Here is a 72089-nt window from a genome sequence, read left to right as displayed (position 1 = left end):
GTCAAGTCGAAACTTGCATTTCTGCGGGTTGAGTTTGAGGTTTATTTCCTTCACACGTTCAAGCACTTTTTTTAGGTTGGCGTCGTGCTCCGCCACATCACGACCTCCGATGATGATGTCATCGACAATGACTGAGCATGGATATCCAGCAAAGAGTTGATCCATTGTGCGCCGGAATACCTCGCTTGCAGAGTTAATACCGAAAGGCATGCGAAGGAATCTGTAACGTCCAAAAGGAGTACTGAATGTTGTCTTCATTGAGGACTTCTTGTCCAGCCGGATCTGCCAGAATTAATTTTTTGCGTCTCGCACCGAATACACTGTTGCACCTGACATTTGTGCTGCTACCTCCTCCACACTTCTCATGGGGTGGTGGGGCCGTTTTAGTGCTTCATTTAAATCTTTGGGGTTGATGCATAATCTGATTTCTCATTTGCCTTTCTTGTGCGCAGCGACCATGGATGACACCCAATCTGTTGGTTCGGTGACTGAAGTAATAACGCCTATGCGTTCCATGCGTTCAAGTTCAGCTTTCACACAATCTTGCATCACTACGGGGATGCGGTGGGCCGGCCTTACAACAGGCGGCACATTGGGGTCCACTGTCATTGCGTAAACAACTGGTAGTTCTCCGAGCTCTTCACTGAAAATATCTTGGTATTGTGTGAGGATCCGTGCGCTGAACTCTCCAGTTTTCTCTGTGGTGACATGGTGCACATTGGGACTCAACTCGACTAGCCCCATACGCAGGCATGCACGGAAGCCCAACAGCGATGTCACATTTTTATCCACTATGAAAAATGTCAGTAAGTGGCGCTGTGCCTTTAAAAAGCATGTCAGTGTAGCTTCACCTTGTGTCTCGATTTTGGTTCTTCATAAGCAACCAAATTTGTGCTTTTGTGTTGTTTGGCGAGTTTCACGCCGCTGTTTACTCTATTGAAAGTATTTAATGACATTACATTGCATTTAGCAACTTTCATTTCAGTTGGCACGTCATTTATGCACACTGTGACCAAATCCTTCATCTTGGTCTCTTTGTTGTGGATTTACAGTGTCAACGCAATTTTCAATTTCCAAGCCATCCACATAGAATGTGTCATTTTCACTTTGGCTGTGTTGATCCATTGTCACATCATGCACAGACTGTCCATAGCGCTTGTTTGTGGTAAACTTGGACTGGCTCTGTGGCTTTGATTTGCAGCATTTTTTGTAGTGATTTTGTTTCATGCAGTTGTGACATTGTTGTCCAAACGCTGGACACATTTCCCTTTTTGCTGTGTGACTCCCTCCACAATTGTTACACTTTGTGATAGTCTGGGCAATTTTCTGGAATTTGCCTTTAAATTGCTTGTATTGTGTGGGTTTAATCTCATCAACATTGGTAGCTTGTGTAGCCAATGTTTTGATATTTTCCTCTGTCATTTCGTGAATACGGCAGATTGAGATTGCCTTGGCAAGAGTCAATTCACTGTCCCTCAGTAATGTCTTTCTCAGAGAGTCGTTTGTGATGCCACACACAATTTTGTCACATATGAGTTTGTCAGTTAGATCTCCAAATTGACATGTTTTAGCTTTAATCTTCAAATCACTGATGAATGATTCCATGCTCTCCCCATGCTTTTGACTTCTCGAATGGAACTTGTGCCTTTCCAATGTTTTGTTCTTTCGCGGATTGCACATTTCTCTGAACTTCCTCTTCGGGCACTCGGGATCTTCCCGCGACTCCGCAGGAGCGAGAATAGCACCGCCCGCGCCGGCGGCACGCACTTCTGGCGCGTACGCAAACGAGCGCTCCCTCTCAATTGCTTCTGGACCAGCGAGGTTTAATAGGATGTATGCATGGGTCTTCGCGGGCTTGTCCGAGTGAGCAGCAGCAATGAAAATGCTCAAAAATGAGCAAGTTCTCCGCGACATTGTCGTTGAAGACGACTGGGTCTGGACGACGAAACTCGTCCGCCATTAGGGATCGGCGTGTCCACCGCATGGCAGGAAAAAAATCTCTGGCGGCAAATTTTAGTACAAAAAGTACTCACAGGCGAGAAGTTTGTCCACTACTCTGACACCATGTTGTTGTTTGTAATTACCAGTAGGAAGAACTGATGAATAACTTGGCTTTAATAAAGACTTCAGGAGGACAGCAATTTTACATACGCACTGCATGAGAGAGTGGTAATAACTGATTCCCTGATTTGCACACCCTGGTGGTGTGTTCGAAAATTACAACAACAAAACAGTCATTTTACCAAATGATCTACATTTCCTTTAGTAAATAATCGCTCTAATACAGGGGTGTCAAACTCATTTTAGATCGGGGGCCACATGGAGAAAATCTACTCCCAAGTGGGACGGACTAGTAAAATAACGGCAAGATAACTTAAAAATAAGGATGACTTTAGATTGTTTTCTTTGTTTAAAAATAGAACAAGCACATTCTGAAAATGTACAAATCATAATGTTGTTGGGGTTTGTTAGAATAATTTTATCTAAGTTATCACAAAAACTTTGTGTTTCAATGAGTTCCCAGCGAGAAGGCTTGTAAAACCACTGTGTAGGGGGGAAGCAACATGAAGGTGTTCTGTTTTCTTTCATGTATTGTAATCAACAGAAATATATTGTTTTAACCCAGGAGAGAAGGCAGGATCTTCCCAGACACCGCTTTTTTGAAGTCTTTTACGAACCCCTTTTTATGAAGTCTTTTAAGAACCTTTCTTTGAAATGTTTTACGACCTTTTCTGTGAAGTGTTTACGACCTTTTCTTTTGAACTGTTCTGTAACCAAAGGCAACGCTGTTTATGACCCACGTCCCTTTGGAAGCAGCTGTTGCCATGTTAAGTTAAGTTAAAGTTAAAGTACCAATGATTGTCACACACACACTAGGTGTGGTGAAATTTGTCCTCTGCATTTGACCCATTCCTTGTTCACCCCCTGGGAGGTGAGGGGAGCAGTGGGCAGCAGCGGTGCCGCGCCCGGGAATCATTTTTGGTGATTTAACCCCCAATTCCAACCCTTGATGCTGAGTGCCAAGCAGGGAGGTGATGGGTCCCATTTTTATAGTCTTTGGTATGACTCGGCCGGGGTTTGAACTCACAACCTACCGATCTCAGGGCGGACATGTGGTCAGGGAAAGTCCAATTAAAGGAGGATTTGTACAATCTTTGGCGAGAGCGTTTTGGAGACTGTACAAGAGTACAGACCACACGTTTTTCCTCAAATTGAGCCAAATTTAATTATGTCCCTGTTTAATTCCTTGCTTCTTGTCTCGTTTAATAGATGTCATCAGTGTTTGAACCTGACAGGGTTTTTTTACACTTACATGTTGCGGTTAATATTATTCTAACTTTATTTGTCGTTATATATACTTTCTGAGTAAATTATGTGATAATGTTCATCAGTCAACTCATTGGTGTTAATTTTCAATATGTCAAGATAAAAAAATAATATCAAAATCAAATTACAGGATGTTATTTATGTAGTTTGATCATTTTCCTCGACTGGTTCACTAACATCATGTTGTTGTTGTTGTTGTTTTTTTACATATGTAGCGTAATCTACAAAGATAAAAAGAATTGCTATTGCGACATATAGTGGACACATTTAGAACAGCAGTTCCTTTCATTCAAACATTTCGGCTCATGTTTATACTTAGCAAACGGATAAAACCAGTTCACGGGTCGTAGGTTTGACACCCCTGCTCTAATAGGTCTTGCTTTAAAAAAAAGGAATTCACAACTCATAACAAACCCTTTTGTGTGCTCGATAGTTACGCTTCAACATGAATGCAACAGCAAATTGTACATTTGAGCTTATTTTTCCGTCATTATATCCTCCTGTGTGCAGGTAAAAGTATATTTATTGGCAACAAGAAGCCGTCTAACAAGTAGAATGATCCAACGCCAAAGGAGGGACCCACGTGGAACTAAATAGAACTAATTAATGAGAATCTGGTGTGCTGGCAGGACATGGAACAGAAAGTAGAGGTGCTTCAAAACACAGACCAAACAGGAAATACTGACAAAACAAGAGCACCAGGACAGGAAGTGATTCAAAAACAACAGGAAGTAGAAAAGTTAAAGTTAAAGTACCACTGATAGTCACACACACACTTGGGTGTGGTGATATTATTCTCTGCGTTTGACCCATCCCCTTGTTCCACCCCCTGGGAGGTGAGGGGAGCAGTGAGCAGCAGCGGTGGCCACGCTAGGGAATAATTTTTGCTGATTTAACCCCCAATTCCAACCCTTGATTCTGAGTGCCAAGCAGGGAGGTAATGGGTCCCATTTTTATAGTCATTGCTATGACTCGGCCAGGGTTTGAACTCACGACCTACCGTTCTCAGGGCGGACACTCTAACCACAAGGCCACTGAGAAAGTAGACAAAAGAGCACTGGACAGGAATTAAAAACGCTAAACACAGGAAAACACAAACATGACCAAACTGTCAGTAGCTAGTCTGACACCATCAAAGTTTCATATACACACTGCAAGTCTATACATAATGTAGTAATAGACACGTTTATAACAATATGCAATATAGTCAATATTTACGGTATTTTGATTATTTTAATAATTTCTGGGACTTGTTTTTTTCCCGCGCATTGATTTCTGTTTCCACAACAGCGCACGTCTGGCTTCTGGCAACATGTGAGGGTTCCTACTGCCGGATTTAGGGTTGTCCCGATACCAAAATGTATTTAGATACTTTTCGATACTTTTCTAAATAAAGGGGACCACAGAAAGTGACATTATTGGCTTTATTTTAATAAAAAATCTTACGGTACATATGTTTCTGGTACTTTTTAGAGGCGGTATAGTACCGAATATGATTCATTAGTATCGCCGTACTATACTATACCGTACAACCCTAGTTCTAATCATGGCAGACTTGGTAACAGACAATGAAGACGACTATTTTTGGACAAATTAAGATTTACAACCTTGTACTTTTGAAGCTAAATCTATTGCTGCTTATAGAAGCGAGCACAAGAGCAAGAGTGAGACCTTAGAGCAGACGGAAGCCGGGAGAGGGTGCTATAAATATGAAACTTGGAGCCAAGCTATTTCGACATAAATGGATTGCTTACACAAAATCACCAGGAAACGTCCCAGGCCAGCTGGACCAGACAAACAACTGCCCATCGAGTGAGTCACTTTAATATCGATCATGATACACGCAGCACGCCATGCGTATTAGTACAACTACAGTACATTGTCAGAACAATTCTATCTAAATTATCACAATACTTTGTGTTGAAATGAGTTGCTGGCAAGAAGACAAAAGCTGTCTTCGAAACCTACCAAGAAGAAGGCTTGTAAAACCGTGTAAGGGGGAAAGCAACATGAAGGGTTTTCTGTTTTCTTTTATGTATGGTAATCAACAGAAAAATATTGTTTTAACCCAAGAACTACAAAGCGGAGAGAAGGCAGGATCTGCCCAATTTCCAGATGACCTCTTTTTGGGCATCTTTTTGAACTGTTTTACGAACCTCTTTTTGAACTGTTTTACGGACCTCTTTTTTGAACTGACCTTTTCTGTGAACTGTTTACGACCTTTGTCCTTTAGAAACTGCTATGTCCATGTGGTCAGGGAAGGTCCAAATAAAAGAAGGAGGCATGCAATCTTTTGGCAGAACGTAATGACACTGTGCAAGAGTACAGATGTGCACGTTTCTCCTCACTGAACCACATTGAATGTTGTCTCTGTTTGATTCTTTGCTTCTTATCTTGTTTAATAGATGTCATCAGTGTTTGAACCTGACATACATACACTGTAGTGTATGTATGTCAGTTAGTGTTGCATCGCAGTGTTGTGCATTACAAACTCAAACACGTTTCGTTTTGTTGTAGAAGCTAGCTTATCATTTGCCGTAGCTAGCTTTTACGGCTAATACCAAAGCACGCCGATGTGTTACTACGGTAGAAAAACAGATCCTCAGTGTTTGCTCTTACAGCTCGGTTATTATACAGGTTACTGAACGTAAATGTAAAAGTATTGTTGGCAGTTTTTGAATACATTTTTTAAAGTGATATAGAGGTAGAATTGATTGCTACTATTAGCTGCATTGCTAACCACCGCGAACAAGCTGATTTTTATATGTTGTACAGTGAGAAAAATAACAACCTTTTGTCTTCTTGTCTCTCATTATGATACTCAACGATAGGCAGAATTCTAAAAAAAAGTGCAGTTCCCCTTTAAAGGCCTACTGAAACCCACTACTACCGACCACGCAGTCTGATAGTTTATATATCAATGATGAAATCTTAACATTGCAACACATGCCAATACGGCCGGGTTAGCTTACTTAAGTGCAGTTTTAAATTTTGCGCGAAATATCCTGCTGAAAACGTCTCGGTATGATGACGTCAGCACATGACGTCACGGATTGTAGAGGACATTTTGGGACAGCATGGTGGCCAGCTATTAAGTCGTCTGTTTTCATCGCAAAATTCCACAGTATTCTGGACATCTGTGTTGGTGAATCTTTTGCAATTTGTTCAATGAACAATGGAGACAGCAAAGTAGAAAGCTGTAGGTGGGAAGCGGTGTGTTGCGGCAGGTGTTGTGCCGGATAACGCACCCCCGCCGTAGAATGCACCCCCTGACTGTTGTGTCGGATAACACAGCCGGTGTTTCATTGTTTACATTCCCGAAAGATGACAGTCAAGCTTTACCATTGGCCTGTGGAGAACTGGGACAACAGAGACTTACCAGGAGGACTTTGAGTTGGATGCGCAGACGCGGTACCGTGAGTGTGCATGCAGCTGCGGCTTCCAAACATTTGATCACTTGCCCGTACGTGCGTGCCGCTATGTGCATGTCACGTACGTAACTTTGGGGACTTTGGGGAAATATATGTGCTGTATGAACTTTGGGGAGGTGAACGGTACTTTGGGCTGTGGGATTGAGTGTGTTGTGCAGGTGTTTGAGTTGTATTGGCGGGTTATATGGACAGGAGGGGGGAGGTGTTTGTTATGCGGGATTAATTTGTGGCATATTAAATATAAGCCTGGTTGTGTTGTGGCTAATAGAGTATATATATGTCTTGTGTTTATTTACTGTTTTAGTCATTCCCAGCTGAATAGCAGGTCCCACCCGCCTCTCACAGCATCTTCCCTATCTGAATCGCTCCCACTGCCCTCTAGTCCTTCACTCTCACTTTCCTCATCCACGAATCTTTCATCCTCGCTCAAATGAATGGGAAAATCGTCGCTTTCTCGGTCCGAATCGCTCTCGCTGCTGGTGGCCATGATTGTAAACAATGTGCGGATGCGAGGAGCTCCACAACCTGTGACGTCACGCGCATATCGTCTGCTACTTCTGGTACAGGCAAGGCTTTTTTATCAGCGACCAAAAGTTGCGAACTTTATCGTCGATGTTCTCTACTAAATCCTTTCAGCAAAATTATGGCAATATCGCGAAATGATCAAGTATGACATATAGAATGGACCTGCTATCCCCGTTTAAATAAGAAAATCGCATTTCAGTAGGCCTTTAAACAACTTACTTCTTGGAGTAACCCAGATGGGAACTCTTAGTCATGAACTATAAAATGGCCATGTGGCTTTTCGTGGAATGATCTAACTTCTTCTTGCCACAGGTGGTCCACGGAATACCTGAATGAGATAGTTTAATGGATACAGTCGAGCCGATACCCGTCCCCCAGTCCTTCTGCCTTACAGGTTTGCCTTAGGTGCTTTCAAAAAGTGTCTCCAAACTTGGCTGCAAATGATTCCCACTGATTAACAAAGTATCTTTTTCTAATCTAGAATCTGCTTTTTTGCAGAGATAAGACGGCATTTCAGGTGACAGTTGGATTCAGGTCCCTGTAGACTTTGCTGAATGGTATTTTTAGAGGAACGCAACCAATACTGACAGTTATTTCACTGAATATCTCTTCTCGCCAATGGACTGTGAGGCCTCTCGTCCTGTGGGTCCTGTGTGTGTGTGTGTGTGTGTGTGTGTGTGTGTGTGTGTGTGTGTGTGTGTGTGTGTGTGTGTGTGTGTGTGTCCTGAAATTATGTACTCGTAGGTCTTGCCTGACAGGCTGACAGACAACAATGATGTGAAGAAAATTGCTTTTAGGCCACCTTTGGATGACCCACCTCTTCCCAGAAAATGATGGAACATGATACTCCATGATGGACACGACACGGTGAGTGTGGCTGCAACATCACACCATCCGGCTGGTGTCTTCTAGAAGGTCCTCTCAATGTACAGGACCGCACACACTTAAACTTTTTGCTGATTTTGTAGGATTTTTTAAAAACTATTATGGCAGACCACTGCCATGGCCAAACCGCTAACTACTAAGAACAACTTCCTGGGTCAGTTAATGGAGGGAATCAGAATCAGAATCAGAAATACTTTATTGATCCCCGAGGGGAAATTAACATTTTCAGCACAATCCCATTCAAGAGCGGACAAACATTACAGGGAGACAGAACAGGATCGCTGACGGGTCTGCCAACTTACACACAAAAACATGTGTGTAAGAGCATACTTGCCAACCCTCCCGGATTTTCCGGGAGACTCCCGAAATTCAGCGCCTCTCCCGAAAACCTCCCGGGACAAATTTTCTCCCGAAATTCAGGCGGACCTGAGTGACGTGTCGACAGCCTGTTTTCACGTCCGCTTTCCCACAATATAAACAGCATGCCTGCCCAATCACGTTATAACTGTAGAATGATCGAGGGCGAGTTCTTGGTTTCTTATGTGGGTTTATTGTTAGGCAGTTTCATTAACGTCCTCCCAGCGCGGCAACAACACACAACAACAGCAGTCACGTTTTCTTCTACCGTAAAGCAGTTTGTCTGCCGTAAACAGCAATGTTGTGACACTCTTAAACAGGACAGTACTGCCATCTACTGTACATGCATATGTGACAATAACATCTACGGCTTGTAGAGAGTGCAGTGCACAACTGCGCACACAACAAGGAGACGAAGCAGAATGCATCATCAGAGAGGGTGTTCAGCACGGTTAGAAAAATAGTGACAGAGAATAGAACAAGGATGGACAATTCAACCCTTAACTCAACAATGAGTAGATGAGTGTTATGTGTGTGTATATGTGTAAATAAATGAACACTGAAATTCAAGTATTTCTCTTATATATATATATATATATATATATATATATATATATATATCATAAAATAAATACATATAAATATAGCTAGAATTCACTGAAAGTCAAGTATTTCTTAATGAAATATTTGACTTGGTGAATTCTAACTGTAAATATACTCCTCCCCTCTTAACCACGCCCCCCAACCACGCCCCCCCCCCCCCCCCACACACACATCAATGGACAAAAAGGACATTAAAGACATTAAAAGAGCAGAGCTGATGCTACCAGCCACTTCTACATACAGCCACAAAAGTAAAACAAAACAAAAAAAACAAAAAACATATACACTGTGGTGGCCTCTGCGGTGCTCCACGCCATCGTCTGCTGGGGTGGGAGGGAGCATGGCCAGAGACAGGAGCAGACCCAACAAAGCAACCAAGAGAGTCGACTCCACCCTCGGCCGTCCACCAACTCTCGGCCAGTGTACAGTTCGCATGGACGGACGAAGATGCGTCTAAGGAGACCGAGGTGTCCGATACCTGCTCATTCAGCCAAGACACTGTGAAGCCCGTCCGTCGCGGCGCTCATCGCTAACTCCGCAGGCCTGTCTCTTCATCCACATCTCCTCCAGTCTCTCCAAATGGACTGTGGTGTGGCAGAGACCCAGCAGCTGGTTTCCATGGCTGGTCTCCATGGCCAAAAGGTTCCCGGGAGGCAGATCCAGAAGTTCACAAAAAAACACCGTAGAAGTCACAAAAGTGCCACCCCTTGTCACACAGTCCCAAAGGGTCCCGAACCAAAAGGCAAAAAAACCCACGTGAAAACAAGAGGGAAACACAAAAGGATGACACAAGAGCACAGAGGTCTTGCCAACAGCACCCACTATAGCGGCGCCATCACCAATTCTCAGGTGGACTGTTCTATTTACGTTATAGGGACTCAAACTCATTTTAGCGAATAGCTTACAGTATCTCAAATGTTACAAAAATGGAATCACCAAATTATTCCCGAGCGCGGCGCACGCTGCTGCTCACTGCTCCCCTCACCTCCCAGGGGGTGAACATGGGGATGGGTCAAATGCAGAGGACACATTTCACCACACCCAGTGTGTGTGTGACGATCGTTGGGACTTTACCTTTAACTTTAACTGAGTCAGTTCTAGTCAGTGTGGAGGGGTTCATTTGCTACTAATTAGTCCCGCCTCCTAAGTTCTTTCAGATGACATATATGCAGAGTAAGAAGGACCATCAAGACAGAATAGGAATATTATCATGTTTTACTGAAGCTTCAGGAGACCAGCCCACATCAATACAGTCATACCGTCATCTCGGGATGGTCTAACATTCAAACGGAAGAGACAACTTCTTGCATACTAAGAAAGCCCACACCCTCTCCAGAAAGGAATACAGGCTCATTGTTCTACTACAGATAAGATATAAGGGAGTACTCCAACTCCTACATTGCAAGCCTTCAAGGTAACACACAAAGTTTACTTGTGGTCATAAAATGAAAAAATAGAAAGAGTGCAAATGGAAAAACACTAGCTGATTTAAACATGACTATGAATAAAGAAATAACTCTCAAACATATATGTATTCTACACAATGTGTTTTATATTTTGTTTTGTTTCGTCATAGCCTGTTTAGTCAGAGCACTTCCCCGTTGCTCTCGCTTTTTGTTCGTTTTATTAATAAATTCCCCTTTGTTACCGCACGCTCCAATCTCGTTAATCTGCATCCCTAAAGTCACGGCAACTTCCGGCGTCTCCCACGACGCACCGCTCATCAGCCCATGACAGGTTTGTGTATCTGAGAGTCACGGTCACAACTCCAAAAAGTGGCAGACGTGCAAGAAAAGTCATGACTTTGCTGTACTGTGAAGGTCTTTCTAAATCGAATGCTCATCTTTTTGGAGCAACTAACCGACTGTAATTTCCAGCGGCCCCTTGTGTGTGAGCATGGACGGGTCAAGGAGGCTCTCCAAAAAAAAGAAAAACATTTTTAAAGCATCATTCAATATTCAGAAGAGAATATATCCACAACCCTAGTTCTTATGTGACTATAGAGGCCTGATTTACTAAAGGTTTGCATGTACCAAAACACATGCAAACTTGATAGTGCACACAAAGCTGATTTACTAAACTTGTGCGCAAAGGTTTGCATCTTCCTTTCAGCGCGTCTGTCTTCATGAATATGCAGATTATATGCTAATTATCAGAACACTCACTATACTGGGAGGACGAAATGCAAATGCAATTATTCGTCAAGGCTAAAACTGTTCTGCGAGTGCTATTTTGCGTTCTTATTTAGCATGTCAGACAAGTATGTGCAAACTTACACAGTTACGTACACGGCTGTGATAAAATGAGGTGCTCGTGCTGCAAAGACAGACGACGGACAGAGAATCCGTCGTCCACGCGTGTGTCTCAACATATTTGGACTGTCAGAAATGAAAAATATTAGACATATCGTCTATTCAGCAACATCATTTTATAATTTCACAGCTGCTGGATGACTTAAGGCAGTGTTTTTCAACCAATGTGCCGCGGCACTCGATACAGTCTGGTGTGCCGTCGGAGATTATGTAATTTCACCGAATTGGGTTAAAAATATTTGTTGCACACCAGTAACTATAATCCGCAAATGTGCCGTCCTTAGTAGTCCTGAGTTCCATCCCGGGCTCGGGATCTTTCTGTGTGGAGTTTGCATGTTCTCCCCGTGACTGCGTGGGTTCCCTCGGGGTTGATTGGCAACACTAAATTGGCCCTAGTGTGTGAATGTGAGTGTGAATGTTGTCTGTCTAGCTGTGCTGGCCCTGCGATGAGGTGGCGACTTGTCCAGGGTGTACCCCACTTTCCGCCCGAATGCAGCTGAGATAGGCCCCAGCACCCCCCACGACCCCAAAAAAGGGACAAGCGGTAGAAAATGGATGGATGGATGCCACTAAGTGGCGCTAATAAAAGGCATTGAAGCTTAGGGATGGCTATGCAAAACGGATTTACAACTGAACTGGCTGCAACATAAACAAAAACAGAATGCTGGACGACAGCAAAGACTTACTGTGGAGCAGAGAAGGCGTCCACAACGCACATCCGTACATGACATGACAATCAACAATGTCCCCACAAAGAAGGATAGCGTCCACACAACTTAAATAGTATGAAAAAACATTTCTCAGTATGCATTTTCTTGCGTTCGGATCATTCCAAAACCATAAATGCGCTGAAAGGTTGTGATTAGAGATGTCCGATAATGGCTTTTTTGCCGATATCCGATATTCCGATATTGTCCAACTCTTAATCACCGATTTATTTATTGTGAATAAAGTAATGCTGACAGTTCTAAAATTTGGCTGACTGCTATGAGTCACTTCACCGAAAGATCCGACCAGCTCCTTTATTGTAGGGCAATTGTGTTCCAGTTATGCACAAATTTTCCATGAAATTTCTTATAAAAAATGCACTGTTTTGGTGGCGACTTGTCCAGGGTGTACACCGCCTTCCGCCCGTGTGCAGCTGGAATAGGCTCCAGCACCCCCGCCACCCCATAAGGGTAGAAAATGGATGAATGTTTTTAAAAGTTGCAAGTAGAGATGTCCGATAATGGCTTTTTTGCCCATATCCGATATTCCGATATTGTCCAACTCTTAATTACCGATTCCGATATCAACCGATATATACAGTCGTGGAATTAACACATTATTATGCCTAATTTTGTTGTGATGCCCCGCTGGATACATTAAACAATGTAACGAGGTTTTCCAAAATAAACCAACTCAAGTTATGGAAAAAAATGCCAACATGGCACTGCCATATTTATTATTGAAGTCACAAAGTGCATTATTTTTTTTTAACATCCCTCAAAACAGCAGCTTGGAATTTGGGACATGCTCTCCCTGAGAGAGCATGAGGAGGTTGAGGTGGTTGGGGGTAGCGGGGGTGTATATTGTAGCGTCCCGGAAGAGTTAGTGCTGCAAGGGCTTCTGGGTATTTGTTCTGTTGTGTTTATGTTGTGTTACGGTGCGGATGTTCTCCCGAAATGTGTTTGTCATTCTTGTTTGGTGTGGGTTAACAATGTGGCACATATTTGTAACAGTGTTAAAGTTGTTTATACGGCCACCCTCAGTGTGACCTGTAGGGCTGTTGACCAAGTATGCATTGCATTCACTTGTTTGTGTGAAAAGCCGTAGATATGTGACTGGGCCGGCACGCAAAGGCAGTGCCTTTAAGGTTTATTGGCGCTCTGTACTTCTCCCTACGTCCGTGTACACAGCTGCGTTTTAAAAAGTCATAAATTTCCCTTTTAGAAACCGATGCCGATAATTTCCAATATTACATTTTAAAGCATTTATCGGCCGATAATATCGGCAGTCCGATATTATCGGACATCTCTAGTTGTCTACCACCTTCTCTGCAGAGCGTCAACGCGCTAAAAATAGTGTATCGATTGCGATTCTATAGTACAGAAAATGTGGTACAGATTATAGATGTGTGCTGCTAGTTCAACAACATCACACACAGGTTGCAGAGCACAATTACATGTGGAGGGAAATGAGTGCTACCATGGCCACAGTACACACAAAAAAACTAATTTAAATACGACAGTTTGCACCAAGTATCAATCATACTTGCCAACCCTCCCCATTTTCCGGGAGACTCCCAAATTTCAGTGCCCCTCCCGAAAATCTCCCGGGGCAACCATTCTCCCGAATTTCTCCCGATTTCCACCCGGACAACAATATTAGGGGCATGCCTTAAAGACACTGCCTTTAGCGTCCTCTCTCACCTGAAACCTTCACCCTTTAACAGCCACATGCTGTTCAGGCGTTCGCTTTTCCTCCATATAAACAGCGTACCGGCCCAGTAACATAATCATGTAGCGTTGGACGGGTTTAACAATGGCCTTTCCTCGAAGATGTCAAGACATGCTGAGACGTTGTATGATCTTTTAACTGGTCAACAGCCATACAGGTTACACTGATGGTGGCCGTATAAACAACTTTAACACTGTTACAAATATGCGCCACACTGTGAACCCACACCAAACAAGAATGACAAACACATTTCGGGAGAACATCCGCACCGTAACACAACATAAACACAACAGAACTGTGGTGGATGGTTCGAATCATAAACAGCAACAAAAGTGAATTTAGTACAAAAGTTTTATTTACCCATAATCAAAAAGTACAAAGTTGGATTAAATTGCCCATGCAAACAGACAACGTCCTCCGGAGGAGTTGGATGAGTCGAGAATCATGCGAATCACACATGGGCCTGGTCTATCTGGCCATTTATCTGCTTTCCTCATGCGTCAAGGTCCCGTTGTTTTGAACCAGCTCATTCTGCAAACTCATTGAATCCTTTAGCCATAACAAGCAATCAAAACATTTTGTAGAATGGTCAGACCGACCACTCGTTCAACTATATACCCACATATGGTCCTTTAATGGTTCAGAATAGGAAAAAAAGAAATGAGCAGACATTCTTAAGGCTTCTTTTCGGACTTCGACAGACACAAAATATAGTTCAAAAGGTCAGAAATTCCACTACAGAACAAATACCCAGAATCCCTTGCAGCACTAACTCTTCCAGGACGCTACAATGACATCCACGGCTTTTGGTACTCAGTGCACAACTGCACACACAACAAGAAGGAGACGAAGCAGAAGAACGAAGAAGAGACATGGCGACGACGAGTAAGAAGAAGAAATACGCTTGCAAGTTCCAAAATGATTGGAAAAAATGTATTAATTTCATCCAGAAAAGCTTGAAGGGGAAGGGGTATGCTGCCTGCACCTCAACCTCGCCTCCCCAACCACGCCCCCCCCCCCCCCCCCCCCCAACTCCCGAATTCGGAGGTCTCAAGGTTGGCAATTATGGTATCAATTGCATACACAATCTTACCTCACATGCAACACTACACGCCAATTTTATAGTTTGCACACAATGTCTAGCTCGTTGTATTTGGGTCTTAGTAGCTCAGGCTCATAGTGTTATTATTTGATGCATGGCTCTCATTACGACATCCCAGCATACATGCAATTTTCAGACGTTTGGCTCATTAAGATGCCTCAGGTGAACCACTTTTCTTTTGTATTATACAGCAAAGACCCAATGTGGGTTGGAAATCTGTTTACCTACCTGATTGTCGACATTAAGAGGCCCATAAGACCTAAATTGTATATTTTACACCCTCCGGCCTTTACTTTGTGTCTGTCCTCAGCGCGTACGTTCGTAATATCTTAATTTGCATCCATGTGCTTCTCTGAAGAGTACGCCATCAACTTTTTTCAGGTACCCCTCACCAACATGCACATACTGTATGTGCAAATGGTGCAGCATAACAAGCAGTTAGGGTTTCACGCTGCGCTACTTTTTAATAGCATTTAGATATGATCGTTCACATTTGGTCACCCTTAAGGCACGACGATTCAAATCTGAGAAATTGATTTTTTAAACTTGAAGGAGTTATTACCTCCGCCAAGGCATTTGCATTGCTGCTTGCTGTTTGGGGCTGCAAGGCTCATATGGTAGAGTTGGATCCTTGGTGCCAATCCAGCTTCACCAATCCAATCATATTGTTGACGTAGATGCCCATATCTGCTGTACAGATTTACTTTAGAAAAGAGAAGTGTGGGATACTTTGCTGGTTGCCTTATTTGTATTTGACTGTATTAAATGGATTTATATTCATGTTTGGCGCAGCCGGACTGGAGCAGAAGGGGATATTAAGAAGGAACACGGGAAGACAAGGGGGAATATTGCGGGGGCAAGAGGGGGATAAGACAGAGAGACAACAAAACAACTTCAGCAAATACAATATGTACTGATATGATACGAAAAATGACAGTGCTAATTAGGGATGTCCGATAATATCGGACTGCCGATATTATCGGCTGATAAATGCTTTAAAATGTAATATCGTAAATTATCGGTATCGGTTTCAAAATTGTTAAAACGCCGCTGTGTACACGGACGCAGGGAAAAGCACAGAGCGCCAATAAACCTTAAAGGCACTGCCTTTGCGTGCCGCCCCAGTCACATAATACCTACGGGTTTTCACACACACAAGTGAATGCAAAGCATACTTGGTCAACAGCCATACAGGTCACACTGAGGGTGGCCGTGTAAACAACTTTAACACTGTTACAAATATGCCCCACACTGTGAACCCACACCAAACAAGAATGACAAACACATTTCGGGAGAACATGCGCACCGTAACACAACATAAACACAACAGAACAAATACCCAGAACCCCTTGCAGCACTAACTCTTCCGGGACGCTACAATATACACCCCCGCTAGCCCCTAACCTCAACCCCGCCCACCTCAACCTCCTCAAGCTGAGCATGTCCCAAATTCCAAGCTGCTGTTTTGAGGCATGTTAAAAAAAATAATGCACTTTGTGACTTCAATAATAAATATGGCAGTGCCACGTTGACATTTTTTCCCATAACTTGAGTTGATTTATTTTGGAAAACCTTGTTACATTGTTTAATGCATCCAGCGGGGCATCACAACAAAATTAGGTATAATAATGGGTTAATCCCACGACTGTATACATCAGTATCGGTAATTAAGAGTTGGACAATATCGGAATATCGTATATCGGCAAAAAAGCCATTATCGAACATCTCTAGTGCTAATGACAATTAACATTACTGCACTACAAATGGAGCAATACAAATAGAAATAGCACTATGGATAATGAATAATAATTAACTCTATTATCAACAATATAATTGTTTCAAATGCAACAACCCATAAATGTAATGACAACTTGCATTACCAAAAAAAGCAGATAAATGGAGGGGAAGAAAGAGAAGCGACCTATAATAACCCTGTAGATTGTTATAGCAAAAATAGGTTAAGTTTTAATCAGTGAGCTGTGTTTTAACCAGTTTCCCCTGGGAGTGGGGGGGACGACGGTGTGATTATTTGCATGAGTGTATGTATGCATATGTGCTTGTGTATGTACAGTATGTGTATATGTACTGTATTTTTGTATGTATGTGCGAGCGTATGTATGAATGAATGTACATATGTATGAATAATTGTGTGTACGTGAGTATGGGTGTTTGTATGTACAATATATGTGTCTCCCAGTATGTGCTGTAACCAATGCAAGGCCCCAGACACCTAGAGAGCCCGACCCAAAACAGCAGGTGCAGTACCCAGGGAACAAGGGACCACCGGCCCACGCAGGCAGGCCGGCCAGCGACAGGACCCCCAGAACCGGACCCACCGTGTTGGCAGGCGGGCCAGGGACAGGCCAAAAACAGGCCCGCCCGGCAGAGGACAAGGCACGGGAGAAGCAGGAGACAACCAGCCCCCGTGGGGCAAGCAGGTCCTGACAGCGCCCCAAAAAAAAAAAAAAAAAAAAAAAAAAAAATATATATATATATATATATATATATATATATATATATATATATATATATATATAGATATACTTGTGTGTGAAAGGGTGAATGTGATGTATGATGTAAAGCGCTTTGGGTGGAGGTGCACATATAGTAAAGCACTACATACATACATACATACCATTTACAATTAGTGAGCAGGACGACACAAAAACTGCCTTCGGTCGTCTACAATAAGCATGTGAAAACACTTACTGGGGTGTATTTTGGTGCAGATCCGGATAAAGGTGCAAGTTAACATTCCAAAAATGTTTGTTTTAATTATCTTTGAACCACCCTACTACCACCAAATATTTAAATAGGCGGAGGAATAGGTAAAAGGAAAATGTGGTGCAGATCTACATTGATGTCCTTATTTATTTAATTTGTATTCAACAATACAGATATTTCCCAAAAATATTACAGATAGATGGATGTGGGCTGAGTAAAATTCATTAAAGTTGCACTTCTGGTAAAAGTGGTGTTTTTTTCAGTTTTTTTTATTGGCCTTTTTATCTCATGATGTTATCCTACTTCCACAAAAACAACATAGAAAGGTGGGACATGAAGATATAAAAAAAACAATGTTAGTGTACTTTTTTCTCGGTGTACATTCAGAATCGGCTTCAATGGTGTATGTTTAACACACAAGGACGTAGACTTAGACTTAGATAAACGTTATTGATCCACAAGGGAAATTGTTCCACATAGTAGCTCAGCTCCAAAGGATGGAAAGGATAATGCACACATGGGTGAAAAAAAAAGGCATAAAAATTTAAATTTAAAAATATATGATAGTAGCAATATAAAATATAACATATGTAATATTTACATATTATATATATCTCTGAGCTGCCACCTTACCGTGGTAGAGGAGTTTGCGTGTCCCAATGATCCTAGGAGCTATGTTGTCCGGGGGCTTCTATGCCCCCTGGTAGGGTCTCCCAAGATAAGCAGGTCCTAGGTGAGGGACCAGACAAAGAGCAGCTTGAAGACTTCTATGGGAATGAAACAAGGATTCAGATTTCCCTCGCCCGGATGCGGGTCACCGGGGCCCCCCTCTGGAGCCAGGCCCGGAGTTGGGGCATGATGGCGAGCGCCTGGTGGCCGGGCCTGTCCCCATGGGGCCCGGCCGGGCACAGCCCGAAGAGGCAACGTGGGTCCCCCCTCCAATGGGCTCACCACTCATGGGAGGGGCCATAGAGGTCGGGTGCAGTGTGAGCTGGACGGCAGCCGAAGGCAGGGCACTTGGCGGTCCGATCCTCGGCTACATAAGCTAGCTCTTGGGACGTGAAACGTCACCTCGCTGGGGGGGAAGGAGACTGAGCTAGTGCGCGAGGTAGAGAAGTTCCGGCTAGATATAGTCGGACTCACCTCGACGCACAGCAAGGGCTCTGGAACCAGTTCTCTCGAGAGGGGCTGGACTCTCTTCCACACTGGCGTTGCACGCAGTGAGAGGCGACGAGCTGGGGTAGCAATTCTTGTTGCCCCCCGGCTCAAAGCCTGCACTGCACGTTGGAGTTCAACCCAGTGGACGAGAGGGTAGCCTCCCTCCGCCTTCGGGTGGGGGGACGGGTCCTGACTGTTGTTTGTGCTTACGCACCAAACAGCAGTTCAGAGTACCCACCCTTTTTGGATACACTCGAGGGAGTACTGGAGAGTGCTCCCCCGGGTGATTCCCTTGTCCTACTGGGTGACTTCAACGCTCATGTTGGCAACGACAGTGAAACCTGGAGAGGCGTGATTGGGAAGAATGGCCGCCCGGATCTGAACCCGAGTGGTGTTTTGTTATTGGACTTTTGTGCTCGTCACAGATTGTCCATAACGAACACCATGTTCAAGCATAAGGGTGTCCATATGTGCACTTGGCACCAGGACACCCTAGGCCGCAGTTCCATGATCGACTTTGTAGTTGTGTCCTCGGATTTGCGGCCTCATGTTTTGGACACTCGGGTGAAGAGAGGGGCGGAGCTTTCTACCGATCACCACCTGGTTGTGAGTTGGCTGCGATGGTGGGGGAGGATGCCGGACAGACCTGGCAAGCCCAAACGCATTGTGAGGGTCTGCTGGGAACGTCTGGCAGAGTCTCCTGTCAGAGAGAGTTTCAATTCCCACCTCCGGAAGAACTTTGAACATGTCACGAGGGAGGTGCTGGACATTGAGTCCGAGTGGACCATGTTCCGCACCTCTATTGTCGAGGCGGCTGATTGGAGCTGTGGCCGCAAGGTGGTTGGTGCCTGTCGTGGCGGTAATCCTAGAACCCGTTGGTGGACACCGGCGGTGAGGGATGCCGTCAAGCTGAAGAAGGAGTCCTATTGGGTTCTTTTGGCTCATAGGACTCCGGAGGCAGCGGACAGGTACCGACAGGCCAAGCGGTGTGCGGCTTCAGCGGTCGCGGAGGCAAAAACTCGGACATGGGAGGAGTTCGGCGAGGCCATGGAAAACAACTTCCGGATGGCTTCTAAGCGATTCTGGACCACCATCTGCCGCCTCAGGAAGGGGAAGCAGTGCACTGTCAACACCGTGTATGGTGCGGATGGTGTTCTGCTGACCTCGACTGCGGATGTTGTGGATCGGTGGAGGGAATACTTCGAAGACCTCCTCAATCCCACCGACACATCTTCCTATGAGGAAGCAGTGCCTGGGGAATCTGTGGTGAGCTCTCCTATTTCTGGGGCTGAGGTTGCTGAGGTAGTTAAAAAGCTCCTCGGTGGCAAGGCCCCGGGGGTGGATGAGATCCGCCCGGAGTTCCTTAAGGCTCTGGATGCTGTGGGGCTGTCTTGGTTGACAAGACTCTGCAGCATCGCGTGGACATCGGGGGCGGTACCTCTGGATTGGCAGACCGGGGTGGTGGTTCCTCTCTTTAAGAAGGGGAACCGGAGGGTGTGTTCCAACTATCGTGGGATAGTAAGGTCTATTCAGGTGTACTGGAGAGGAGGCTACGCCGGATAGTCGAACCTCGGATTCAGGAGGAACAGTGTGGTTTTCGTCCTGGTCGTGGAACTGTGGACCAGCTCTATACTCTCGGCAGGGTCCTTGAGGGTGCATGGGAGTTTGCCCAACCAGTCTACATATGCTTTGTGGACTTGGAGAAGGCATTTGACCGTGTCCTTCGGGAGGTCCTGTGGGGAGTGCTCAGAGAGTATGGGGTATCGGACTGTCTGATTGTGGCAGTCCGCTCCCTGTACGATCAGTGTCAGAGCTTGGTCCGCATTGCCGGCAGTAAGTCGGACACGTTTCCAGTGAGGGTTGGACTCCGCCAAGGCTGCCCTTTGTCACCGATTCTGTTCATAACTTTTATGGACAGAATTTCTAGGCGCAGTCAAGGCGTTGAGGGGATCCGGTTTGGTGGCTGCAGGATTAGGTCTCTGCTTTTTGCAGATGATGTGGTCCTGATGGCTTCATCTGGCCAGGATCTTCAGCTCTCGCTGGATCGGTTCGCAGCCGAGTGTGAAGCGACTGGGATGAGAATCAGCACCTCCAAGTCCGAGTCCATGGTTCTCGCCCAGAAAAGTGTGGAGTGCCATCTCCGGGTTGGGGAGGAGACCCTGCCTCAAGTGGAGGAGTTCAAGTACCTGGGAGTGTTGTTCACGAGTGAGGGAAAAGTGGATCATGAGATCGACAGGCGGATCTGTGCAGCATCTTCAGTAACGCGGACGCTGTATCGATCCGTTGTGGTGAAGAAGGAGCTGAGCCGGAAGGCAAAGCTCTCAATTTACCGGTCGATCTACGTTCCCATCCTCACCTATGGTCATGAGCTTTGGGTTATGACCGAAAGGACAAGATCACGGGTACAGGCGGCCGAAATGAGTTTCCTCCGCCGGGTGGCGGGGCTCTCCCTTAGAGATAGGGTGAGAAGCTCTGCCATCCGGGGGGAGCTCAAAGTAAAGCCACTGCTCCTCCACATCGAGAGGAGCCAGATGAGGTGGTTCGGGCATCTGGTCAGGATGCCACCCGAACGCCTCCTTCGGGAGGTGTTTAGGGCACGTCCAACCGGTAGGAGGCCACGGGGAAGACCCAGGACACGTTGGGAAGACTATGTCTCCCGGCTGGCCTGGGAACGCCTCGGGATCCCCCGGGAGGAGCTGGACGAAGTGGCTGGGGAGAGGAGAGTCTGGGCTTCCCTGCTTAGGCTGCTGCCCCCGCGACCCGACCTCGGATAAGCGGAAGAAGATGGATGGATGGATGGATATATATACCGTATATAAAATATACTGATATATTTTTATATTATATTATATTATTAGGCTGTGCTCTCTTGTTCACTGTAGAAAATAAATATTAACTAACATGTGCAAGGCTAAATAATAATAGTGCATTTGTGAATAAAGCAAAGCAAAAAGATAATGAAGTGAGCATGAGTTAGCACAGACACAGTGGCAGATTAGTTCCGACATTTTCACAGTGTTCATCAGCTTGACAGCCTGAGGGAAGAAAATTAAGAAAATGAATGGATAAGACAGAAGTACAACTCTGGTTGAGCAGGATTTAACAAATGACTTCACGACTATTTATAAAAGGAAACCCACTTGTAGCAAGATTGGATATTCGTACCTTTTGCCTTAAAATGGGCATCTTTTACAGTATTCTTTCTTAGCGAACAATGCTTTGACATTATTGACCACGTCCATCCATCCAGTCGGATATAATCAGGATGTGGCGCCGTCTCGGAGGTTTGGTAGAGTTCTGTGCTCTACTGGGTGCCGAACAAGTTCATCCCACTAAAAGCTTCAAACTCCTCCACAACCTGGAAAAAAGCAAAAATAACAAAAAGAAATAGTATTTTTTTTATTTTTCATATAGGTAATGTATGAATGCCTTGATCAAGTGGAGTGGCCTCAGTCTGGCATACCAGTGAAGTGGACTCACAGACACACACACACACACATGCACATCCACTAACACAAAGTGGAAAGGGAGCTCTTGAGACAGAGGGACTTCATAAAAAGCATCCTGTGCAAAAAACAAACAAAAAAACGAAACACAACAAAGTAAGAGGTTGCCGTTTGAAGCTCGCCAGTCACCACGGCTCTTTTTTTTTTTCTTTTGGAGCCGACGCATATTTTTATGACCTCGCAGCACCCACTCAACTTTCAACCCATTTTCTTTTGATACGTGACTTTTGTTGTTTTTGCCAAACAAAGGATAAGACAGTCATATTTTCAGTATTGCACGTATCATGTTGTGTGCTCGCCAGCCTTTGTGTTACGCGAACACAGCGGTATCTCACTTTTTAGTAATCCATTACAAAAGAATAGACAAAGACCGAATTGTCTAAAAATCGGAGCGAGTTTTCCCCAAAAATCCAATTAATCCTTTCAAGACACCTAAAATATTAGCACAAAACACAATTTATGGGGAATATTTACAGTTTTAAATGCTGACAACATTGTCTGTCTTCATACATATGCTGAAAACATTGACGAATAGAACAGACAAGCCATTGTAATGTCTGCTCGCGGAAAAACAAAAATCCTAATCTACGATTTGACTCCCTGGGATGGCCTTGACGCTCCAACAACAGGAGCAGGCTGTTCTGAAAACATCCCCGAGGACACCTCAATGATGGACGCTTTTGACCTCCCTCCCTCCTCAAGGACACCTGGAGTCGAACTTTTGCTTGCATGCAGAACGGCCCCAGGCCTATGAACATGAACACTACATCAACACACCCAAGACAATGGGCATATACACACACACACACACACCCTCCCCCACCCCACGCCTTCAGCACCGCTTGATTCCCCATTCGGGGTGATGGACGGCTGGCAGCGCTTCATAGCAGCAATCGACCTCAAGGGCCCAACCCCCCCCCCTCTGTTGCGAGTTGTCGTGATTATATGTGACATGTTTATGTGTGCATGGCATGGAGGTTTTTTCCCACTCCAGACTAGGCCCCCTTAGGAGCCCAGTCTAGATTGTATTTTTTTTACTCATCTTCTTCCCCAGCGTTTTACCTTTATCTCACCTTTTACGGGGCGCCTCGTGGCGACCCATCAGCGTTCCTGTTCTGTAACCTTGTACACTGTTTGTTTGTCTAATCTTGAACGGGTTTGTGCAGAAAACATAGTTTCATTGTACTTGTTGCAATGACAACAAAGACCTATCCTATCCTATCCTATCCTACAATGCAAAAGACAGTAGTACCTAAAGTGTTTTGCGGTTAGAACTATTTCTCGGCTAATTGTTATGCTGGATGGTTGAATTAAATAATTAAATTAAAGGCAACAATTTTCATTCATTTCATTTATTTATTTATTTCAGGCAATGACATAAAAAAAAAGTACAAAATTGACAACACATAATAATATAAATTAATACAGTGCAAAAGGTAATGTATAGTATGTAATGCATGATTGTCCAGTTTTGCTTGAAAGGGAGTGGGAAGAAGATAAGTTATTTAATCCCACCCCCAGTTCTCCATTCAGTGATTATTCACATGAATTTCACTCTTACTTTGTTCAAGGATTATAATACATATGTTGTATCATAGTGGCATTACCACAGGTAACAATAGTTATTACACTGTAGCAATAATTTGTATCAACAATGTAGAAATAATGAATATATCAACAATGGTAATAGACAACAAAGCAATAACAGAGTACAGCAGCAGGTCAAATTAAAGACCCTCATCTCTATATTTGAACCAGACCCCATGTTTGTATGATAGTTTAAATCGATTAATAGTTTGGCATTGCTTGTGTTGTAAGTCCAGTTTGTTCCATAGTTTTACTACGCATACAGACACACAAAAACGTTTACGAGTGGTTTGAGCTCTCGGCAATAAGAAATATCCAAAGCCTCTCAAGTTATGAGCCTGCACTCGTCTTATAAAAAAACGTTGTAGATTAGGCGGCAATAATTTGTTAAATGCTTTATATAACATTATTCATGTATTATATGTAACAAGGTCATCAAATTTGAGCAACTTTGATTCCATAAACAGATTATGAGTATGCTCTAAATAACCAACTTTGTGAATGATCCGCACTGCTCTTTTCTGTAATATGATCAGAGGATGAATTGTGTTGTGGTAAGTATTCCCCCATACTTCAACACAGTATGTAAGGTATGGCAGTACCAAGGTGCAGTATAGAGTACGGAGTGCATTTTTATTGAGGTATTGTTTTGCTTTGTTTATAATTGAGAGGCTTTTGGAGATTTTTGTTTTAATGTGTCTGACATGAGGTTTCCATGATAGTTTACTATCAATTATTACTCCCAAAAATGTATTCTCATTTACGATTTCAATTTGGGTACCGTCAATACTTATTTTCTGTTCAGACGTTATGTTGCATTTTCCAAACATCACTATCTTAGTTTTATTTATATTCAAAGATAATTTACTTGTGTAAATCCATTTTTTTTTTTACTATGTTTAGTTCTGTGTTTACTGTATTTATGAGCTCACTATAGTCATCACTACTGTAGAATATATTTGTGTTGACTGCGAATAGTATAAATTTCAGTACTTTGGATGTATTAAACACATCATTAATATATACATTAAACAGTTTTGGCCCCAACACGGACCCTTGGGGCACACCGCAAGCAATGCCAAGAGTATCAGATAAAAATTGACTCATTTTACCAAACTGTACCCTTCCTGTTAAATAACTTTTTAACCAGTCACCAGCCATCCCCCTAATTCCATATCTTCCCATTTTATCAAGTGGAATTGAATGTTTGATGGTATCAAAGGCTTTCTTTAAATCAATAAAAATACCAACTGCATAGCTTTTATCAGAATTAGAATCAGAATCAGAATCGTTTTATTGCCATTGTTTGAGAACGGGTTCACAAACTAGGAATTTTTCTTGGTGCAATCGTGCAACATAAAACACATATAACACAGATTTGGTAATAACAAGAGCTGTAACTGAGCAGATCTTGTTATAGACTTAGAAGGAATTCAAAGGAGCTATTGTTAGGAGTTATTGTTCATGTGCCTGATGGCCGAGGGGAAAACTGTTCAGGTGGCGGGAGGTGTGGGTCTGGATGGACCGTAGTCTCCTGCCTGAGGTGAGAGGGGAGAATAGTGTGTCCAGGGTGAGAAGAGTCAGCTGTGATCCGACCCACACGCCTCCTTGTCCTGGAGGAGAACAGGTCCTGGAGGGATGGGAGCTTGCAGCCAATCACCTTCTCAGCAGCACGTACGATGCGCTGCAGTCTATGCTTATCCTGGACTGTGGCGCCGGGGAACCACACGGTGATGGAGGAGGTCAGGATGGACTCGATGATGGCTGAGTAAAACTGCACCAGCATCTCGGTCGGCACCTTAAGTTTCCTCAGCTGCCGCAGGAAGTACATCCTCTGCTGGGCCTTCTTGATGAGGGAGCTGATGGTCGACTACCACTTGAGGTCTTGGGTGATGGTGGTGCCCAAAAAATGGAAGGAGTCCACAATGGAGACGGGGGTGGGAGAGTCAATCAGGGTGAGGGGGGATGGCGGGGCTGTGACTTTCCTGAAGTCCATGATCATCTCCACTGTTTTCTGGGCGTTCAGCTCCAGGTTGTTGTGGCTGCACCAGGACGCCAGCCGGTCCACCTCTCTCCTGTAGGCGGACCCATCGCCATCCGAGGTGAGCCCGATGAGGGTAGTGTCATCCGCAAACTTGAGCAGTTTTACGGACTGGTTACTGGAGGTGCAGCAGTTTGTATACAGGGAGAAGAGCCAGGGGGAGAGTACACAGCCCTGAGGAGTACCAGTGTTCGTGGTTCGACTGTCCGAGACAGTCTTCCCCAGCCGCACGTGCTGTCTTCGGTCTGTCAGGAAGTCATTGATCCAACTGCAGAGGCAGTCGGGCACGCTGAGCTGGTAGAGCTTGTCTCGTAGCAGTCCAGGGAGGATGGTGTTGAAGGCAGAGCTGAGGTCCAGTGCATTAGTAATTTCCTCAATAGCTTCAGTTATCGCCATTGAGGTTGTTCGTTTGGACCTAAAGCCATACTGACCCTCATTGATTATATGATGCTTCTCAAGAAAAGATTAAAGTCGAGAGTTAAATAGTTTCTCTAAGATTTTTGAGAACTGAGGCAAAAGAGAGATTGGTCTGTAATTGGTGAAAGCGTGTTTGCTGTCACCTTTGAAGAGCGGAGTTACCTTAGCCATTTTCATTTGACTTGGAAAGCAGCCAGTCTGGAATGATAGGTTACATATATAAGTCAAGGGTTTTACAATATTCAGTATAACTTTTTGAACCAAAATCATGTTGATATCATGGCAGTCAGTGGAGCACATACTTTTACACTTCCGCACAATGTTTATCACTTCCTTAAAGGGGAACATTATCACCAGACCTATGTAAGCGTCAATATATACCTTGATGTTGCAGAAAAAAGACCATATATTTTTTTAACCGATTTCCGAACTCTAAATGGGTGAATTTTGGCGAATTAAACGCCTTTCTATTATTCGCCCTCGGAGCGATGACGTCACATCGGGAAGCAATCCGCCATTTTCTCAAACACATTACAAACACCGAGTCAAATCAGCTCTGTTATTTTCCGTTTTTTTTACTGTTTTCCGTACCTTGGAGACATCATGCCTCGTCGGTGTGTTGTCGGAGGGTGTAACAACACGAACAGGGACGGAGTCAAGTTGCACCAGTGGCCCAAAGATGCGAAAGTGGCAAGAAATTGGACGTTTGTTCCGCACACTTTACCGACGAAAGCTATGCTACGACAGAGATGGCAAGAATGTGTGGATATCCTGCGACACTCAAAGCAGATGCATTTCCAACGATAAAGTCAAAGAAATCTGCCGCCAGACCCCCAGGAAAAGAGAGCGGATGAGGGTATGTCTACAGAATATATTAATTGATGAAAACTGGGCTGTCTGCACTCTCAAAGTGCATGTTGTTGCCAAATGTATTTCATATGCTGTAAACCTAGTTCATAGTTGTTAGTTTCCTTTAATGCCAAACAAACACATACCAATCGTTGGTTAGAAGGCGATCGCCGAATTCGTCCTCGCTTTCTCCCGTGTTGCTGGCTGTCGTGTCGTTTTCGTCGGTTTCGCTTGCATACGGTTCAAACCGATATGGCTCAATAGCTTCAGTTTCTTCTTCAATTTCGTTTTCGCTACCTGCCTCCACACTACAACCATCCGTTTCAATACATGCGTAATCTGTTGAATCGCTTAAGCCGCTGAAATCCGAGTCTGAATCCGAGCTAATGTCGCTATAGCTTGCTGTTCTATGCGCCATGTTTGTTTGTGTTGGCATCACTATGTGACGTCACAGGAAAATGGACGGGTGTATATAACGATGGTTAAAATCAGGCACTTTGAAGCTTTTTTTAGGGATATTGCGTGTTGGGTAAAATTTTGAAAAAAACTTCGAAAAATAAAATAAGCCACTGGGAACTGATTTTTAATGGTTTTAACCCTTCTGAAATTGTGATAATGTTCCCCCTTATTAACAAACTATATGATTTGTGACTGGTTTATTATGTAAAACGGACCAAACTCGCCACAATATAACCACCATTAGGATTGATTTAAAAAAATATATTTTAAAGATTGACAGTTGCCATCAAAACCACGTGGGTGCTCGGCATTGTCCGTGGGTGCTCGGGCCCGATGCGCCTATAGTAGGAGATACATAATATTTCAGCATATTTCTGTGCTGCCATAAAATATGTCCCCCCCCCCCCCTCTATTTTCCTCAATTGATGTACTAACATGATGTGTTTTATTCTGTAGATACTTAGCACCGTCAAAAACAAAACTTGTGTATTTGGACTTATGTTATTAATCACAAAAAAAGTTAGTAGGGGATGCATAATATTTATAATTATTGACATCGCTAATAACACGGAAGTGCCGCCGCTGTCTGAACGAGGCACAGAGCTCCGCCCCCATGCGCGCTCCCGCGGCGGGGGCCACCTAATATTTCAGGGATGCAGAATTTCGCACGACACCGGAAGTGCCTCTAGGTCACGTGATTGAAACCCGGCGAGTACAAATTAGCCAGATACACGGTTACTGTGTTGCAAATAAAAACTTCCCGTGTATGAACAAACATCCGTTTTGGTCGGTTTTTTTTTACGCTTCTGTTTACCAGGATTTTTCTTTTATGAAATACGTTTTGTTTTTAAAATGTTCTTTTTTGTATTGTAAAACGAAATTAAAATGTACGGAGCCTCTATATGGACATATGGGAAATGTCTTTTTTTAATAATTTTTAGAAAAAAAAATTACATTTTTTTTTTAGACATTATTAATGTTGTATTTACAACATTAATAATACATACATACAATTCAAATATAAAAAGCTTGTTGTGAAAAATGAGTTGGAATTTCACAAGAAAAAGGTCACAATTTCACACAAAAAACAAACTGAGAAAAGTCGTAGTTTTACTCAACGCAATTTAAAATTTTACAAGAAAAACTGAACAATTGTGCAATATTATGAGAAAAGTTGGAATTTCACTCAATAACAGTCGCAGTTTTACAAAAAAAGCTTAACATTTTGGCAATTTTATGAAAAGAGTCGTAATCTTTTTTAATAATTTTTAGAAAAAACAATACATTTTTTTAGACATGTATCTCATGCGCACGAGAAACTTTTTTTTCACAAAAAAAAAACAACTAAGAAAAGTCGTAGTTTTACTCAAAGCAAGTCAAAATTTTACAAGAAAAACTGAACAATTGTGCAACATTATGAGAAATAGTTGGAATTTCACTCAATAACAGTCGCCGTTTTACAAGAAAAGCTTAACATTTTGGCAATTTTATGAAATGAGTCGTAATTTTTTTCGACAAAAGTCACAATTTTATAAGAAAACTTAAAAATGTTGGCAATATATTAATAATAATTGGAATTTTACGTGGCAAAATTATGACAACAGTCATATTTTTACTCTTTTTTTACAAGAACAACAAAAACATTGGCAATATTGTGATAAAAGTCAGAATTTTATATGACAAATGTCACCATTTTGCATTAAAAAGTAATAATTTTACATAACAAAAGTAATAATTTTACGGGAAAATATTGCAATATTACAGAAACAGAAAGGATATGACAAATTGTTCCCAATTTTATGAGAAAGAAGTAGACACATTGTGAGAAAAAGACTGCTTTTAGTTCTTTTTTTTTTTTTTTTTTTTTTTTTTTGGAATTGGTATTTAATCTTTATTATTTACTTCAAATTATTACAGTATGCCTCTATATACTGTACATATTTATTGGTATTTAAAAAAAAATAAAAAATGGCCAAAGGGGGCGTATTTCAATTTCTTACACACACTTGTTATTTCATATGTTAACCAGAGGGGGAGCACTTTTAAAACCGACACACAGTCAATTGGAAAAATCCCTTCTTTTTGGGACCACCCTACTTTTAATAGATTTCACCACCAGGGGTGCAAATGAGACATTCTTTATTAGATGCAATAGTTTTCCTTATTGGGACCATGATTTATGTCCCAACTTGTTCACCAGTCCTCATATGGAAGATACTTTTCCTTGATGATGTCTCAAGAAGGGTAGAAGTACAAGAACACACACACACACACACACACACACACACACACACACACACACACACACACACACACACACACACACACACACACACACACACACACACACACACGCACACCTTGTATTTTATACCTTCTCGAGACCTCCGAAAAATTCCTACCTCTTTAGGACCACCCTATCTAGGTATATAATGATTTGTATGGACAACATTAATAATATATACATACTATGCAAATATAAAAAAGCTTGTTGTTAAAAATGAGTTGGAATTTCACAAGAAAATGGTCACATTTTCACAAAAAAAACATAATATAAGAAAAGTGGAATTTTTACTCAATGCAAGTTAAAATTTTACAAGAAAAACTGAACACGTGTGCAATATTAGGATAAAAGTTGGAATTTCACTCTTTTTAGAAATAAAACAAAACATTTTTTTAGCCATGTATCTCGTGCGCACGAGAAACTTTTTTTCACAAAAAAAACAAACTAAGAAAAGTCGTAGTTTTACTCAAAGCAAGTCAAAATTTTACAAGAAAAACTGAACAATTGTGCAATATTATGAGAAATAGTTGGAATTTCACTCAATAACAGTCGCCGTTTTACAAGAAAAGCTTAACATTTTGGCAATTTTATGAAATGAGTCGTAATTTTTTTCGACAAAAGTCACAATTTTATAAGAAAACTTAAAAATGTTGGCAATATATTAATAATAATTGGAATTTTACGTGGCAAAATTATGACAACAGTCATATTTTTACTCTTTTTTTACAAGAACAACAAAAACATTGGCAATATTGTGATAAAAGTCAGAATTTTATATGACAAATGTCACCATTTTGCATTAAAAAGTAATAATTTTACATAACAAAAGTAATAATTTTACGGGAAAATATTGCAATATTACAGAAACAGAAAGGATATGACAAATTGTTCCCAATTTTATGAGAAAGAAGTAGACACATTGTGAGAAAAAGACTGCTTTTAGTTCTTTTTTTTTTTTTTTTTTTTTTTTTTTGGAATTGGTATTTAATCTTTATTATTTACTTCAAATTATTACAGTATGCCTCTATATACTGTACATATTTATTGGTATTTAAAAAAAAATAAAAAATGGCCAAAGGGGGCGTATTTCAATTTCTTACACACACTTGTTATTTCATATGTTAACCAGAGGGGGAGCACTTTTAAAACCGACACACAGTCAATTGGAAAAATCCCTTCTTTTTGGGACCACCCTACTTTTAATAGATTTCACCACCAGGGGTGCAAATGAGACATTCTTTATTAGATGCAATAGTTTTCCTTATTGGGACCATGATTTATGTCCCAACTTGTTCACCAGTCCTCATATGGAAGATACTTTTCCTTGATGATGTCTCAAGAAGGGTAGAAGTACAAGACACACACACACACACACACACACACACACACACACACACACACACACACACACACACACACACACACACACACACACACACACACACGCACACCTTGTATTTTATACCTTCTCGAGACCTCCGAAAAATTCCTACCTCTTTAGGACCACCCTATCTAGGTATATAATGATTTGTATGGACAACATTAATAATATATACATACTATGCAAATATAAAAAAGCTTGTTGTTAAAAATGAGTTGGAATTTCACAAGAAAATGGTCACATTTTCACAAAAAAAACATAATATAAGAAAAGTGGAATTTTTACTCAATGCAAGTTAAAATTTTACAAGAAAAACTGAACACGTGTGCAATATTAGGATAAAAGTTGGAATTTCACTCTTTTTAGAAATAAAACAAAACATTTTTTTAGCCATGTATCTCGTGCGCACGAGAAACTTTTTTTCACAAAAAAAACAAACTAAGAAAAGTCGTAGTTTTACTCAAAGCAAGTCAAAATTTTACAAGAAAAACTGAACAATTGTGCAATATTATGAGAAATAGTTGGAATTTCACTCAATAACAGTCGCCGTTTTACAAGAAAAGCTTAACATTTTGGCAATTTTATGAAATGAGTCGTAATTTTTTTCGACAAAAGTCACAATTTTATAAGAAAACTTAAAAATGTTGGCAATATATTAATAATAATTGGAATTTTACGTGGCAAAATTATGACAACAGTCATATTTTTACTCTTTTTTTACAAGAACAACAAAAACATTGGCAATATTGTGATAAAAGTCAGAATTTTATATGACAAATGTCACCATTTTGCATTAAAAAGTAATAATTTTACATAACAAAAGTAATAATTTTACGGGAAAATATTGCAATATTACAGAAACAGAAAGGATATGACAAATTGTTCCCAATTTTATGAGAAAGAAGTAGACACATTGTGAGAAAAAGACTGCTTTTAGTTCATTTTTTTTTTTTTTTTTTTTTTTGTAATTGGTATTTAATCTTTATTATTTACTTCAAATTATTACAGTATGCCTCTATATACTGTACATATTTATTGGTATTTAAAAAAAAAAAAATTTGGCCAAAGGGGGCGTATTTCAATTTCTTACACACGCTTGTTATTTCATATGTTAACCAGAGGGGGAGCACTTTTAAAACCGACACACAGTCAATTTGAAAAAAATCCTTCATTTTTGTGACCACCCTACTTTTGATAGATTTCACCACCAGGGGTGCAAATGAGACATTCTCTATTAAATGCAATGGTTTTCCTTATTGGGACCATGATTTCTGTCCTAACTTGTTCACCGTCCTCATATGGAAGGTACTTTTCCTTGTTGATGTCTCAAGAAGGGTAGAAGTACAAGAACAGACACACACACACACACACACACACACACACACACACACACACACACACACACACACACACGCACGCACGCACACCTTCTTGTATTTTATACCTTCTCGAGACCTCCGAAAAATGCCTACCTCTTTAGGACCACCCTTTCTAGGTATATAATGATTTGTATTTACAACATTAATAATATATACATACTATGCAAATATAAAAAAGCTTGTTTTGAAAAATGAGTTGGAATTTCACAAGAAAATGGTCACAATTTAAAAAAAAAAACATAATATAAAAAAGTGGAATTTTTACTCAACGCAAGTTAAAATTTTACAAGAAAAACTGAACGTGTGTGCAATATTATGATAAAAGTTGGAATTTCACTCAATAACAGTCGCAGTTTTACAAGAAAAGCTTAACATTTTGGCAATTTTATGAAATGAGTCGTAATTTTACTCGACAAAAGACACAATTTTATAAGAAAACTTAAAAATGTTGGTAATATATTAATAATAATTGGAATTTTACGTGGCAAAATTATGACAATAGTCATAGTACTACTCCTTTTTTGCAAGAACAACAAAAAAATTGGCAATATTGTGATAAAAGTCAGAATTTTATATGACAAATGTCACCATTTTGCATGAAAAAGTAATAATTTTACATAACAAAAGTATTAATTTTACGGGAAAATATTGCAATATTACAGAAACAGAAAGGATATGACAAATTGTTCCCAATTTTATGAGAAAGAAGTAGACACATTGTGAGAAAAAGACTGCTTTTAGTTCATTTATTTAAATTTTATTTTTTTGTAATTGGTATTTAATCTTTATTATTTACTTCAAATTATTACAGTATGCCTCTATATACTGTACATATTTATTGGTATTAAAAAAAAAAAAAATTTAGCCAAAGGGGGCGCATTTCAATTTCTTACACACGCTTGTTATTGCATATGTTAACCAGAGGGGGAGCACTTTTAAAATCGACACACAGTCAATTGGAAAAATCCCTCCTTTTTGGGACCACCCTACTTTTAATAGATTTCACCACTAGGGGTGCAAATGAGACATTCTTTATTAGATGCAATGGTTTTCCTTATTGGGACCATGATTTATGTCCTAACTTGTTCACCAGTCCTCATATGGAAGGTACTTTTCCTTGTTGGTGTCTCAAGAAGGGTAGAAATACAAGAACACACACACACACACACACAAAGATCCCGCGGGGTCATCATGGACTGCTTGGTTATTGATCTCCATCAAAAGCCAACCATGCAGTCCACTGGAGAGCAGTAGTGAGACTGCAGCTAATGAATAAAGACACATTACACACACACACACACACATCCTTACCTTACTGGAGTTCATAATGATGCCTTCAGGGTCCGTCCAAATGAGTTTACCCTGTTGACAAACACAACTGTGCTCGGTTCCGTCGTAAATATCAATTAAAAAAAGCTGACACCCCACAGTCCTACAGGCAGTATGTGAGGATGACAGCGGCACAGTGTTTTCTGCCTCACACCACCTGTAGCATCTGGCAATTTGATCAATGTGCAGACTCCTAGTCCCAAATTGATTTACTACTATTTGCTTTTTTGTGGTGATATTCTGTCGTGTTTGTACTGGTGACAATGATGGATGTGTGCGCGTTATATAACATGCGACGTGACGGCAAGGCCCACATTGCGACGTCCTGTCAGTCTCACGTGGTGAGAATTAAAGACCTTCAATAAGATCTAATGTGTCGTTTACCGCTCTGAGAATCTGTTGATTGACAACCCGGTGATATTTGTGTCTCAGTGGGCACGCAGTCCTCATGGCAGAGATCAATTCCAATTGGTTCTGGCACAACTAAAACATTTTATTTATTTATTTATTATTTTATTTTTATTAATGAATAATGCTTTACGGTATATTCCAGCAGAGGAGATCCTGGCTAGATTTACGCCCTCGGCAAACCATTCCTGCAGTCTATAATACAAACTTTGTAGATTGTGCCCTGGGCGATCGCCGACATTGCCCATAGCAAAAACCAGACATGACTATTGCACGTAAGAAAGGGAATTCATATGGCCCCATTCGTTGCAGTTCACCTGACACATGAAACGTGACAAATTGGAAGGTAGAGTGTAGAGTGTTGAATATCTTAAAATGTGTTTTGTGCCAATTCCAACATTGACCGCAATGTTGTGGGGGAGGCGTGGCCTGCGGACCTGCAGCGAAGCGGGGGGTGTCAGGATCGGCTCCGAGATTAGTGACAGGTGCGTAGATGACACAGCTGTGAGTGTTTGTCTGATCATCTGCCGTGCTGTTTAAAAGGCAGCAGTCGGGAAGGAGAGGAGGTGGTTGATGGTAGAGAACGAGCGAGAGCGAGAGAGACTTTAACATGGCGGAAAAGCAAAAGAAGGACAACTTATTGAAAAATAAATCATTGTTCACAAAGATGAACACGGCTGTCATGTCCGTCATTGGTGGTCCAGAGAACCCGGAGGAGCAAGAGCCCCACATTGGGCGCCAAATTGTGGCGCTCTTGCTCCTCCGGGTTCTCCGGACCACCAATTACGGACATGACAGCCGTTTTCATCTTTGTGAACAATGATTTATTTTTCACAGGCCGGTGTTAAATAAAACCTCTGCTTTGTTTTTAATAAATACTTAGGCCTACTATGCCACTGTAGTTTAATGTTAGTTTATTATGGCGATACTTGGAGAGCCAAGTGTTTTCGTAGCAGTGACGTGCAGTCAGGGGAGGCAGGTGAGGCGGGGCCTCACGTGCCATCATGGAAAGAAAAAAAATGTAAAAAGAAAAAAAATTCATTAAATTGTTATATGTATCCAGTGATTATACTATAAAGTTATTTTCCATTTAACTTCACCAGTTTTAGATTCTTTTTATTCAAAATCGCTGAATTTTCACATTTGCCGTTCAAATACCGAGAAGAGACTTGCGGTGATCAGCAGCCAGTTGAGGCACGTCACTGAGTTGAGCCTCACCATGGATTGCACAATGACTCGGCTAACTGCTGGCCTGCTGTGCAGTGAGACCGTATTGCTATATGAACTATATTATACATTTCCATAGTTTAGTTAGCTGAGGTATATAACAGAGGTGTGGACTCGAGTCACATGACTTGGACTCGAGTCAGACTCGAGTCATGAATTTGATGACTTTAGACTCGACTTGACAAAATGTAAAAAGACTTGCAACTCGACTTAGACTTTAACATCAATGACTTGTGACTTCACTTGGACTTGAGCCTTTTGAATTGACATGACTTGCTACTTTCCCCAAAACCCAAAGATGAAAAAGTTATTCGGGAGTGCTCCGTATTTTTCATTGTGTACTTGTCTATCAGCGTTGCGTGTGTCAGCTGGTGTGGTCTCAGTACAACAGCCAATCAAATTAGATCTACTTTGTTTTCATCACACAGCATTCATCCAATCAAATTGCAGGACAACCAACAAAGAAGACATGTCCAAACCACACGCCAGTGAACAAAAAATGATGCCTAAAATAATTTCGTTTGGGTATAAAAATTACGAGGTGGTCAACACAAAACAGTTTGCAGTATGCAACACATGCGGTTCGAAAATTACTGATGGAGAGGCAACAACTTCCAACTTCGTCCGGCATTTGAAGTTGCACAAAGAACGGTAAGTTTTGAATGTAAGATAACGTTTATTGGCTAAGCAACGTGACTTTTATTTGCTGTGTAGTTAAATCAGTGAGGCTGTAAACTCACTGCTAACGTTATAATGTTATTGCAAACACGGGAATCTGTTGCAGTTCACTACCTTATTCATACTTTTTGTTCAGTGATTTTTTTAAGCAGGGTTACGTTAGTCAATATATCACACATAACGTTAGACGGCGGTCAGCAGCACCGCGTATTTTAGCCACCTAAAAAAAAGACAAAAATAGTAAAATAAAGGTCAGTTAAAATGTATACTATATTATGAATATGTGTACCGTTTTAGCTAGCTTTCTGACATACTGTTGGTTGTTTACCTCAGTGGTCCCCAACCACCGGGCCGCGGCCCGGTACTGGTCCGTGGATCGATTGGTATCGGGCCGCACAAGAATTTTTTTTTTTTTTTTTTTTTTTTTTTTTTTTAATTAAATCAACATAAAAAACACAAGATACACTTACAAGTAGTGCACCAACCCAAAAAAACTCTCTCCCCCTTTTGTTCTGGGCATTGAACATGAAGACTCTTCCTTCACTGTTCCGAGTGGCCATGAGAGTCTTGGCAGTGCCTGCCTCCAGTGCTCCAGTGGAGCGAGTTTTCAGCCATGGTGGCATCATACTACGCCCCCATCGTGCACAAATGACTGACAGACTCTTGGCTAATTTGGTCTTTTGCAAATGCAATGCAGCATAGGGCCCTGACATATAAAAAGTACAACTTTTTTGTTATGTTCACGTATATGTCATGTTTTTTCAATGTTAACACTTTTGTACAAATAAGTACATTTGCACTTTATTTTTCAATGTGTTTGTTCTGTAAAGGAATGAGTTAATGTTTAAAATGACTGGTTAATAGTGCTATTATAAAGTGCAATGTCAGCACAATTTTCTTTCCTGCAATTTAAAATGCACTTGTTTTAATAAATAAATACAGCATTTGAAAAGCATACACAATCTGTGTTAATATATTAGTCTGTGGTTAAAAGGACTTGAAAGGACTCGAAACTCAAAATGCAGGACTTAGGACTTGACTTGAGACTTTCCAGTCTTGACTTTGGACTTGACTCGGGGCTTGCCTGTCTTGACTCGGGACTTGACTCGGACTTGAGGGCAAAGACTTGAGACTTACTTGTGACTTGCAAAACAATGACTTGGTCCCACCTCTGGTATATAATGTACAGTGTATTTTTGTCAACAACAGTATGTGTGTAACGTATTTCTTGTGCTGAGCAATCATAAAACGGCTGTGACGACGCACTGTGTGAGGCTCGCAGTAATCCCGCCTCATGGTGGTAGAGTTGTGCCGGATAATGCACCCCCGCCGTAGAATGCACCCCCTGACGGGAGTGTTATATCAACTAAAGCCCACACTTAAAGTTTCCACGTGCAAGATTGAATCTATTTAAAAAAGTTATTTATAACAAGCCAAAAAGTGCACAAAAAATTAATGTTCGTGTTGGAGGAGTTGTGAATAACTGCTGGGCCACAACATTAGGTACACCTGCAGACTGCAGCACGGCATCCGCCTCCACAGTCTTTGCTTATGCAATGAAAGAGTTCGGCTGGTCGCTAGAGAAGGCATACAACTTTGTCAAGGAAAAGAGGAGCATCACACGACCGAACGCAAGTTTCATGCGACAGCTGGGAGAGTACGAGGGCATCCTCGATGCGAGGTACACTGCATTTCTTGACGTGTGCGTGTAGTTGTCCAAACTTATTCCTATTTGTCAGATTTGTATTTGATGTATACATTCAGCAAACAGAGGTGTTGGAGGAGTTGTGAATGACTGAAATATGAAATCCGTGCTGCAGTCGCTGCTGGGCCACAACATTAGGTACACCTGCAGACTGCAGCACGGATTTCATATTTCATTCATTCACAACTCCTCCAACACGAACATTATTCTTTTTGCACTTTTTGGCTTCTTATTAAATAACTTTTTTAAATAGATTCGATCTTGCACGTGGAAACTTTAAGTGTGGGCTTTAGTTGATATAACACTCCCGTCAGGGGGTGCATTCTACGCCGGGGGTGCATTATCCGGCACAACAGAGGCGCATGGACTTCATTTATAAGTAAAGGTAAGACCATAATAAAGTTTTTTTTATTAAATGTGCTTTTTTGTGTGCTACAGTTTGTATGTGTAAAGTTAAAGTCAAGTTAAAGTAGCAATGATTGTAACACACACTAGGTGTGGTGAAACTTGTCCTCTGCATTCGACCCATCCCCTTGCTCACCCCCTGGGAGGTGAGGGGAGCAATGGGCAGCAGCGGTGCCACGCCCGGGAATAATTTTTGGTGATTTAACCCCCAATTCCAACCCTTGATGCTGAGTGCCAAGCAGGGAAGAATACTGGTATGAGCTTTTAAACATAACCCGTTAACTGCTGCCAATCAAATGGTGAATCAGATACTTTTTAGGGATCATTAGTTTGTAAATCTGACTGTGATGAAGTCAGTGCCTCACCAGCCATCAACCTCACCGCACGTCACTGTTTCATAGGTAGTAGGCCTATTTGGTGAAAACAGTTTTAGAATTACTGACTTAACTCATTCATGCATTCTCTAATTCAATCAGTATTATAACTGTTGTTCTCATACCATTACGACTATATTCGTTTTAGCATTATTTTTTTTGCATAGTGCCTCTAGGATGCACTGATCTTTGTATCACAAATTCATAGTGTTTCTCCTTCTGTTTCCTATACAGAAGCAGAACGTCAGCATCCTGGCTACTCTCCCGTCCTCCCTCTCTCATCTTCATCTGGCGAGGAAAACAGACAATATGAAAGAAACACACGCACACAAGCCAAGAGCATGAAAATCATGTCAAAAAACTGCAGATGAGCGAAAATGCAAAAGCTACTCACGGCGTAGATAAACCAGGACAAAAGCAGCTGAAGATGAAAAGTGATGCTTGATTTAAGTGCCAAAATAAGAGGATGCAGTCAAGAATGAGGTGCTTTATTAGTAACATTTATACTCTATATTGGGATGTAGCTATTTACAGCATATATGTGTGTAGGTGTATGAGAGCACATTCCCCATAATGAAATAATTTGCTGTCTTTTTAAATTAGGAAAATATACATTTTTAATATTTTATACAAAATAACATCAGTACTGTATTGGAAGTTCACTTCAGTGCTTTGCCACTTGATTCAACGTTTATTGATTTAAATGATGTCTGACACATGCTAACCAAGAAATATGCCAGCAGCGTAAAAATCTACAGTTTGTACATGTCGAGCTAATATGAAAAGACGTCATATTTACATACCAAACCAGAAAACCTATTGATAAGAGGGAGCTCAGTTCAAAAGGTCCACTTGGTGAATTTTTGTTTTAAATCTATGATGATACAAGTTGTACATCAAAGCTGACTTTGTATGCAAGATACTAATGGTAGCTGAGGTTGGATTGGTTCATGTTTAGTTCCACGTTGAGGAAGAACCCTGCACTCTTGAACATCAAGTCAGTCAGAAGGTGCAAATTTTGCATGTACACTATATTGCCAAAAGTATTTGGCCACCCATCCAAATGATGAGAATCAGGTGTCCTAATCACTTGGCCCGGCCACAGGTGTATAAAATCAAGCACTTAGGCATGGAGACTGTTTCTACAAACATTTGTGAAAGAATGGGCCGCGCTCAGTGATTTCCAGCGTGGAACTGTCATAGGATGCCACCTGTGCAACAAATCCAGTCGTGAAATTTCCTCGCTCCTAAATATTCCAAAGTCAACTTTGGGCTTTATTATAAGATAAAAGAAGAGTTTGGGAACAACAGCAACTCAGCCACCAAGTGGTAGGCCACGTAAACTGACAGAGAGGGGTCAGTGAATGCTGAAGCGCATAGTGCAAAGACTTTCAGTTGCTACAGAGCTTCAAACTTCATGTGACCTTCCAATTAGCCCACGTACAGTACCCAGAGAGCTTCATGGAATGGGTTTCCATGGCCGAACAGCTGAATCTAAGGCGTACATCACCAAGTCCAATGCAAAGCGTGGGATGCAGTGGTGTAAAGCACATCGCCATTGGACTCTAGAGCAGTGGAGACGCCTTCTCTGGAGTGATGAATCACGCTTTTCCATCTAGCAATCTGATGGACGAGTCTGGGTATGGAGGTTGCCAGGAGAACGGTACATTTCGGACTGCATTGTGCCGAGTGTGAAATTTGGTGGAAGAGGAATTATGGTGTGGGGTTGTTTTTCAGGAGTTGGGTTTGGCCCCTTAGTTCCAGTGAAAGGAACTTTGAATGCTCCAGGTTTCTAAAACATTTTGGACAATTCCATGCTCCCAACCTCATGGGAACAGTTTGGAGCGGGCCCCTTCCTCTTCCAACATGACTGTGCACCAGTGCACAAAGCAAGACATGGATGACAGAGTCTGGAGTGGATGAACTTGACTGGCCTGCACAGAGTCCTGACCTGAACCCGATAGAACACCTTTGACATTAATTAGAACGGAGACTGAGAGCCAGACCAACATCAGTGTGTGACCTCACCAATGCGCTTTTGGAAGAGTGGTGGAAAATTCCTATAAACACACTCCGCAACTTTGTGGACAGCCTTCCCAGAAGAGTTGAAGCTGTAATAGCTGCAAAAGGTGGACCGACATCAAATCGAACCCTATGGGTTAGGAATGGGATGGCACTTCAAGTTCATATGTGAGTCAAGGCCGGTGGCCAAATACCTTTGGCAATATAGTGTATTTTCAAATTGTTGTATTATACCTAAGAATGCATTTTGTAAAATATCCTTTTTAAGATACAATTGGGGCAGCTAAGGTCAAAGGTCAGTTTAATTTTATTTCCAAACGGCTCCTCCTTGTTGTCAACCTTTGACGGACGACATCATGCATGACTTTTCTTTCACAACTTCTATATTTGGAATGCTTTGGCTTCACAGGAAATGCTGGTCAAGTAGAAAAATGTAATAGATGTTTATATTTATCCTGCACTTTTCCCTTTGAATACGCGTTTAAATTATAGATACTTGAGCGCGCGTGCAGGCAGGAAGATGTTATTTCCTGAACCCAGCTGACGTACTTGAAATACATGAAAGTCCCTGAGGGACCAAGGGAGGTTGGAGCTTCCTGCCGCTCGACACTTCCTTATCAAAGCAGAGATGATATTTATACAAGCATTAGACATGGATCGACTCCCATAACCGTTCTTTTTTAAATGAGGGTTCAAGTATACAATCAAGTGCAGGTGGATATTACCTCTAAACAATCTGTGCTGCTACTCTATCTCTATGTGTGTGTGTGTGTGTGTTTTGTCTCTTAAAAAGCTCACATCTTTGCTGACTATAAAGGCATCCCTGCTCTTTTATGCTCTCATATTACACACTATACAGTTCTGCATATTGAATATACCCGCGAGCCATAACGGATTATAATCCCCTGCATAGGAGGTTCAAACAAAGTTGTATCAATAATTCAGTTAACCACGCAGCCAACCAACTAAACACATGTAAGATGAGAAGCTCTAACCAAATAAATGACCAATTAACTGACCAACCTAATAATTAAACAAATAACTATTGTATAATTAACCAAACAACTGCCAACGCAGTTAATGGTATAATTGAGAAACTTATTATCAAAAACATAACTATACAACTAAACAACATGTAGCATAGTTATCTAAACAACTAACTAAACAGCCAAATTACTAACCAAATGAATGATTAAACAAACAAAAAAATCTACACAAAAAACTACCTCAAACACTTGACTTGACCCCAGGATGCAGAGACAGGAGACGGCGTGCAAGAACATCCACACTGCAAAAACTGAAATCTACCGTATTGTTCGGACTATAAGTCGCAGTTTTTTTCATAGTTTGGCTCCAGTGCGACTTATATATGTTTTTGTCCTTTTTTATAATGCATTTTTGGCAGGTGCGACTTATACCGTATTTTTCGGAGTATAAGTCGCACCGGAGTATAAGTCGCACCTGCCGAAAATGCATAATAAAGAAGGAAAAAAACATTATGCAACTTTCATAAACTATGAAAAAAACTGCGACTTATAGTCCAAAAAATACGGTACTCCAAAAAATACGGTAAGTAATTTCGGAGGCAGATATTTACATATATTTAAGTGTTACTTCTTTATTTTCATAATCATATTACAAAACAGCTAGTGTTTTTCTTCCAATTGTGGTCTTTTGGTCGTCTGCAAATACTGTGTGCTAACCTTGACTATGGTATGTAAGGAGGAGAGATAATCCTTCTCCTTATCTCTTCTTGTGTCCAGCTGTGGAGGACAATGGGCATGTGTTTGGGCTGGAAAGACAAGACAGCGAGGGTGGGAGGGAGAGAGACTTTATAGAATAGAAGGTTTCCATATTTTAGATCAGACCATCTTAGCTGCACGATTGAATGTTCTATGCTGGACTGGTCTCATTATATTTACAAAGCTTTGCAAATATATTACAAAATACCTATTCTGTCTCTGGTGGTTCTTCTACTCAGCTTTAAGTGTCGTAAAGAGCTTGGGAGCGACCAGAAACTTGAATTCCCTGGTAGGAACAACTGGTCCAAACGCAACAGTAAGTTTAAATATCTCAAATAAGGGTGATATTTGCTTATTTTCTGTCTGATAAAACGAGTCTTCTCACTAAGCAGATTTTATGTTAGTGTTTTACTTGTTTTAAGGGTTTTGGTCCTAAATTATCTCAGTAAGATATTACAGCTTGTTTGCTGAGATTTGATGACCTATATTGAGTAAAACATGCTTGAAACTAGAATATCAACTGTTGCAAAACTGTGTCATTAACACTCACAAGTATAAAACTACTTTTTGAAAGTAACAATTTCTTGTTTCAAGCATGAAAAAAAAATCATGACTTTGACACAATTGTGTCTCATAATTAAAACGGATGGACTTTGCTGTTTTATTTCCAATGAAACAATAGAAAATACGTACTCATATAGTAGTACAGTTGGCACAGTACAGTAAACGGACAGTTAATATTTAAACATTTAACATGTGACATTTCAAACAATTTTGAACAGAAACGGTTCATGCACATTCAGATAAATTCCTCAAAATGACAATAAAAAATGTTTTGGCCGGGGGCAGGGCTGTATATATGCGCACTAATTGACTGAAAGAGCACGCACTTGGCGCGATGATGTCATGTTATCAATAGAAAAATGCATTTTTAGACCATATGATTTGCCTGAGCGACTAGTAGACCCCGAGAGTAACAAGCGGTTGCCTGGTTGCCTTTCCATTAAGAACAATAAACTAGTTTTTAGTATAAGTTTGCTGGTTTCAAGAAATGTAATGCAGAGCGCATATCATTATGTCAAGATAATGGCACTAGCATTTAATTATTTTAAGAATATTTTTCAACATATTGAGCAAAAAGGTCTCTTTTATTTTTTCTACCAAGAAAAGTGCACTTGTTATTAGTGAGAATATACTTATTTTAAGGTATTTTTGGGTTCATTGAGGTTAGCTAATTTTACTTGTTTTGGAAAGTCTTGACAAGCCAAATTTTCTTGTTCTATTGACAGATAATTTTGCTTAGTTCAAGTAAAATACCCTTAATTTTTTTTTTTTGTTCTTGTTTTTGAACACTGACTTTTTGCAGTGCATCCATACATTTTCTTCCGCTTGTCCTTCTCGGGATTTGCGGGGTGTGGCTGGAGCCTATTCCAGATGCATTTGGGCGGAAGGCGGTGTACACCTTGGACAAGTCGCCACCTACGGTGATTTATGAAGTACAACAGAAAATGAGTGCAGCTTGGGAAACTGACACCTGTAGAAGTAGCAACGAAAAAATGATGCTCGAGCCCTGTCCAGAATAACAAGACAGACATAATAAGCAACCTCCATGTCAACCAGGGACACAGGTGAGGGAGGAAGCGCTCAAGCCAGAGCTAAAGCGGCAGGTAGTAAAAGCGCAGAGGAAGGGAAAACTTGAAAAAAAAGGTAAATAACACCAAGCACGGGAAAATAATAACGTAGGTTCAAAATGTCGTGGAGGATTAGGACACAACCAAGCACCTAAATAATGAAATAACTAACAACTAACCAACCAAGTTACATAGGCCGGGGGTCTGCAACCTGCGGCTCAAGACTTTAGCACCGCCCTTGTGGCTCCCTGGAGCTTTTTCAAAAATGTATGAAAATAGAAAAAGATGGGGGGGGGAATATATTTTTTTGTTTTAATATGGTTTCTGTAGGAGTACAGCATGACACAAACCTCCCTCTAATGGTTAGAATTCCCAGTGTTTATATTAAACATGATTCTCTGATTAAAGTATTTGGCGAGCGCCGTTTTGTCCTACTAATTGTGGCGGCCCTTGAACTCACCATAGTTTGTTTGTATAACTTTCTTCAACGATGCCAGAGAAAGACATATTATATGCCACTCATTCTTTGTCTCATTTTGTCCACCAATCTTTTTATGTGGCGCGTGAATGCACAAAGGTGAGCTTTGTTAATGTTATTGACTTGTTGGAGTGCTTATCAAGCATATTTGGTCAGTGCATGACTGCAAGCTAATCAACGCTAACATGCTATTTAGGCTAACTTTATGTACATATTGCATCATTATGCCTCACTTCTAGGTATATTTGGGATCATTTAATTTCCTTTGTCCTCTGTGTATTTAATTTATATTTGCATGTCTCATGACACATTATCTGTATGTAATATTGGCTGAATTTCTGATAGTTGTTTGTGTGCCATGTTGTTCCAGACCACAGCAAACGTAACCCAGCTTGCTAAGATTGTTATACATCCATTCGAAGAAGACAGCCTGCCATTTTCTTTAACTTGGACACACACATCTATATCTTTGGCCATTCGAAGCCAGTAATTTAGAGGAGTTATCTCACCCTCTGAGAAACCTCAGTTTTACTAATGTTCTTCAATGTTGTAAAAATGGGTAGAATACATTTTACATTTCAACATTTCTGTCAACGAAGATTTGTGTCAGCCTGCGACACATAGTGATTTTGATAGTAGGCTAATATAGCTAATATAGACACTGATATCATGTGTTGACTTAATTATATCACTTATAGAAGGCTTGTAATTTTTTGCGTCTCCAGACGTATTTTTATTTTAATTTTTGGTCCAATATGGCTCTTTTAACATTTTGGGTTGCCGACCCCTGACCATACTTGCCAACCCTCCCGATTTTCCCAGGAGACTCCCGAATTTCAGTGCCTCCCCCGAAAATCTCCCGGGGCAACCATTCTCCCGAATTTATCCCGATTTCCACTCGGATAACAATATTGGGGGCGTGCCTTAAAGGCCTACTGAAACCCACTACTACCGACCACGCAGTCTGATAGTTTATGTATCAATGATGAAATCTTAACATTGCAACACATGCCAATACGGCTGGGTTAGCTTACTAAAGTGCAATTTTAAATTTCGCGCAAAATATCCTGCTGAAAACATCTCGGTATGATGACGTCTGCGCGTGACGTCACGGATTGTGGAGGACATTTTGGGACAGCATGGTGGCCAGCTATTAAGTCGTCTGTTTTCATCGCAAAATTCCACAGTATTCTGGACATCTGTGTTGGTGAATCTTTTGCAATTTGTTCAATGAACAATGGAGACAGCAAAGAAGAAAGCTGTAGGTGGGAAGTGGTGTATTGCGGCCGACTGCATCAACACAAACACAGCCGGTGTTTCATTGTTTACATTCCCGAAAGATGACAGTCAAGCTTTACCATTGGCCTGTGGAGAACTGGGACAACAGAGACTCTTAACAGGAGGACTTTGAGTTGGATACGCAGACACGGTACCGTGAGTATGCATGCAGCTGCGGCTTCCAAACATTTGATCGCTTTGATTTGCCCGTACGTGCGTGCCGCTATGTGCATGTCACGTACGTAACTTTGGGAAATATATGTGCTGTATGAACTTTGGGGAGGTGAACGGTACTTTGGGCTGTGGGATTGAGTGTGTTGTGCAGGTGTTTGAGTTGTATTGGCGGGTTATATGGACGGGAGGGGGGAGGGGTTTGTTATGCGGGATTAATTTGTGGCATATTAAATATAAGCCTGGTTGTGTTGTGGCTAATAGAGTATCTATATGTCTTGTGTTTATTTACTGTTTTAGTCATTCCCAGCTGAATATCAGGTCCCACCCGCCTCTCACAGCATCTTCCCTATCTGAATCGCTTCCACTGCCCTCTAGTCCTTTACTCTCACTTTCCTCATCCACGAATCTTTCATCCTCGTTCAAATTAATGGGGAAATTGTCGCTTTCTCGGTCCGAATCGCTCTCGCTGCTGGTGGCCATGATTGTAAACAATGTGTGGATGTGAGGAGCTCCACAACCTGTGACGTCACGCGCATATCGTCTGCTACTTCCGGTAGAGGCAAGGGTTTTTTATCAGCGACCAAAAATTGCGAACTTTATCGTCGATGTTCTCTACTAAATCCTTTCAGCAAAATTATGGCAATATCGCGAAATGGTCAAGTATGACATAGCATGGACCTGCTATCCCCGTTTAAATAAGAAAATCGCATTTCAGTAGGCCTTTAAAGGCACTGCCTTTAGCGTCCTCTACAACCTATCGTCACGTACGCTTTTCCTCCATACAAACAGTGTGCCGGCCCAGTCACGCAATACATGCGGCTAACACACACACAAGTGAATGCAAGGCATACTTGATCAACAGCCATCCAGGTCACACTGAGGGTGGCCGTATAAACAACTTTAACACTGTTACAAATATGCGCCACACTGTGAACCCACACCAAACAAGAATGACAAACACATTTCGGGAGAACTTCTGCACCGTAACACAACATAAACACAACAGAACAAATACCCAGAAGCCCTTGCAGCACTAACTCTTCCTGGACGCTACAATATAAACCCCCGCTACCACCAAACCCCCCCGTCTCCCGAATTTGGAGGTCTCAAGGTTGGCAAGTATGCCCCTGACATAGCTTACCAACAGAATAATCAACCAAATAGAAAACAAAACAAAAAAACCTAAACTATACTTAACAGTCAACCAATAAATCAACCAAGCAACAAACCACACAATTAGCCAATCAACTAACCAACCAAACCATTAAGTAATCAACCAAACAAACGCTCACACAATTACTAAACTAACCGGCCGAATGACAACCCAAGTAAATACAGTGGAACTTCAATTTACGAACTTAATTGGGTTTAGGAATTGAAAAGTTTTGAATATTGAAGCAAATTCGGTCAAAAGAAACAATGTAAGCATGACTATTTGGTTCCAGCCTCGACAAAAGCCAAAATATTTGTAAAGGTTTAGGAAAGTTTTGTACACTTTGAGCACAATATAGAGTGCTATGCAGTACTGTATATCAAGCAAACATAACAAAGGGGTGATGGATCAATTTTTTATTTACGGTAATAACACAACCAAAAACAACTAGCTGAACTGTCCTCATTTTCAGCCACCTTGGCGACACACACACACACACAAGCACATGCAGAGTCACCAACCCTGTGGTGCGCTCACCGTTTAAAACACAAAACTACTTTACTTCAACAGCCAGGTTGCAACAATGATTAGGAATAAACAATAACATCCACTTTTCCTTGATTGGTTATATTCTTGGCGTGCAGTGGAAGGGAGGTGGATAGGGGGAGGAGGGATTGTCGAGAAGGCTGTGGTGTTTCAAACCACACATAGCATCTCTACTGATTTCTTTGGACTCACATTGAGCTACCAGAACTTGAAAAATGCTGTGAATGTTACATTCTGTGTTGGTCTTGAACCCCATGATGCAGAAACAGCAGGCAAAGTGCAAGTAAAAATGTATTTAATGACAAAAATAGAGCAGCAGAGAATTGCACAGAAAGCATCGGGAAAGCTACGCATCATGGAGGCACAAAGCAAACAAATCCAGCCCTGTCCTCTCAGCGGGTGAGTGTCCTAATTGCACACTTGGGCCAGGTGCTCAAGCCAGAAGTAAGGTATCTGGGGAACAAAGGCAGACAGGAAGTAGATACAAAAATAAAAGCGCTGGTCAAGAAATAATACAAAATATAGAAAGCTAACAATAATGTCCAAACTGTCATGTGGGATCATGACAGTAAAACGGTTCAAAAACACTTCTTAAGCACACAAAGTAGCAATTAGCACAGTAGCTAACAACAGCGCCACTCTACTGACTGAATGAGCACTGGAGATTGATCAGCCGGCCCACAATGGATGTGCTGCCTGGCACAAAATGGCTGTGCTGCGAGGCACACAATAGGTGGATGAAATGTTTGCACACTAAGAGAAGGTTTGTACACCAAGTGTGTTTTCATTCAGTCTGTGGTTCGCAAATAGACATTTTTTTTTACTATAAAAAGTTTGTATATTGAGGTTCCTGTATAACACATTAACTAACCACACTCTTAACCAGTGTTGGGACTAACGTGTTACAAAGTAACAAGTTACTGTAACGCCAATAGTTTCGGCGGTAACTAGTAATCTAACGCGTTATTTTTTTATATTCAGTAACTCAGTTACCGTTACTACATGATGCGTTACTGCGTTATTTTACGTTATTTTTTATGTAGTGTCGGCTAGAAACAGAAGATCTAAGTGTGTTTTATTGCAGCGCTGCGGTGTCTTCCTTCTGTGTCACAAGGAAAAGAAGAGGCGTGCAGAGAAGAGGCGTGCTTCTTTGTGTGTGTGGGGGGGGGGGGGGGGGGCTCCCAGACCGTAGTTGAGGGTCGCAGGGGAGACGTTCCTCCAGGGCCTATGTACTTAGGGGCTAACAACCTTCACTTTACCCGGAAGTGGGTCTTTACAGCTGAGGGTGAATGATGAGGCCGGCGGTTTGTTGCAACTTTGTGACTTTATTGGACGCAGCCATCCACCAAGCTAGAGCACCTGCACCTCACCTCTCTCGCCCACTCACTCACTGACGTCACTCACCTCACATGCTGTCATATCTTAAAGGGCCACACACACGCACACACACACACACACACACACACACACACACACACACACACACACACACACACACACACACACACACACATACACGCTACTCTCAAAACAACTAACAAGACATCATGGTGAAGCCAGAAGTCGAGTTTCTTAACATGGAGACATTCTCAATACTTTTCTTTTGTCGAGCACAAAGAAAATAACATTTTAGTTAAATGTAAGTTGTGTCTTGGATCAAAGATCCTATCTACTTAAAGTTAAAGTTAAAGTGCCATTATGTTGCAGCTATTTAAAATAGTTTTGTCAATTTGTTGTGGCCTGAAAAAAATTGGCCCTTTGAAACATATCTTTGTCTTTGTGTGGTGTCTGTAGACCACATTGCTTTCTGAGTTCAGTGATGCAAATGCATGTCAAGTTGATCAACAGATTGTATTATTCTACAGTGCAATAACAGTACTGAAATGAAGGCTAAAAGGGCATTAATGTGAGCCTTGAAAAAAAAAAGGAAAAAAAAGAAGTAACTAAATAGTTACTTTTCACAGTAACACATTACTTTTTGGTGTAAGTAACTGAGTTAGTAACTGAGTTACTTTTGAAATAAAGTAACAAGTAACTGTAACTAGTTACTGGTTTTCAGTAACTAACCCAACACTGCTCTTAACCCATCAAATACTGAATCTCCAAGTGATTAACCAAACAACCGCCAACACAGATAACCAAGAAAATAACCAACAATGCAGTAAGCAACCACGCAACTAATCAAACTCTAACCAGAACCAGAAACCCAACCCAACTATCAACATGAAATAATATCTTTATCCAACTAAGTAACTAAGTAATTAACTAACTGACTGACTGACAAAAGTAATGACTAATAAATCTGTTGTGTTGCGATGCTGTGTAATATTGTTATTGCCAACACCGTAAATGCTGTTGTCAAGGATGCTAAGTGCCTCTGCGCTGAAAACATCATATCAACCAGAGGCCCAATGAGAAAGTATTCTCTTCTAAAACAATAACTACTATCAAAGCACATAGAATAGTTAAGAGACAGACAGTTATCACGTCTGATAAGAGAAATTTAACCTACATTCCTTTGAAGAACACAATATCCAGTTTGGCAATGTCAGATATTTTAGTAACAAATCACCTTTAAATAATCATATAATTTCCTTTTACAATGTCAATTTGATGTTTTTAACTGAAACATGGCTTGTCAAAAACACAACATATACCCGGTATGATTGAAACTCACTTTAAGTATGTGTTTGTGACACGACAAAACCAGAGGTGTAAGGGTGTCATTTTCAGGAACAATAAACTCACCCACAAATGATCATTTGGCGTTTATTCATAATTTCAGTGTGTTACTCAAAATAGATGTGAAACAATCTCCTATACTGTATGTCACTATTTACAAACATCACAGAATTCCTTTATCGATGATTCTGCAGATTTACATTCAGATTTAAAAACACCCTGTATTTTAAGGTTGATGATCTGTTGAACTCTTATACATCAGGGGCCTGATTTTCGAAGATCCAATTGCCACATGCTAAATGTGTACCCACAATAAACGTGCGTGTACTACTAGTGGGCGTGTTGCATACAATCTACGAAAACTGCGTGTACAATTAAAAAGTGAAGCAGACCGCCCTATTTAAATGAGGATTTTGTGTATACTAACGGGTCTTTTACCACGGAGACACTCGATCATTTACTGCACATTCATTTTATCATGCTACTTTTAGCATGGCGTTAAGCTATGTTTTCATGTATTACTTTTATTGCTATTTTAGAAACAGTCATGCGGTGCATCTACATCATGGGTGTCAAACTCCGGCCCGCCAAACCCCGCCCACCTCAACCGACGCACGGAGGGGGTTGGGGGGGCTTTGGTGGTAGCGGGGGTGTATATTGAAGCCCGGAAGAGTTAGGGCTGCATGGGATTCTGGGTATTTGTTTTGTTGTGTTTATGTTGTGTTAAGGTGCGGATGTTCTCCCGAAATGTGTTTGTCATTCTTATTTGGTGTGGATTCACAGTGTGGCGCATATTTCTAACAGTGTTAAAGTTATTTATACGAGCACCGTCAATGTAAACTGTATCGCTGTTGGCCAAGTATGAATTGCATTTACGTATGTGTGGGTGCTGAAGTTGCACATATTTTGTGATCGGGCAGGCACGTTGTTGGAATGGATGAAAAGCAGACGTGAAGACAGCTCGTGGAGGACGATAAACGCAGTGCCTTTAAAGCACGCCCCCAAGACTGCGGTCCTAATGACTGATGAACGAGATATAATGACTGATGAACAACTTTGTTCGATAATGAGGGATGCCTCAGCTCAAAGCCTGAGCCCCGACATTAATGAACTAGCATCCAAGAAAAGATGGCAGGTATCTGGCTTGGGCACATCAGATTAGATCAGTGTGTAGCAAACTGAGCAGTTTAAAGTCCTGAATGGTTGGTTTATTCATTGTTATTTTATTTTCTAATTTATTAGCCTGTGGAAAAAGTTAATGTTGATATTTACCTCAGAAGGCTGCAAATAGAAAAGAGGCATTCATTTTAATTATTTTTTATTTAAATTGTATTTGATATGCAATTGATATTTTTAAATTATTATTATTATTATTTGAAACTTGATTTTGCATGTCACTATAAAGTTATATAAGCCTTGCTTGTTCAATATTCAATGCAAAACTTGTTTGGGTCCCTATTAAAAGGTTAATTTGTTCAACCTTGGCCCGCGGCTTTGTTCAGTTTTAAATTTTGGCCCACTCTGTATTTGAGTTTGACACCCCTGATCTACATTGAACAATTTTTTTTTTTATTTTTTTTTTTACCGCTAAAAGTGCATGTGAGAGAGGCTGCACTCATTGTGCCGAAGATACTAAAAGTGCATACTTAAAGAAGTGTCTTTCATATAAGAGACATGTTAATAATATATATTCTAATGTTAAAAAAAAATACCGGCATTAACAACTGTGGAGAATACATATTGTTACGGCTCAGGCTCCTGCCAACGCCGCTCATCCGTCTGTGCGCACCTCGGGACACGCCCACGGGTGCGCACATCCAGGGACTCGCCGCGCGCGTCCCCGCCCTGCAGCAGCCACCAGCTGCAATCACTCACCGGCAATCTACACTCCTGGGTCTGATGAGGGCAAGCTCAATAAAGGACCAGTGGACCCAAGGATAGGCGCGGGAACTTAGTTTTCTCATGGTGTACCGTAAGCAACAAGCTTTATGCTCTATTCGTGTTTCCTCTCCGTGCCTTGATTTGTCCCTTGTTTTCTCCCGTGTCCCCGCAGTACCCTCCGTCGCCTGTAAAGTGAGCTGTGCGTCTCACTTTCCCCTGGATCTCCCTCTGGACTCTGACTGCCTCCTTCGTTCCTCGACCTTTCTCTCGCCCCTGGATTCTGACGCCTCACTCTCGCCCCGGATCATCTGCCTGCCTCTTGGGCCCCTTTTGCCTTGCCCTCTTTGGACTTGTCTGCTCCCTCATCCAACAGAACGGTAATATACAACAGCTAACTACACACATAGTCTAACACCACTCACTCTAGGGTTTTGTCACACACTACATTTCTTTAGTTTAGTTTAAATTAGTATTGTTTTATTATATATATATATATATATATATATATATATATATATATATATATATATATATATATATATATATATATATATATATATATATACTATATATATAATAAATAATTGTATATACTTCCCCTGGTGTCTGTTGCCGTCACCTCCCCTTAGTCCTACCATTACACATATATGTTTAAGAGTTATTTTTTTATTCATAGTCATGTTTGGAACATCTCGTATTTTTCCATGTATACTCTGTATACCAGTTTCTCTTTGTCTACAGAGGTCCGCCCTGAGATCGGTAGGTTGTGAGTTCAAACCCCCGCCGAGTCATACCAAAGACTATAAAAATGGGACCCATTACCTCCCTGCTTGGCACTCAGCATCAAGGGTAGGAATTGGGGGTTAAATCACCAAAAATTATTCCCGGGGGCGGCCACCGCTGCTGCCCACTGCTCTCCTCACCTCCCAGGGGGTGAACAAGGGGATGGGTCAAATGCAGAGGACAAATTTCATCACACCTAGTGTGTGTGTGACAATCATTGGTACTTTAACTTTGTAGTGTTTTAGACGTTGGAATGTGAAAAGGATACATCCCCCTCCTTATTTTGTCAGTGTTGGGGAAGGGAGAGACATTCCTTTCTGGGGGGACTGCTTTCCGATTCAAGAAGTAGTTTCTTTCCGTTTGAATATTAGACCATCCCGAGATGATGGTATGACTGTATTGATGTGGGCTGGTCTCCTGAAGCTTCAGTAAAACCTGTTAATATTCATATTCTGTCTTTATAGTCCTTCTTACTCAGCATATATGTCATCGAAATAATTTGGGATTGACCAGTGACTTTAATTCCCTGAGAGGGAATACTGGGCAAACGCAACACAACCCATCAATTGAATTTGTTTTAGTCAGCCCCTAAGACACACAGCATGCAGGTACACAGATATGAAAGGATGCTCCTACCTATGTATAATGTCTTGAACAAGAAGCACACATCTATACTCTAAATCTGTAACACTCTTCTGAATAGCAATATAGACATTACCTTGATGTTTTTTTGCATGAGGCTGTGGCTCACATCCCTGCAGGGCATTCGTGCATCTGAAAGAAATAAAATCCATAATATATAGAATATACAGAACAGGCCAAAAGTTTGGACACACCTTCTCATTCAATGGGTTTTCTTTATTTTCATGACTTTTTACATTGTAAATTGTCACTGAAGGCATCAAAAACTATGAATGAACACATGTGGAGTTATGTACTTAACAAAAAAAGGTGAACTAACTGAAAACATGTTTTATATTCTGGTTTCTTCAAAATAGCCGTCCCTTTGCTCTGATTACTGCTTTGCACACTCTTGGCATTCTCTCGATGAGCTTCAAGCACACCTGTGAAGTAAACTCTTGAAGCTCATTGAGAAAATGCCAAGAGTGTGCGAAAAAGTAATCAGAGCAAAGTGTGGCTATTTTGAAGAAACTTGAATGTAAAACATGTTTTCAGATATTTCACCTTTTTTACGTGTTCATTCATAGTTTTGATGCCTTCAGTAACAGTCTACAATGTAAATAGTCATGAAAATAAAGAAAACACATTGAATGAGAAGGTATGTCCAAACCTTTGGCTTCTACTGTATATCACAATAATATATTTCCTAAATTAAAAAACTCAACAACATTTGAACTAAAAGTGCCGACGGACACAAAAATGCATTAAATTAATTTGTTTTAATTCAGCAGTCAGCATTATAAAAGGAAATTGCTGAATGGACTATATTTAAAAAACAACAACAATTCTTACAGTCCAAATTTGTTGACACACATTAACACTGCACTCAGACTCTTAAACTTTTAAACTTTACATGTTTTCAGAGTGCTGTATTGTTTATGTATATATTGACTTTTTTATTTATTGTGAGCCATGTAGGCTTTGTGAACCACGACAACCTGCTGCTCAAATTGAATTGCCCCTTGAGGATAATAAAGTTGTTTGAATTGATTTGAATTGAACACGTATAACAGAGGATTCTCTGTCAACTGTCTGTTTTTGCAACGCGAGCACCGATTCTTTGTCACAGCCGTGTATGTGTCAGTTAGCACATACTTTTTACACGTGCTAAATAAAACGCTAAATAGTGTTCGCAAAACGGTGACCAATGTTGATAAATCACATTGATCATGCTGTATAATATATGTACATTTCCTCCTCCCAGTAATGCGGGCGTTTTGACAACCAGCATATATTTTGCATATCAATGAAATCAGATGCAAAATGGATTGCACACTTTATTCTGCTAACCTAACAGACGCAATCCACTTTGCACACGTTTAGTAGATCGGCTTTGTGTGTGCTTTCAAGTTTGCACGTGTTTTAGTACACAAAAACCTTTAGCAAATCAGGCCTCGTGTGTTGTTAAGGTTATGGACACCATTCCTCCTGTCAAGGCTAGAATTGTTAAAAATAGACAAAAGAAGAACCAATTTGGACAATGAACAGGGAGTGTGGCAGAGACGAACAGAAATGGTGTAAGTCGAAACTCCAAGTTCATAATGGAATTTGTAAAAAAAAAAAATCAAATGTGTTCAACCAGACTTTGCGTAGAACAAGGAACAATTATTTTTCTGAAATCATAATCACAAACTGTAGCACAGTAACAACTCTTGTGCCTTGCTTGCCACAGTTAACATATTTGACTTACAAACCCTCCAGTTTCACTTCCCTTGGAACTCATTTCTACATGAGTTTGCAATATTTTTTCATTATAAAGTTCAAGGCAATAAAAATGCAACAATTCCTAGAAAATACATAGTTACTCCGCAGCCAGCTCGTCGACCTGAACTGGCACATTTCACTGACAAAACAGTCGGAGAGTTTGTCCACATTCACTTTTTCAGCCACCCACTCGATTTCTAAAGTCTGTGCTGAGCAGTTGGTTACCACAATTCACTCATCTAGTTAACATATCACTTCAGACTGAAACATTACAAAAAGGCCTAAAACTGCTGCCATTAAGCCACTCTTAAAGGGGAACATTATCACCAGACCTATCTAAGTGTCAATATATACCTTGATTTTGCAGAAAAAAGACCATATATTTTTTTAACCGATTTCCGAACTCTAAATGGGTGAATTTTGGCGAATTAAACGCCTTTCTATTATTCGCTCTTGGAGCGATGACGTCACAACGTGGCGTCACATCGGGAAGCAATCCGCCATTTTCTCAAACACCGAGTCAAATCAGCTCTGTTATTTTCCGTTTTTTTCGACTGTTTTCCGTACCTTGGAGACATCATGCCTCGTCGGTGTGTTGACGGAGGGTGTAACAACACGAACAGGGACACCCAAAGATGCGAAAGTGGCAAGAAATTGGACGTTTGTTCCGCACACTTTACCGACGAAAGCTATGCTACGACAGAGATGGCAAGAATGTGTGGATATCCTGCGACACTCAAAGCAGATGCATTTCCAACGATAAAGTCAAAGAAATCTGCCGGCAGAACCCCATTGAATCTGCTGGAGTGTGTGAGCAATTCAGGGACAAAGGACCTCGGTAGCACGGCAAGCAATGGCGGCAGTTTGTTCCCGCAGACGAGCGAGCTAAACCCCCTGGATGTCTTGGCTCACACCGTCCCTTATGCCACCGAAGATGATCAAACGAAGAATATCGACCCTAGCTTCCCTGGCCTGCTGACATCAACTCCAAAACTGGACAGATCAGCTTTCAAGAAAAGAGAGCGGATGAGGGTATGTCTACAGAATATATGAATTGATGAAAATTGGGCTGTCTGCACTCTCAAAGTGCATGTTGTTGCCAAATGTATTTCATATGCTGTAAACCTAGTTCATAGTTGTTAGTTTCCTTTAATGCCAAACAAACACATACCAATCGTTGGTTAGAAGGCGACCGCCGAATTCGTCCTCGCTTTCTCCCGTGTCGCTGGCTGTCGTGTCGTTTTCGTCGGTTTCGCTTGCATACGGTTCAAACCGATATGGCTCAATAGCTTCAGTTTCTTCTTCAATTTCGTTTTCGCTACCTGCCTCCACACTACAACCATCCGTTTCAATACATGCGTAATCTGTTGAATCGCTTAAGCCGCTGAAATCCGAGTCTGAATCCGAGCTAATGTCGCTATAGCTTGCTGTTCTTTCCACCATGTTTGTTTGTGTTGGCTTCACTATGTGACGTCACAGGAAAATGGACGGGTGTTTATAACGATGGTTAAAATCAGGCACTTTGAAGCTTTTTTTAGGGATATTGCGTGATGGGTAAAATTTTGAAAAAAACTTTGAAAAATATAATAAGCCACTAGGAACTGATTTTTAATGGTTTTAACCATTCTGAAATTGTGATAATGTTCCCTTTTAAGCACCATCATCATCATCGGCGGTCACTCGAACGAGTATGACGATCCTCCTGGTAGGGGTGTATCCCTTTATGGAGGATGCCTGTGCGTGACTTTGTTTAACGTGGGGAGACTGGTGCACAGACAGTCACCACACGATCCTTGACATAATCGGGTCAGGGTCCAGTGGCATGGAGTCCAAAACGACTGGGGACCCATTTCTGCTGCAGCCTTCTTTTACCATCACAGCCGTTGTGGTAGTTCTTAAATCTACCGTCTTCCGCCTGCTCCGCCGTTGAGGTCTTCACCGTATCCCTGGCTCGGGGGCAGTCAGGTACTAGGCCTTTGCCACGAGCCACCTGGGGTAGCGGTAGTAAAGGGGTTAACCTCCTAGTGCCCCAAGACCCCATAGAGGAGCCTCCACTGCCGGATGCACTTTAACGTCATGCCCAGGACACCAAAACGGCACTGAAACAGCGCTTATCAAGGAAACAAATTTATATCTGCCTGAACACATCCGCAGGAAAACTCTCAGTCTTGACTTTGCTGTACCTGAGGGCTGCCTTTGACACAGTTGACCATTGCAGAGGTTAAACAACTGGGTGGGAATATCTGGTTCTGCTCTTAACTGGTTCAAGTCCTATCTTGATCACAGGACATACTTTATTGAAATTGGTAACTGTGTCTCTGACCAAATGGCTACGACCTGTGGAGTTCCTCAGGGCTCGATTCCGGAACCCCTATTGTTCAACTTGTACATGCTGCCATTAGGCCAGCTAATACGCAGCCTCAATGTGTCCTACTACAACTATGCAGTTGACACTCAGATCTATGTGTCACTGACGGCAGGTGAACGTCGGCCTGTCGATTCACTTTGTTGTTGCATCGAACATATAAGTATGTGGATGCAAAGTAATTGTCTTCAGCTAAACTCAGACAAAATGTAAATCGAAAGAGAAACTATCATTGGTTACATTGAAACCCTTTCCCTGAAACCTACTAATCAGATTAGAAATATGGAGGTTATAATAGACTCAGTATTGAACTTTAACAGCCGCATTAAGTCAATAACATCAGCAGCCTTTTCACCACCTGAAAAACATTGCCAAAGGAATAATGTCTAAATAATACCTAAAAAGACTAATCAATGCCATTGTCCCTAGCAGGTGAGACTAATGGCCTTCCCGCTGGGCTCAAAAATAGCTGTTAATCAGCTGCATTACATCCAGAATGCTGCTGGAGTCCTGACAAAAACAAGGAACTACGACCCTATTAATCCAGTGCTTAGGTCACTGCGTGGGCTTCCTTATGCTCAGAGAATAGACTTTAAAACAGTGCTGTTTGTGTACAAGTCTTTTCATGGTCTTGTGCCAAAGTACACCTCTGACATGTTAGAGACATATGAACCATTTCAAGCTCTGAGAACCTCAAGGAGCCGTCCTCCGCTGGTGCTCAGAGTCAGGACTAAACATGGCGAGACTTTGTGTTAGTTCTTCCATAAAATCTGAAATTGTTTTCCAGAAGATGTGGGACGGTTCAAATGTTCAAATCCAGGCTATACACACTTTTAATTGTTCAGTTCAGTTCAGTTTCAGTTTATTTCGAACATGCATACGATACAATGTAATGCGTCACACAATTCCAGTTGTTTCATTACAGCACATTATATCACAACAATTGTATCCTATTTTCTTGTTCTCTGTAACATAACAGCTTAATTGCCAACCCTCCTGAATTTTCCGGGAGACTCCCGAAATTCAGCGCCTCTCCCGATAACCTCCCAGGACAAATATTCTCCCGAAAATCTCCTGATTTTCAGCCGGAGCTAGAGGCCACGCCCCTTCCAGCTCCATGCGGACCTGAGTGAGGACAGCCTTTTTTCACGACGGGAGGACAACAGGGTGAAGAACTAAATCATCCAGACTAGAGATAAATTGTATTCTTATGTTTATCTTACCTAAAAATAAATATATTTATTAATTTAAAAAAAACAACTAAATACATTTTGATTTTTTATTTGTATTTTTTCCGACTCCTTATTACATCCAGCCATATAATTATACATTAAAATAAACATATTTGAAATAATTAATTTTAAATGATCATAATAATTCATTTAAAATGACCATATTTAATTATTAAAATAATTGCTTGTTTATCAACAACTTTAGCATTTATTTTGAAGCTCTCAGAAGCCAAGTTATGTCATATTCCTTAAGATTTATTTATGCAAGTTTGAAGTATCAATTATCTAAACACAGTTTTGTTTGCATATTTTCAGGATGTAGAATGGTGAATTCTAGCTGTCATTATACTCCTCCCCTCTTAACCACGCCTCGACCCCAACCGCGCCCCCGCCCCACCCCCGACCACGCCCCCACGCCCCCCACCTCCCGAAATCGGAGGTCTCAAGGTTGGCAAGTATGCATAACAGTGAACACATAAATAATAAAAAAAATAATATACCATATTAAGTAAACAAATATTAAATACATAAATTATCTTTGTCTCAATAAAATAACAACAACAACAACAACAACAAAAGATTCAAGCTATTCATCATAATTCTTGTTCTGTGTACTTTGTGAACACTTGTAGTTTGAACAGTCTCTTAAACTGAATCATATTGGTGCTTTGTTTGATTTCTTTGGTTAATCCATTCCATCATTTAATTCCACATACTGATATACTAAAGGTTTTAAGTGTTGTACGAGCATGCAAATGTTTTAAATTAGATTTTCCTCTAAGGTTATATTTCTCCTCTTTTGTTGAGAAGAATTGTTGTACATTCTTGGCTAGCAGGTTATAGTTTGCTTTGTGCATCATTTTAGCTGTTTGCAAATGCACCAAATTGTTGAATTTCAATATTTGTGATTGAATAAAAAAAGGGTTTGTATGTTCTATATGTATTGTGCATATGACAATTGAAAGTGTTTTATCTACACTCCTTGATTTTTTAATACAAATTATGTTTAATTTTGTGATTTTCTGTAAATCACTTTGATATGCCTCGTGTACGGATTGTGCTCTATAAATATTCTTGCTTTTGTCACGACATGTTCCTGTGTTTTTTTTATTTTAAATTTTAAATTTCTTAAATTTTTATTTTTTATTTAATTAGTTGTTATTATTGTTCTTGTGTTTCCTAATTTTCCGTATATGTTTTCCTGTCCGGTGCTCTTATTTCTGCTCATTTCCTGTCTGGTTTCCCTCACCTGTTTCTGATTGGCAACCTGAGCACACCTGTTCATGGTTGCCAATCAAGCATCCCCATAAGCCAGCCTGCCCTGCAGCCAGTGCTGGAAGATTGTCGTTGTTACTGCCTTTAAGTGCCCTTCCTAGGTTATTATTATATTATCTTACCTGCAAGTGGTCCTCCGGAGCGTGACAGCTTTGCCTTGCCATGCATTATCATGACCATGTTTTACAAAGAGCTGCATTGCAATCAACGTAATATGACCAGCTTCTTATGTGTCTGATGAGGTTACTTAAATGTTTACTCAGTGGGAGATGATCTAGTCTAAAAAACTGGGCACACATCGCGCGGTCGTGCAAAAAGGTCCTACGTACGTATGTGGGTATTGCATGTACACCAAAAGATTTGGATTAAACATCAAGGAGCAGCAGGATTAGCGCAGAGCAGCTGCCCACTCGCCGCACCAGCGGGATAATGAGACCTCTGCAATCATAGCTCTGTTAGCATGGAATAATTACATTTTGCCTATATCGCTGTACGGAGGTGGTCCTATGCATGAATCATTAATCACATGCAGGTTCTTTTGCAGGGTGCTGTGTATGCTTTGAAGACAAACAGACTATGCATAAACATCATCTTCATATTATCTACATACAGAATACTGACAATAACAACTAGTTGATAAAAGTAGCAAGTCAAATTGAGCATCACCATTTTAGTTTTCTACTAATAAACTTCTCAGCAACGTGCATAATGTCTCACAATACAATATGTAAATCAATGCATTCTCAGCCACCCGCAACAAATACTTGGTTGTGATATTGTACGAAAAACGTCTCTTAAGTAATGTATCGTCCTGATATAAGCACACAGAGTAAGACATGCTTTTTAAACGTATTACTGCCCTTTACACACAAACATCAGCCATCATAACATAGCTAGCACTGAAGTGCTAGGCGAGCTCGTCGCCAAAACAACAACACAGTACAATACAGCGAGTGATGTTGCATTCACAAACCCCCGGAATTATGAGCATCAGTATAACAAAAGTCTCTTTTTGCACATTCTCTCTGTTCTGTATTGCTGCAATAATAATTATGACACATTGTTGTGGATTTTATTACCTATTTTTTTTATGTATTACATAGATGGAATTGTAGTTATATGAGTTACTAGTCTGTTCAACCTCAAGGTCATGAAATACTTTAAGAAAAATATGTTTTTTGTGTGTTTTTTGTTAGCATGTTTTTCATTTTTTAAGTACCGGTTCAGGCACGGTTTAAGCTTAAGCATCGTCTTTCAAGTACCGTTTAGGGAGTAGTCCATCCATCCATCCATCCATCCATCCATGTTTTACCGCTTGTCCCTTTCGGGGTCGCGGGGGCACTAGAGCCTATCGCAGCTGCATTCGAGCGGAAAGCGGGGTACACCCTGAACAACAAGGCCAACAATACCTTGAGTTGCATGTTAGAAGTCTATGTCATTACCTTAGTTTCACCTTGTAAATTTAAACACACCTTTGCACGGTGTATTATCTAGGCAGATGACAAAGATTCTTAAGTTTACAAAAATGTTACAAAATGGTACATTCTTGTGTAATTTCCACATGTTTTATTTTGTTAAATTGTAAGTTTTTCTTTACCATGTGCCTTTTAACACCACCGGTGGCTTTGTAAGGTCATGTTAGCTTTAAACTCAACAATACTGATGCTAATCCATCTTTTTGTCAGTTAAACAGGAATCAGTAAGAGAGCCAATAAAGAACCAAATCGTTAAAGGGGAACATTATCACCAGACCTATGTAAGCGTCAATATATACCTTGATGTTGCAGAAAAAAGACCATATATTTTTTTAACCGATTTCCGAACTCTAAATGGATGAATTTTGGCGAATTAAACGCCTTTCTATTATTCGCTCTCGGAGCGATGACGTCACATCGGGAAGCAATCCGCCATTTTCTCAAACACATTACAAACACCGAGTCAAATCAGCTCTGTTATTTTCCGTTTTTTCAAATGTTTTTTCCGTACCTTGGAGACATCATGCCTCGTCGGTGTGTTGTCGGAGGGTGTAACAACACGAACAGGGACGGATTCAAGTTGCACCAGTGGCCCAAAGATGCGAAAGTGGCAAGAAATTGGACGTTTGTTCCGCACACTTTACCGACGAAAGCTATGCTACAAGAATGTGTGGATATCCTGCGACACTCAAAGCAGATGCAGTTCCAACTGGACTGGACAGATCAGCTTTCAGGAAAAGAGAGCGGATGAGGGTATGTCTACAGAATATATTAATTGATGAAAACTGGGCTGTCGGCACTCTCAAAGTGCATGTTGTTGCCAAATGTATTTCTTTTGATAAATGATAAATGGGTTGTACTTGTATAGCGCTTTTCTACCTTCAAGGTACTCAAAGCGCTTTGACACTACTTCCACATTTACCCATTCACACACACATTCACACACTGATGGAGGGAGCTGCCATGCAAGGCGCTAACCAGCACCCATCAGGAGCAAGGGTGAAGTGTCTTGCTCAGGACACAACGGACATGACGAGTTTGGTACTAGGTGGGGATTGAACCAGGGACCCTCGGGTCTTCCACTGCGCCACGCCGTTGCTGTAAACCTAGTTCATAGTTGTTAGTTTCCTTTAATGCCAAACAAACACATACCAATCGTTGGTTAGAAGGCGATCGCCGAATTCGTCCTCGCTTTCTCTCGTGTCGCTGGCTGTCGTGTCGTTTTCGTCCGTTTCGCTTGCATACGGTTCAAACCGATATGGTGCAATAGCTTCAGTTTCTTCTTCAATTTCATTTTCGCTACCTGCCTCCACATTACAACCATCCGTTTCAATACATGCGTAATCTGTTGAATCGCTTAAGCCGCTGAAATCCGAGTCTGAATCCGAGCTAATGTCGCTATACCTTGCTGTTCTATCGGCCATGTTTGTTTGTATCGGCATCACTATGTGACGTCACAGGAAAATGGACGGGTGTATATAACGATGGTTAAAATCAGGCACTTTGAAGCTTTTTTTTAGGGATATTGCGTGATGGGTACAATTTTGAAAAAAACTTCGAAAAATAATATAAGCCACTGGGAACTGATTTTTAATGGTTTTAACCCTTCTGAAATTGTGATAATGTTCCCCTTTAAGCAGAATTGAAAGTGGAATCGGAACCGGAAAAATCTCATTTATTCCTATCCCTACTGTCAGCCAATATATTTTTATTTACTCCTTCTGTAGTTTGATTACATCTTTAAAATGTTCATACTTTTTGGATAACAGTGTAAAATCTGAAATTGGTATAAACAAAAACAATAGACATTATGCAATTTTGCAAATGTGACCAATCTTCAGTTCAGCCGCCCTTAAATTAAATTCTGACGCTAAGATAGACTGGGTTGTTGTTAGAGTGGGAATCTTTGGCCACCTCACGATTCGATTACGATTCATGAGCTACGATTCGATTACAAATCGATTAGTGATGTGAAGTGAATTAAATGACTCATATTATGTTCAACATATGGTGAATGTTTATATCAAACTTGGAGAAGGCAAACCATCAGGTGGGAGTAAATAATGGTTGAGAAAGAGCCTTGGATGGTCATTCTCATGTGGACTGGAATTAGCTCTTTCCCGAGATTAAGTGATAAAACCAGGTTTTGGAATACAAAAGTTATAGCTCTATTCTGGCGGAGAGATTCCATGTTTATCTTAAACGTCAAGCCTACAAGTTATGTTATACATCCATTGTTTTCCAGCCACTACACATGCACATTTCATTACATGGTCAGGTTGTGCTGTTCGGACTTAGCAACCACCCAGACAGAGGAATATATAAACTGATGGTTTGGCTTCTCCAGGGCAGGAGTATTCAATTTTTGTTATTTAGATTCCTCAGGGTACTGCAGATCTGTTTAAATGACGCTCGCTTGCGTCGTGCCTCAGCCCTGTAGGGGGGCGGCAAGACCAGAATTACACTTCAGATGCATTGTTAATTTATGTATATTGATGCAGTTTTAAATTTATTTTAGTTTCACTAAATAAGTGTGTGGAAGTCGCCTCCCAGCAGCTCCACTGCAGACACGGCACAAGAGCCCAGCGTGCAGGTTCAACAAGGTTTTAATGCAAATATTTTCTTTCCAACAACAGTTTTCTCTCTTAGAACGTGACTTTTCAGCCACCTCCGTATCCTCCTCCCCCGTCTGCTCCCGGCCGCTTACTGTTAAAGACAACAGATGATTAGATTAACACGGACCACCTGTGAAGTCTAATCACCTGCCAGCTGTGTCTTGCCGTCAGCACATGCCCCGCCCCTGCCCGTTGGCGCTCGTCCTCAGCACCCCGGACAGCGGTGGTGACTTTTGCTCCTACAAGCAGCGCTGACTACACCTCCCCCGACAAAGTGTTTATCACTTGCAACTTTTAAAAACAACCATCCATTTTCTACCGCTTGTCCCTTATGGGGACACAGGGGGGGCGGGGTACACCCTGGACAAGTCGCCACCAAAACAGTGCATTTTTTTATAAGAAATTTCCATTACATTTATTAATTATTTATTAATTATTAATTAATTATTTATTAAAATTCATGGAAAATGTGTGCATAACTGGAGGATAATTGCCCTACAATAAAGGAGCTGGTCGGATCTTTCGGTGAGGTGACTCATAGCAGTCAGCCAAATTTTAGAACTGTCTGCATTACTTTATTCACAGTAAATAAATGGATTATCAATTAGTAACGTTTACTACGCAGTTTTATAATCGTCCATGTCTGAATTGTGATGCATCTAAAAGTCAATAATTTCTCCCACTTCTAGTTTTTGTGTTTAGATTTTACAGCGGTTAACTTCTTTCTACACTTGTAAAGAGTATTCCAAAGTGAAGTTTTCCCAGTGAAAGTTGTTCTCCAATGGTGACATTAAAGTTCTACTGAAATTAATTTTTTTTTATTCAAATGGGGATAGCAGATCCATTCTATGTCATACTTGATCATTTCGCGATATTGCCATATTTTTGCTGAAAGGATTTAGTATAGAACAACGACGATAAAGTTCGCAACTTTTGGTCGCTGATAAAAAAAAAAGCCTTGCCTATACCGGAAGTAGCGTGACTTCACAAGTTGAAAGTCTCCTCACATTTCCCCATTGTTTACACCAGCAGCGAGAGCGATTGGGACCGAGAAAGCGACGATTACCCCATTAATTTGAGCCAGGATGAAAGATTCGTGGACGAGGAACGTGAGAGTGAAGTATTAGAGTGCAGTGCAGGATGCATCTTTTTTCGCTCTGACCGTAACTTAGGTACAAGGGCTCATTGGATTCCACACTCTCTCCTTTTTCTATTGTGGATCACAGATTTGTATTTTAAACCACCTCGGATACTATATCCTCTTGAAAATGAGAGTCGAGAACGCAAAATGGACATTCACAGTGACTTTTATCTCCATGACAATACATCGGTGAAGCACTTTAGCTACGGAGCTAACGTGATAGCATCGGACTTAACTGCAGATAGAAACAAAAGAAATAAGCCCCTGACTGGAAGGATAGACAAAAAAATCAACAATACTATTAAACCATGGATCTGTAACTACACGGTTAATGCTTTCCAGCCTGGCAAAGCTTAACAATGCTGTTGCTAACGACGCCATTGAATCTAACTTAGCTACGGACCTCGACAGAGCTATGATAAAAACATTAGCTCTCCACCTACGCCAACCCTCATCTGCTCATCAACACCGAAGCTCACCTGCGTTCCAGCGATCGACGGAGCGACGAAGGACTTCACCCGATCATCGATGCGGTCGGCGGCTAGCGTCGGATAGCGCGTCTACTATCCAAGTCAAAGTCGTCCTGGTTGTGTTGCTGTAGCCAGACGCTAATACACCGATCGCTTCTACAGCTTTCTTCTTTGCAGTCTCCATTGTTCACTAAACAAAAGGCAAAAGATTCACCAACACAGATGTCCAGAATACTGTGGAATTTTGCGATGAAAACTGAGCTTTTTGTATTGGATACAATAGCGTCCCAATACTTCCGTTTCAACCATCGACGTCACGCGCATACGTCATCATACCTAGACGTTTTCAACCGGAAGTTTCACAGGAAATTTAAAATTGCACTTTATAAGTTAACCCGGCCATATTGCCATGTGTTGCAATGTTAAGATTTCATCATTGATATATAAACTATCAGACTGCGTGGTAGTGATGGGATCGGCAGTTCTTTTGACTGTACTGAATCACTAGAATCAGTTCCTTAAATTGATTCATTCAAAAGATTCGTTCACCGAATCACCCCCCCCCCCCCAAAAAAAATAAAAGGAGGGAGGGGGCGTGCGTAGTACAGTACAGTGCTAGTGATGGGATCGGCAGTTCTTTTGACTGTACTGAATCACTAGAATCAGTTCCTTAAATTTATTCTTTCAATAAATTCGTTCACCGAATCACGGCCCCCCCCCCCCCCAAAAAAAAGGAGGGGGGGGGTGTGCGTAGTACAGTACAGTGCAGACATTCGCGGGAGAAGCAGCAAATAGGGTGAACGCGAGTCCCTACACAGCTCTGTGCATGCAGTACACCAGGCAGTGAGTGACACAGTCAGCACAGTTCAGTACGTGAACGTGAATCACTTCTGCAGCAGCAGTTCTGTGTGCAGGTCGGCGAATCACCGAATCACTTGTGCAGTACCAGTTCTGTGCGCAGGTCGGCGAATCACCGAATCACTTGTGCAGTAGCAGTTCTGTGCGCAGGTCGGCGAATCACCGAATCACTTGTGCAGTACCAGTTCTGTGCGCAGGTCGGCGAATCACCGAATCACTTGTGCAGTAGCAGTTCTGTGCGCAGGTCGGCGAATCACCGAATCACTTGTACAGTACCAGTTCTGTGCGCAGGTCGGCGAATCACCGAATCACTTCTGCAGCAGCAGTTCTGTGCGCAGGTCGGCGAATCACCGAATCACTTGTGCAGTAGCAGCTACAGTTCTGTGGGCCAGAGGGCGACAGACGTGAATCGCTCTCTGCCCTGACAGACTCCCCTTGACGTTCGCAAATTAACAGACATTGCAGCTGTAGAGATTCCGTTACTTTTAAAAACACTGTGTGCGTTTCCGGCCTGTCCAATAAACAAAATGTGACTAAATGTCTTGGTTGTTAAATATGTTTTATTGCACTGAAATGAAAATAAGAAATAAATAAAAGTGGGAAATAAAAAAAATAGTAATAGCCTACTAAAATGCTTGCAATCAACAGTTAAATAAATAGGCCTCGTTTGTTTAGTGCAAAAACAAATATTAAATTAAGAAACGCTTAACAAATGCCAACATAAAAACGAAATGTTCTGTAGCAAAGAAAATGTAAACTTAAATATGCAAACAAAAAGAAAATAAATACCTTCAAAATAAAACAAATAAATTAAGAGCCAGAAATGCCAACATAAAAACTAAATGTTCTGTAGCCTACGTTTAAAAATATAACAAAGAAAATATTAACTTAAATGTGCAAACAAAAAGAAAATAAATAGGCTACCTTAAATAAAACAAAACAAATATTAAACCAAGTGCCAGAAAAGCCAACATTAAAACTAAAATTTCTGTAGCTTACATTTAAAAATATAAAAATGGAAATATCAACTTAAATATGCAATAAAAAAGAAAATAAATAGCTTAAATAATATAAAAATCAAGATAAATAATAGCCCATGTATATGTACATACATTAGTTATTATTTTTATTTTAAATCTTCTCAAACAGCCTGCCCTACACTTTACCCCCCGCCCCTCCCCCTCGCGTCGCTGCTGCTCAGCCTTGCCCTGCACTGACTTTCTTTCTGTCTCCTCTACTCTCATAACTTTATGTGTTGAGATAATGTGTGTGTTTGTTTTCATGTGACTTGAGTCAACATTAGCCGTTAGCTTGGAGAATGAATGGAGAGCGGATGCCAATGGCATGAAACATATCCCCGCAACGGGAGGAGAATCACCCGCGGCATTGGGGCAAGCAGAGCAGAGAGCGAGAGCGTTGTCGTTCACTGAGTGATTCATGTCGTTAATCCGCGGTGAAAGAATCGTTCGCTCAGTCCCTCCCCCGGCCCCCATGATGAGTAGCTGGCTGCGTCGTTCGCCGACGTCACAGAATGCGCCAGTTCCACTCATACCGGCATGGTCGCGGCGGAGCTCAACTGAACTGAGAAAGGAACAAATCAGTTCATGAAGTGATTCGGTTCAGTACGTTCACTCAAAAGATTCGTTCGTTTGAACGAATCGTTCGCGAACGACGCAACATTACTGCGTGGTCGGTAGTAGTGGGTTTCAGTAGGCCTTTAAAGCCCTGCCAGGTCCCACAGTACATTATGTTTTTAAATAGCAAAATAAACAGGTCCAAGGTGTCATATTATGATGAAAACAAATGCTTTCATGTTCTCTTTGGCTGAACACCAACACAATTAATATTGGGTGTGAGAGCAACGTTATAGGAGAGTGCGGCGTGCGTTAAGCAGGTGGCGGGAGGCCAGCGTTGGATCACCGCCTGCGTGAAGACGGCGGTCGACAAGGTCATCACTCTCAGAGGGAAACAACGCTGGTCGTGCTGAGGCTCGCATAACAACGGGAGTGAACCCTGCGACGTGCTGTTACAGCCTCAATATCAAAATGCATGCTTTTTCATGACTAAGAGTTATCCTTTAAAGCAGTCTGAAATGCAACATTTGAACATCTTGAGTGCCGGAATGGACGATTAAGATCAGACAAGCCATTGGAACGTGTCTGCTCGCCAGGAAAACATTAGTCCTCCTTATCTACAATTCGACTCTCTGCAAATGGCCTTGGCCGTGCCGTAAACATCCCAGTGAGGAAGGTGCAGTGACAGCTACTCTAAATCCCTCCCTCCTTCAACAACACCTGGGGGAGTTGAACTCTGTTGGCCGTGCTTGCAGAACGACTCAAGGCCTATAGACGTAACACACACACACACCATGGACTGCCACACAGATATGTGCACACCCCCCCACCTCCACCCCATGAATTTGCCACTGCTTAACCCCTTGAGGTGTGACGGATGGATGGAGCAGCGCCAGAAGGGCAGCAGCTTCCACAACGGAGCCCTCCCCTGTTGCAAGTCTTGTGGTTTCTGTAACATGTGCTTATCGTGGTTATCAAGTTTTTTTTTCTGGCCCCAACTAAACCCTTTCATAGGAGCTTAGTCTGGGATTTTTTTTGTTTTTTCCCGATCCTCCTCCCCTCGCGTCCACCTTTTCCCACCTTTTATAGGGCGCCGCCCTATTGGCGACCAATCAGCGTTCCTGTTCTCTCTACCCTGTCCTGTCTACCTACAATGTATGTCTGCAATGTAATTTTGTTGTACTTTTTAAGTGCAATGACAATAAAGTGATATTCTATCAAACGTTCCCTCTAAGGTGCGCGCCTGTGCACTGCTCAAGCGTCCTCTGCGCACGGCACATCTATGCCCCGCACAAAATCAAATAAAAAAATAAGCGCATAACAATTTTCGACACACGGACCCGACAGAGAAAACAGTTTTCGTCATCATTGTTCAAATATTGTAACGTCTGTCGAGACGCTTTGAGGACATAAATTCCATCCATCACTTTACTGAGCAAAACTCTTTATTGTCGGCCATAAACACATCACCAAAACATTAGTAAAAAAAAAAGATATCTAGCTAAAGTGGTCATTTTCTGCAGTACAAACCAGACCAAAAGCAACTTTGTTATATCAACAGCAGCCGCTCGCTCTTTCTCACTTGCGCCAACACATGCACATATGGCACTTAGCCAGTGATGCGTTTACAGCCACACAAAAAGTCGGATAACTCCAACACCACACATAAAGTGTCATTCCAGGTCTTTACACTATGATTTACCAATCAAATGTGTGCTTATTCTAGTGTCATTTATTAGGAATCTTAATTTATAAATATTAATCATGAAATGCTGTTAGTATATTAAATAAACACTAATATAAACACATTTTTTACAAACAGGAAGTTGCAGGAATGTACACATGATCCCCTGCTTACATCTCATTGTGCAACATGTGAATGTTTTAATGGGAACTAAATGCAATGTCTGAAAGGGGTACAAATTATTTCCAAAGCAGGACCTCCACCCAGACAAACAATACAAGTACACAGTTCATGAAAAACAATATCTTTTGTTATTGTCATTGTAAGTGGGCCTAAACACTTATATTAGGAAATAACCTCATGGAAATTTGATTATAATAATAAGAGAATGTTGTCTGTCTATCTGTGTTGGCCCTGCGATGAGGTGGGGACTTGTCCAGGGTGTACTACGCCTTCCGCCCGAATGCAGCTGAGATAGGCTCCAGCACCCCCCGCGACCCCGAAAGGGACAAGCGGTAGAAAATGGATAGATGGATGGAGATAGAACTTGTTATTTAGTCAGGTTTAGGACAGGTGTGCTACTGGTGTAGTCACAGTGTGCACGTCTGATGTTGCTCACATGGGCTCCACTGAATGCTCAGGGATTTTTTGTGTTTGCTCACACACATGAAAAATTAGAGGGAACATTGATCCTATCCTATTCATCGTGTGTCCTCCTCATGCATTGGCCTACAATGTGCTGCCATGACTTACTGTAGTAGTAGAATGCATTTGTAACTTTATGTAGTGCCTTCTCTGCCACGTGTATGAGTGTGTGTGTGTGTGTGTGTGTGTGCGTTTGTGTTTTTTTTCCCACTCAGTTGCAGTGTTTTACAGTTATCAGCCCTTCTCCTCCACCTAAACACCTAAACCCTGAAGAACAACAATCAGCAGCTTCTCATTGCAACATGTTTTATTGTTTGTTTTATTTATTTTAGTGTTCTGTATTTATTTTTAGTTATTTAATTGATTTGTTTTGTAAAATATTATCACTATAATATACACAGTAAAGACCAAAAGTGTGCACATGCCTTCTCATTCAATGTGTTTTCTTTATTTTCATGACTATTTACATTGAAGATTGTCACTGACGGCATCAAAACTATGAATGAACACACGTGGAGTTATGTACTTAACAAAAAAAGGTGAACTAACCGTAAAACATTTTTTTATTCTATTTTCTTCAAAATGAAATGAGAAGGTGTGTCCACACTTTTGGCCTCTACTATATATATATATATATATATATTATAATATTTTATTTTATTTTATTTTTTATTTGGTGTTTTGCTTATTTACACACACAAAAATCAATAAAAATCTAAACAATTCCTCATCTGGATATGCACTAGAACAGATCATTTTTGCATCATACATTACGTACAAATTATTGACAATTAGGCTAACAAGTTCCATTTCTCTCCAGTAGGAGGCACGGTGTGCTCAGAACGATATCTGGTGTTCTGCTGCCTGCTGTCAGTCAATTATTCAACACGCTTGTGTGCACACACTGTCCTTTGACATGTTCCCCAGGGGCCTCATGTATCAAATGTATGCTGCCTCATGGCAACTTCATAGCTGTCGTAGGCACATATGTACAGGCTGTAGATATTTTAGCTACACACGAAAAGTGATGCTCTGTGACAGTTGGCATAAAAAAGTGATAACTTTTACTCTTCAGACTGATTGATGTGCCCATTACAGACATATGAAC

This window comes from Nerophis lumbriciformis, linkage group LG33 (assembly GCF_033978685.3).
Source record: "Nerophis lumbriciformis linkage group LG33, RoL_Nlum_v2.1, whole genome shotgun sequence".
Taxonomy (NCBI): domain Eukaryota; kingdom Metazoa; phylum Chordata; class Actinopteri; order Syngnathiformes; family Syngnathidae; genus Nerophis; species Nerophis lumbriciformis.
Note: the sequence above shows the minus strand (reverse complement) of the source record.